Genomic DNA, 72,089 nt, shown 5'->3' on the forward strand with positions numbered 1-72,089 from the left:
ACTTCCTACCATTAAAAATTAGTCTACAGACGATTAAAACTGATTTAACAATTTTAGTGGCGATTATTCCGACGATTATAATAAAATGATGATATGATGATTTTGTGGCGTCAACTTCGGTGGCAATTAATTAAGGTTTAAATATCTTTTTTGTCCTCATTTTTGTGGTATTTGTTGCGGATGGTCCTCATTTTGACAAAATGTTTAAAATGGTCCTCATTTTTACCGAATGTTTAAAATCGTCCTCATTTTCGCAATTCGTATTTTATTTGGTCCTTTTCTGTGACGTCATTTAAGTCAGTAACGGAGCACTGTATAAGTGACACTGTTTGTATTACGTTGCATTGGCGTGTGTTACGTGTATTGTACAGATGGTTCCGTTACTTATTTACATGGCGTCACAAAAAATGACTAAATAAAATATGAATTGTGAAAATTAGGACCATTTTAAACATTCGGTAAAAATGAGGATCATTTTAAATATTCTGTCAAAATGAGGACCATCCACAACAAACACTACGAAAATGAGGACGAAAAAGGTAATTAAACCATTAATAATCTAACGAAAGAAAAAATAGTGTCAGGTCTAACTGCCATTAAATAACATATTAAATTGACGTTAAAATTCAAAATTTTAGTAGTGTAGTGAGAAAATAATAAAGTGTAATAAATTTTTCTAATTTTCAATAAATACAAATTCAACCTCAATTGAGTATTAAAATAATAACATTAATAAATTAATGAATAAAGAAATTAATTATACTAAAATATAATAGTTGATTATAATTATAGAAAAAAAAAGAATAATAGTAAAAGTAATATTAATAATTGAAGAAAATATTAAAATGAAAGATAATTATGAAATAAAATTATAATATGAGTAATAATAATGACAAATATATTGCAAATTAAGGAAAAGAATGTGAATTGATTCTTAAGTTTTTTTTTTCAAAATCAAATATAATCATTAGAATAAATGTTTTAATCTTTAAAGATATGACAAATAAACATACTTTGTTTTGAATGGTAATAATAATAAAACAAAACTAATGCTAATATAAATACTAAAACTAATATTACTTATAACGTCCCATTTAATTATTAGACGAAATTAAAGGAAACGTCACGCGATAAAAGTATAGTAGCGTAGTCTTGGGGTCCTCAACACAACCCCTACAACCTGGGCACACCACGATGCCAACATAAACCAGATACAATTCTAACAAAGAGTGTAGAATAGGAAAGCATAAGACGATACAGGGGCCATGGCCCTAAAGAAATCGTGAATAAAACAACTCCAGCCCAGATGGCTAAGCAGCGGACTCGCCATTCCCTTGTTGACCACGAGAACTTCGCCCATCTGCTCCCATCAATTACATTGATGATCATCGCAAGAAAGAAGAGCCACATACAAGACAGCCATACAATAAGCAGGGTAAGCTAGAGCCAACAACATATGCATCATACAGTCAAATATATTTTCATCATCTCACATCCATATAACAACCAAACATGTTATGATTCTTCATTCAATACACTACGACTCGACTCAACTCATCCGGATACGTATAACTTGGTCGGATTCAGCGGATGCTTGCACTTGTGGTGGATACCTCTCCTCGACCTTGAGCTGCTCGATCTTGAGCTATGTGTTACAAGTGTTACGATGAATCAAATTTCCCTCACCACAAGGTTAGCCCTTAATGGATTTCAGGCCTCCTGCTACCCTCACCACAGGAGTCAGTCCGCTCTAGGTGAGACGAACTGGCTCCTCAGAGTGTCAGGATGCAACCTTACCTTGAATCTTACCTAGTTATACAGATGGGGCACCACCATGGACACCCACTAATAGGGGCCATGGAATTACGTCCCGACCACTGAAGCGCGACCCTGGAAGTCCCACCTAGAGACCCCAAAGAATTTACACGCTGACACGGATCAACATTCATAACTCAGCAATAAGAGAACATTAAATCATATTTACAATTCCATACCAACACCTGAGATTAATTCCTCATACGCATCATATTTCGGATCCATACCTCTGATCATCACCACCCCATGAGTCTAGGGTCTCATCTCATATCAATACCATGTTCCTTTGGTTCCAAACCACTCATTCATTTCACATGCCAAGATCATGCCCAACCCGTCATACGCAAATTCACGAATCATGCCAAGCATACATAACATCCCATTATATACCTATTTCTCATTATCCCATTCATTTCCAAACCAATACTAACCATCCAGGAACAACCAAACATCCAAACAGCACATTGCCTCGCCCAGCCCCTCGCTCAGGGCTGAAGGGTCTCGCTTAAGTGAGACGTGCTCGCTCAAGCGAGTCCCTCTTCGCCTAGGCGAGAGCTCAAAAAAGGGGGGCAGGAGCACGCACGGGATCTCGCTTAGGCGAGTTCCCTCTCGCCTGGGCGAGTTGCCTGCTCGCTCAAAAAGAAAGAGCTGGTCGCCTGGGCGACCTTGGGCGAAAAAGGCTTGGGCGAGCCTCCGCCAGACTCGCTTAGGCGAGTCCGACTCGCCTGGGCGAGATTACCAGGTCTCGCCCTGGATTCACCTGCAGCAGATACGATTTTCGATCCAAACAACCATATAGGGTATTCCACGCACCAAAAACAATAATTTCACCATACAACATCAAGCAAACTCATGAATAGACCAGAAATCAACTTAAACCCGAAACCCTAACTTCCCGTACCTGGAAAAAGGGCTAACCGTTGGGTTCTTGGGCACGAATAGAGACTACAGCAGCTCCTAGAGTAGTTTAGCGAGCTGGAAACAAAAGAATATTATGAAACGAAGCTACCTAGTACAGTCCCAATTGGAAATCCGAATAACAGTGCTAAACAAAAGAGGTATGGGGTGGAAACAACTTACGCGGGGCGGAACTGGCTTGAACAAGCGCGGCGGAGACCAAAGATTGAACCCTAGCAGAGGTGATTGCGGCTGCTCAAAGGGTTTGGGAGATCTGTTTCAGCAAAGTGAGAGTGAGTGTGGAATTAGGGCAGACCTAAGGACTTTATACGTTGGGCTGGCTTTAGGCCCACTTACAAGGGCAACCCACTAACTTTAGGGCAGAAGTAAAAAAAATGGGGGCCTTACATTACTACTACTACTAATATTAGTACATATAATAATAATATATAATAATAATACTAATAATAATAATTTTATTTAATTAATTTCAACGTCTTTTTAAAGTTTAATTAAGTCATGTAATATTTCAATTGGATTTATATATTTTACATAGTTCAAACAAAGAAATGCTAAGAGGTACAAACTAAGAAGCAGTTATCTAAACCATGTAATTCATATATGATTGTTTAAAAATGAGTGCATCAAAATATTTGATTATGCATATATGTTTCTGCGATAACATTAGAGCAACAATGGAACTCTATACATCATTTGTATTCTACTGAAATACTCTTTCAATTTATTAATTTTTATTTTATCAATGAATATTATTTTAAAAATATTTACAAATAAAAAATGTGAACCTAATCAATTTAAAGTTGATTAAAATTGAAAAGATTGAAATTTGTTGATCCTTTAAAGTTGAAAAAAAGATGAAATTTATTAATGAAATAATTTACTTCATAATAGGGTAAATACCTTGAAAAGTTGATCAATCAAATGAAAATATAATTCTATGCTTCCTCAATATTGGAACTCAACATTGCCGATAAGTGTGAGTGGCTTCAAAAGCTTGTAGAAAACATCCATAATTTTTTACAAAACGAACATTTTATAAAAGTTACCGGTATTAAATTATTGTGATTGTTATAATGATATATAATGATATAATATAATAGGTTTAATTATGCCTTTGGTCCCCATTTTGGAGTCAAAATCTCAAAATGGTACCCATATTTTTAAAAATCTCAAAATGGTCCCCTTTTTTGTTGAAACGTCTCACGTTTGCCCTTGCCGTTAAGTCAACGTTGACGCCGTTAGAGAGAGTGCCACGTGTCAGTTCCTCGATTTTTTGAATTTTTTTATTATTTTTTTTAAAATTTTTTTATTTTTTATTTTTTTTTTGAATTTTTTTTTAAAAATTTAAAAAAATTGCCACGTGTCAAGCTGTCATCGTGCCACGTGGCAGTGATAGTGACACGTGTCAGTATTACGCCACGTGTCATTTCCTTAGTCTCAATTTGGTCCCTTTATTTTAATTTGTCTCAATTTAGTCCCAATTTTTGAAAAAATGAGCAATTTTGTCCCTCTCCAAATTGAAATCAAATTTAATTTATGTATAAATATACACAAATATTTCCATCAAAGTTGATATTTCAAGTAAATATTTTTAACCAAATTAAGTTCATTTAATTAATATTTTACATTGAACTTTATTTAAAATGGTTTAAAAGTTGTTAATAGAAAATAATGTTCATAGAAAAAAATTCATAAATTACCTAGTTCATGTTACAATAAAACACATATAAATTTAAAATTTTAAAACAATTTTAAGTAAAGTTGAATGTGAAACATAATTTTAACTAAACTTAGCTATGTTAAAAATATATAATAAAAATATCAATTTGAATACAAATATCAAATTTAATAAAAATATTTGTATAACATTTATATAAAATTAAATTTTGTTTCAATTTGAAGGGGGACAAAATTGCTAATTTTTACAAAAATTGGGACTAAATTGAGACAAATTAAAATAAAGGGACCAAATTGAGACTAACAAAATGACACGTGTCAGTATTACGCCACGTGTCACTGTCACTGCCACGTGGCACGATGACAACTTGACACGTGGCAATTTTTTGATTTTTTAAAAAAAATTCAAAAAAAAAAAAAAATTAATAAAAAAATTAATAAAAAAATTCAAAAAATCGAGGAACTGACACGTGGCACTCCTCTAACGGCGTCACCCTTGACTTAACGGCAAGGGCAAACGTGAGACGTTTTAACAAAAAAGGGGACCATTTTGAGACTTTTAAAAATATGGGTACCATTTTGAGATTTTGACTCCAAAATAGGGACCAAAGGCATAATTAAACCAATATAATATGTATTTAATGTATTAAGTGTATATAATAATATGTATTTAAAGAATTTAATAATATAAAGTGGTGAACGATAATGTTTATGGTAAAAAAATATACATTTTGGAGATTATAAAAGTAAAATTACAAAATATAAATCATTATCCAATACTGAATAATTTGAGAGATGGGCGAGTATGTTGTAGAGAGAGGTGGACTCCAATCAATTGACCACACATTCTTTTGAGAGATGTTTTCTCACCTTCTTTCACTTTTCCTTTCATGATAAAATCTTTCAAGCGTCTTACATATGATTATTTGTTAAAGGAAACTCCCTGCTTCTTCCTTTAGGCACCTGTCAATTAGTAGGAATCAACTATTTTGAAACATGTTTGGGAATACTTACAAGTATGCATTATTGCTAGGTGCGGGATGTATTACAAAGTTTTAATACAATTTGATAAATTATCAAAATCTTATATCACTACAAGCACATACATAAGAGCACAAGATTCACAAATAATAGGTATTATTATAAAAAAAACTATACATATCTTTAGAGGGATTTTATTCACTGCAGCACCAGCCTTACACATAGCAAGTGACATTGCCAAAATAACATTGCTACCCAACTGAAAATGTTAACATATTGAAAACCTAATTAGCATAAAATGAACACCCAATACAACTACGAAAGATGTAATCACTAAACACGATGTTGTGAAGTTTAATAGCTGAAAAATCCAATTTGAATAATGCATTTTTAGAAAGGAAATACTAATATGGGATTCAATTATAATAGTACCTAGGTTGAATACAACTTACTTTATTTTGTCATCTTACTTAGGAGGCATGGCAGATATTACTAATATGACTGATATGTGTGAGATAAATCCCTGTAAAAAAATAATAAAAATAAATAACAAGGAGGGGATGAATTAGAGAATTAAAAATAAAGTAAGCAAGCATGATAATTCTTTATGCAAACCCAAATATATATCAATTGGTGCCTTAAAACCACAAGGTATATGCACAATTTTATATAAATAGCTATAGGCATATCAATGGAGGAAAGAGCTTTTTTGCTATTCTGAAAGGCACCGTGTGTGCTCATGTTAGTGGCAGTCAAAAGTTTGGCATAAGAACTCAATGGTGGGGTGTTTGTTACGCTTTTGCAACAACATATGACTATACATCTTCTGATAGAAAACTATCTATTTTTGTCATCAAAAGGCAGTTAGGATTATTACTACTAAAATAAAGGGAAAAAGTATACATATAAGTAATATAATTTGAGAGACAAGTGAAGTAGTGTACATATACGTAATATCATTTCAAAGACAAGTGCACTATACATGCATTAAGTAATAAGGTGAATGATGGATCTAGTGCATCTTGAACAAAGAAGAAGAATCTCATAAGATAAATATAGTGAAACAAGTTTATGTAAGCATTACTATCTAAATCATACAATAACCACATAACTTCATTACAAAAATCAAGTGTGTCATACCATACAATGGATAATAACATAGATTTTGGATTACTTATTACAGATTTTATCCTAGCTTAAGTCAAAATAATCATTACATTTTCAAAATTCGTGACTGAGAGATGCTTGATATTACATCAAATTAAAAATAATTGTGGTTGTTTTAGTCATAATTGTGACTATGATAACCCAAAATCTTAATGATAAAGCCAAAAGAATATCCAAAGATTGTTATCAAACTGAAACAAAATAATCACATCCATGGTCATGTAGTGTCATTAAACAAAGAAAAAATAGATACCTTCCTCAAAGTTGTAAGAGTCCCATCAACATCAAACAAAATAATTAAAAATGCAATTAACTTCTCATAGGTAGTTAGAAAAAACAAATTTGAGCAAAAAACTTAAAGAATCCATAAACATGTTATAATATTTGATCCATAATAATGGTTTACAAAATACAAAAAAATTACTATATCTTGTAGGCTACCAATCTCTAAAACTTGAAATTAAAGACAAACTTTATCTCCTTTAGTGATTAGCCATACCAAATAATTTAAAAGTTAAACAAAAAATTTCAAAAAATGTAAAAACATTTAAGAAAAATAAACAAAGAAGACAAATGTTATATTGCTCAAAGGTAATTTAAAAACACAATTAACTCTCAAACATAATTCATTGCTCAAATGTAATTAGAAAAAACAAATTTAAACGAAAAAAATAATAAATTCATAAACACATTAAAATATTGATGAAGGATTATGTTGTTTTTTTTAAGATTATTGAATATGGTGTGAGTTGATTAAGAAAACTAAGTGAAATCCTCATTGGATATTAAGATAGCAAGCTATCTATATGTGAAGGTTCTTTTCACAAAGCTCGAGAGAAGAAAATGATAGATTGATTCACAACAAAAAGGAAATGGAAAGCACATAAATCATAGAAAACCAAGAACAATTAAAGGAAAAAGAAAACATAAAATGGAAAGGAAAGAAATGGTAAAAATGTGAGAAGCACGCCACTACAAGGCTAGGCTAGAAGCCATGGCAACCTTGAAGATGAGTGGATGTATGCTACCACTTGCTATGCAAGATAAGGCTTAAAAGTATTCATTCCCTAGGGAGGAAACTCTCACAAATGGTTGAGACACAATAGTGGTTTTACTTTAAAATGTTCAACCCTTTTACATGTCTATGAGCACCCCTTATAGAAGAGTTTAGGGGCCTCTAAGCAAATAAAAGATACCTAAGGATGTCTCTACAAAAACCTAACCCTAGCTTCTAGAAACTAGGTTAAATAAGGTTACAAAAATGAGAGACAAAAAAGCTAACTATGGTGTGTGCAAGGCTAATTTCGTTCTAGCACAAAAGGACACAAAGAATGTGTCTCATATGTCTCCAAAAAGTGGCCAAAGTGTGTTAAAAACAAAGGAGACCAAAGATACATAGGTACACTTGTTTTATGCCTTTTACTTTATGCTTTATGCCTTTGCTTTACTCTCTCCTCCACATCATTTATGCTCCCTAATCACCATGCGCCACCTAGCATTGCTTTCTTACTCCTAATTAACCTACAAAGCAAATAAACATAGATTAGCATGTTGGCTTAAGTCAAGTCAACTATAGTCAACATGTCAAATCTAGTCAAAGGTCAACAAGTCAACTAAAGTTAATTCAACTAAGTCAGCTTAGGGAATCAAAAATAACAAACACAAATGAAAGGGATGAAGGATTAGTGAACTTCCTTTCTAAACATGCTTAGTCTTCTTAAGCATGTGCCTCCATCCTTGGTTGGGGCCAATCCTTCATCAAATATCCAACACGTAATATTGATTTCCTAAATTCAAAAACCTTACCATATCTTTTAGGCTACCTTGCTATTTAAAGGCACCTAGGAAAAAAAGAGTAAAATGGTAAACATAAAGAATCAATAAACATAACATGTTGACATGAGAAGCCAAGGTGGTATGCTTCTTGAAGATTTGATGAAGATTGAATAAGCTCTTTTGAACTATCTTGAAGCCATTACCATCGGAATGAAGTCTACATTGTTGAAGGAAAGGAGATTTGATGATATTCATGTTGATCAAGGCTAGAACATGTGTTCTCCATGTAGTTACATCATTAAGAAAGTGTATTTGAAGTTTGTAATTCATATTGTAGACCTTGTAGCATTAATTAGATGTATTTGGTCTTAGGTGTGTCTTTTAATCTGTTGAATGGTTTTTCAACAGGTTAAAATGTCTCTTTTAGTCTATTGAATGATTTTTCAACAAGTTAAAAGGTTGGTTACAGTAGTCTTAAACTGCAACAAATTTAATCAGTTGATTTAGTTTTTAATCGACTGATTTCACTTAAGTCAAGCGAAATCAACCGATTGATTTGGAAATCAACTTGTTGAATTTCGTAACAGTTTGACTATAAAAGCTGGGATTTTCGAAAGAGAGGTCTGTTGACCAGTTTTGAACATGAAATTGCTCTGGAAACTCGTGGAAACTCTCTCCTTCCTGATCATACAGTTTGCAACAGTTGAAGATTGATCTTGGATCAATTCTTGGAGCTTTTATCTTGGTTTGAAGCTTGGAGAAAGTGGTTTGTGGTAGGATGGGTTGTGCTACCACTGAGGTTTGATCTTTCTCAAGGTTTATGTGTGTGCCTAGTGGTTTTCCAAGTCTACAAGAGGGTTCTTGTTGTGCTGGTGTGATTCTTGTGTGATTTAAGAGTCTTTTGTGTGGTTTTTGCGTATTTTGGAAGTGTAAGGGTGGATACTTTGTAAATATTTTGAAATAATACAAAGTCAAGCTCAAGTTGCCTTGACAAACTGGATGTAGCTCAAGTTTGAGTGAATGAGTATAAAAATCTCGTGGTGTCCTCTCTTCTCTAACCTTTCTCTCTTGCATATTCATTTTAAGGTTTCAAGAACTTGTGTTTTAATCATCTTTTTCATGTTCTTGCATCCTTTCATGACATCTGCAGTACTGAGCATGTTTGTATAATCATTTAGAACTGGTCTTGATCATTCTTGTGCATTGTTCGTGGTTTAAAACTCAAATTTGCATTTATGCATTTTTTTCCCCAGTATTTCAGTCGACTGTTTTCCTATTTCAATTGATTGATTATACCAAAACATAACTTGTTTAGTAAAATCAATTTGTTAACTATTTTTGATCGACTGAAAGCATACTGTCCATCACCTTTTGCATCCTAACTTGATTATCTAATTGATTCAATTAAAGGTAGTTTTTAACTTGCAAAGATAGCCTAATTTTTTAACTAGCCAATTCAACCCCCCCTTCTTGGCATTTCAACCATTTCAAAACTAACAATTGGTATCTAGAGCTAGGTACTTGAAATTTTCTCATGTAAGGTCCTAAATCTGTTTTTGAACTACTTGAAATGGCTGAAAACAAGTTACCCTTTGCTCAAGGTGCCTCAATTCATAGACCCCCTATGTTTAGTGGCATAATTACCAATTTTGGAAAATTAGGATGAAAATCTTTATTAAGTCAATAGATCAAAGGATATGGGATGTAATCATAATGGACCATATACTCCTAGGCATATTGTTGATAATGTGCAAGTTGATAAGCCATGGAGTAAATGAACTGAGAAAGAAAGGAGGAGAGCCCAATATGATTGCAATGCAAAGAATATCCTCACTTTATCTCTTAACATGGATGAGTTTTTTCGTGTTTCATAATGCAATAGTGCCAAGGAAATGTGGGAGGTTCTTGAAGTGACTCATGAAGGAACCAATGATGTTAAGAGAGCAATGAAGCATGCCTTAATTCAAGAGTATGAGCTATTCAAGATGAAGCAAGGAGAATCTATAGTGGATGTGCAAAAGAGCTTCACTCACATAGTCAACCATCTCATAGGGTTGGGTGAGGAATTTGACAAAGAATAATTAAACATCAAGTGCTGAAATGTCTTGATAGATCTTGGCAACCAAAGGTCATGGCCATCTCAGAAATAAGAGATCTATCCACTTTGACTACAACTGCATTGTTTGGCAAGCTTAGAGAGCATGAGATTGAGATGCAAAGGCTTAATGAGCTTGAGTCAAGTGAGAAAAAGGTAAAGAACATAGCATTAAAGACTAGCACCAAGAAAAATGAGGAACCCGAGGATGAGGTGGCTGAATAAAGTGTAAGTGAGAACTTGAATCTCTTTGTTAAAAGGTTTGGTAAGTATCTCAAAAGGAAAGGTAGCAAAGGTAATCCCAAGAGGTATACTTCCAAACACAATGAATCAAACTCTTCTAATTTTACTTGTTATAACTGTGGAAAACAAGGACATATCAAAATTGAATCTCCAAATGCTAACAAAGAAAAGGAGAAGAGTGTTGATAGGAAAAAGGAGAAAAAGCCAATGGAGAGACGTGCATGCATTGCATGGGAGGACAATGATGATTCAACAACAAGTAGCTCCTCACAAGATAAGAGTGAAGAAGCCAACTTGTGCCTCATGGCTGGTTATGAGTCATCCTCCTCAAGCCAAGTAAGTTCTCTAGACATAAATGACTATAATCAATTGTTGCATGATTTTAAAGAGTTGCATAATGAAGCAAACAAAATTTCTGCATTAAACAATCGGTTGAAAGGCTTAAACAACTAGCTGGAAAACAGAGTTAGTCAACTAGAAAAAGAAATAGCTGATTTAAAAACTGATTTTGAACATTTAGAAATGATTTACAATAATTCAACCGACTGTTTTAGAAATTAACCGGCTGAAAAACCCTGTGAAAACTGCACAGTTTTGAAAAATCAAGTGAAATACCTTATAAAGACCTGTGCAAGGTTCACAAGAGAGGAAGCAAACTTAGAGGCTATTCTTAGTTCTCAAAATTGTGTGTTTGGCAAAGCTGGACTTGGTTACAATCCTTCTTTTCAAAAGAAAACCAAGAAGTTCTCTAATTTCTTTTTAAAAAGTATGTCAAGTGACATGCCATTTATTTCACGTAACTACTGTATGCAAAAAGGTCATGTTATTAAGAACTATCATGCTAGAAAATATGATGTTCCTAAAGGGATTATGAAATGGATCCCAAAAGGATCTAGAAAGGCATAACCATGATGGACCCAACCTATCAAAGGGTACCAAGTAATCCAAATTTGTTTTGCAGGTCATAAAGGGTGATAAGAAAGATTTGTGGTACCTTGATAGAGGCTGTTCGAGACATATGACAAGAGATAAGACCAAATGTGTAAAGTTAGAGTTGAAGGAGGAATGGTTTGTAACCTATGGAGACAATAACAAAGGAAGAATCCTTGGAAATGGAGTCATAGGCAATGGATCATCTTTCAACATCAATAATGTGCTGCTGGTAGAAGGACTCAAACACAATTTGATAAATATAAGTCAACTATGTGATAAAGGCTTTAAAGTCATGTTTGAACCAAATAGTTGTTTGATATATGATGCATGTGGTAGTATTGTTTCGATAGGCAAAAGAGTCAATAACATATACCTACTTAATTTGCATCATGCATCATTTAACATCCATTGTTTGCTTACAAAAGAGGATGACACTTGGTTATGGCCTGGAAGACTTTGTCACATACATATGCAACATTTCAATCGGCTGAATAGAAAACAACTGGTTGAAGGACTACCGAAACTTAAGTTTGAGAAGGATAGAGTGTGTGAAGCATGTCAAAAGGGAAAACAGACTAAGGTATCTTTTAAACCCAAAAATGTTGTTTCAACTAAAAGACCTTTAGATATGCTTCACATGGATCTATTTGGTCCATCTCGAACCATGAGCCTTGGTGGCAATCTTTATGCATTAGTCATTGCTGATGATTTTTCTAGGTACACATGGACTTTGTTCTTAGCTGCCAAAAATGACATTTTTCATGCCTTTAAAAGACTTGCCAAGATGCTTGAAAATGAAAAGAGTTCCAAGATAATTTCTATTCAAAGTGATCATGGTGGGGAATTCCAAAATGAAAAGTTTGAACACTTTTGTGAAAAGCATGACATTAATCATAATTTTTCTGCACCAAGAACCCCACAACAAAATGGTATTGTTGAAAGGAAACGCATGTCACTTGAGGAACTAACTAGAACTATGTTGAATGAAAACTCACTACCTAAGTATTTTTGTGCTGATGTAGTCAACATTGCTTACTATGTTTTAAATAGAATGTTGATTAGGCCAATTTTGAAGAAAACCCCTGATGAGTCATTATTTTCTTCTATTCCACTAGCCTTTGTGCACCCATTAGACAGTTGATTAGTGCTTAATTATTCATCATTAGAGTGTTTTTCATCTGTTGGGCTTTATTGGGCCATTGTTCCGAATTTGGACTAATTTCACATTATTTGGCCTAATTTTTGTTTTTAATTATTTTTAGGTATTTGGGTGAAGCAATTTTGGAGCTTGGACATTAATATTTAGTTCAAGAGACTTTCCACATCATTGCCACATCATTTCCATGTCATTTCCACGTCAACAAAGTCAATGGGTCAACATTTGAGGTCCAGAGTGGCAGTTTTGTAAATATGAGTGGCAGGGGTGATATGACCACGAATTAGGTCTGCATGAAAAAAAGGCCAGCCGCTCCATCATCTTCAACCTCTCTTCAAAACCTCCATTTTCGTTCTCCAAGCTTCCATGGACGTCCCCCCTTGCAGTTTTTCACGTTTTTGGCCCATTTTTACCGTTTTTATGCATATTTGGCAGCACCCATTGAGGGTTTTACGTTTTGAATTCGTTTTCTTGCTTGGACAGTTCGTTTTGTGGGTTTTATTGACTTGGAACAATACCCATTCATGGGGTTTTCGCATTTATATATGATAACACCGTTTTGCATTCCATTTAAGCTTTGAAATCTCTATTTTTGCTCTTAAATTGCATTTTCAAATTTGATAAGTTAGGGTTCTTGGTTCTGTTTTTTGTGATTTCAGTTTTGAAGTGTTTAATTGCTTATTTCCATGTCTAGCTAAATTCGTGTATTGACTCCTTGATGAAAAATGCAATGAAGCTTTGAGGTTGTGCTTGTTTTGTGAAATCTGCCATGTTTTTGTTCTGAATTCGTGGAATGCCTGTGGTGAATCTGTTAATGCTTAATTTACAGAGTAATTGCATATGTTTTGTTTAAGATACGTTCATGCTTAATGTATGTAGCTTGGTTGTCACGAATTTAAGGATGTGTGCATTGCTTAATTGCATAATGAAGCTAGATTGTAATTTTCGCTTAGTGAATTATTATCTAGTGGATTGAGACAAGGCAGAGTTGGTGTTAATTTGGTGGCCTATGATAAGTGAAATTGCGTTTGAATCAAGGATGTCAATACGGTTTTAATCACTGTAGCATTTAATTTAATCTGTTGATTAGCATTCTGAATCTGTCTGCCAACCCCCCCCCCCTGTGTTTTATTGTTGTGTTCATCTGGAAAATTCACTTTGAATGAAAATATTGGTCGTTAGGAGAAGACTTGGTTCACTTTCATGTACTGCATTTAATATGTTTTAATTTGGTGGGGGTACGGCCTCTATCAACCCCCTATGAGCTTTTCAAAGGGAGGAGGCCTATTTTAAGTCACCTAAAAGTATTTGGATGTAAGTGCTTCATCTTAAATAATGGCAAAGAAAGTCTTGGAAAATTTGATGCAAAAGCGGATGAAGGTGTTTTTCTAGGCTATGCTACACAAAGTCATGCATATAGAGTCTATAATAAAAGATTGATCACTGTTGAAGAGTTTATGCATGTTGTATTTGATGAAACTAACCCAAAGTTGCAAGATCAAGTGTCAAAGAATGCAGATGGTGAAGATCTACTGCAAGAGCAGATTTCTGCTGCAGAAAGGCCCTCTGTTGTAGGAAATCAATCGACTGAAAAGGAAAAATAGTTGACTGAAAAAGCTGCAAACAACAACTTGCCCAAGGATTGGATCCAGCCTAAAGGTTTATCAAAGGACAACATCATAGGTGATATCAAACAAGGAGTATCTACTAGATGTAGGATTGTATTTTGTAAACATGCTGCTTTTGTATCTCAAATTGAACCTAAAAATGTGAATGATGTTTTGAATGATAGTAATTGGATTGTTGTTATGCAAGATGAACTCAATCAATTCACAAGAAATGATGTGTGGTTTCTAGTACCTAAAACTGATGATATGAATATAATTGGAACTAAATGGGTTTTAGAAACAAAATGGATGAAGATGGTAATATTGTAAGGAACAAAGCTAGAATAGTTGCTAAAGGTTATAATCAAGAAAAAGGCATTGACTTTGATGAAACTTATGCACATGTAGCTAGGCTAGAGGCTGTGAGATTACTCTTAGCATATGCTTGCATGTGTAACTTTAAATTGCATCAAATGGATGTGAAAAGTGCATTCTTGAGTGGTTTCCTAAATGAAGAAGTGTATGTATCACAACCTCTTGGATTTGAGGATCATCTCTATCCTAACCATGTTTTCAAATTGAAAAAGGCCTTATATGGTTTGAAACAAGCACCAAAATAGTGGCATGAAAGGCTAAGCAATTTTCTCTTATCAAAAAGTTATGCTAGAGGTACAGTGGATAAAACACTCTTCATTAGAAAACATGATAATATTGTTATACTTGTTCAAATGTATGTTGATGATATCATCTTTAGTTCAAATAACAACATATTGTGTGAAGAGTTTGTTGCAGCTATGCAGGAAGAATTTGAGATGTCCATGATGGGTGAGCTTACCTACTTTCTAGGGCTGCAAGTCAAGCAACTCAAGCATGTAACATTTTTAAACCAATCAAAATATTATTTTGACTTGTTGAAAAAGTTCAAAATGGAGGATTGTAAGGAAGTTGTCACTCCAATTGCAACAAATTGCCTAATGGATGCAGATGAGGTTGGTCAACCAATAGATTCAACCAAATATAGAGGGTTGATTGGGTCTTTGCTCTATCTTACAGCAAGTAGGCCAAATATTCAGTTTGGAGTATGCCTATGTGCTAGGTTCCAAGCAAATCCAAAGGAATCACGCTTTAAGGCTGCAAAAAGGATTCTAAAGTACCTTAAAGGAACAACCAATGTGGGTTTATGGTATCCATGTGATTCTAACATAACTCTTAGTGGTTTTTCATATTCGGATTATGCAGGGTGCAAATTGGATATGAAAAGCACAAGTGGTACTTGCCATTTGCTTGGATCAAGTCTAATCTCATGGAATAGCAAAAAGCAAGCTTGTGTGGCACTCTCCATTGCTGAAGTTGGGTATATATTGTTGTTGGATATGGTAGTGCACAAATCATATGGTTGAAGCATCAACTTTTGGACTATGGTGTAAGGCTAAGCAAGGTACCTTTGTATTGTGATAATACTAGTGCCATCAACTTAACCAAGAATCCAATACAACATTCTAAAACTAAGCATATAGAGATTATGCATCATTTCATTCGTGATCATGTTCAAAAGAGAAATTGTGAAATCAAATTTGTTAAAACTGAAAGCCATGGAGAATTGAAGCATGGTTTGAGGATCATGAGGACAACATTCAAGTGTTCCTCATTGAGATGAATAGGAAGCAGATCAACATTCCTAAGGTGCTGAGGTTCTCATGGCTAAGGGCTGAAGGCTTTGAGAGTCTATTCCAACAACTAAAGCATCAAAAGTTTAAGACATTCATTGAACTTTCACGGAAAATCTATCCATACTTGGTGAAGGTATTTTTCACCAACTTGGAGTTCAAAAATGATGTGTTGTTGTCTAGCATCAATGGTGTTCGTATGGAGATCAACAAAAAGGCTTGGAAATATGTGGTTGGACTCAAATCAAGAGGTGTGCAAGTGAGGAAAAGTGAAATTGGGGTTGTTCTAGAATTCAACAAGATGTAATACTATGGTCAATGCTTGAGAAATTATGTTGTTGAAATCAAGCACTTTCATGTTGGTGGTCTCAAGGTGGATCAAAGGTTGCTTGGTATGATTGTCACAAAAATGCTTGTTCCACGTGGCAACAACCATTCAACATTGAATGAGGGAGATTTGATACTCATGTACTACATTCAACACAACATTCAAGTGGATTGGATCTATGTGTTTCGTGATCACATGCTCAAGGCTAAGAGGCTCACGATTTTAGGTTGCCACATGTGGTTTTGGTGTCAAAGTTTGTTGAATACTTTGGAATTGATGTAGAGGATGAGCTAGAAGAGTCAACTGGACTGTTGAACCATACCTTCAACCAATATCTACACAAAATGGGCTTTCTCAAGGTGGAAAATGGATGGACAATTGCTGGGGTTGTAGTTGGTGGTGCACATGACCATGAAGCTGGCCTAAGTGGTGCAAATCAAGAGGAAGAACCAATTGTTGGACCCATGGACTTAATTCCCAACAACCTTCTAGCGGATAGAGGCCCTATGTACTCACATTTTGAGAGGATGGTGTTGAACCAACTGCATGAGCTTAATGTGTCCCAACATGCACATCACAACTATTGCAATGAGAGGCTTAGTGCATTGGATGGCCAAATTCATGATATCCATGATATGTTGAACTCATTCCAGACCATAAATGATCCTCAGGATGACTGAGTGTGTTGGTTGTTTAGGATCATGCATTGCATCCATGTGTTTGTGCTTTTTCAGTTTCAGCTCTGTCAGTTTCAATTGGTTGTTTTTCATTTCAATCGGCTGATTATATCAGCTTTATGAGTTTTCTTCTCTGTTTCAGTTTCAGTTGTTGTATTATGTTCAATTATTAATGAAAGGATATCCAATGTTTGTTCTCTTTATGCATTTGTTCTATTTGATGAATCCAAAGGGGGAGAAAAATTGGAAAATGGATAATTGATCACATTGAACTAAGTAGAAGCATTAAAATTGGAATCAAAATCAAATCTGAAATTGAACCCATATTATTGATAGGGGGATGTGTATATGTGTGTGTTTGCTAGATTGTGTGCATTGCTATTGTAAATTTTTTTCAGATTCACAAGTTTCAAGCTAAGGTGTCACTTCATGAATTTAATGATATCCAACAAATGGAAGCATTTTGCAATGAAAGATAAAAGAAGATAGATGGAAGAAGATAGAGGTTGGCTTCATCAAATCAGGGGGAGATTGTTGACATGAGAAGCCAAGGTGGTATGCTTCTTGAAGATTGATGAAGATTGAATGAAGCTCTTTTGAACTATCTTGAAGTCATTACCATTGGAATGAAGTCTACATTGATGAAGGAAAGGAGATTTGATGATATTCATGTTGATCAAGGCTAGAACGTGTGCTCTCCATGTAGTTACATCATTAAGAAAGCGTATTTGAAGTTTGTAATTCATATTGTAGACCTTGTAGCATTAATTAGATGTATTTGGTCTTAGGTGTGTCTTTTAATCTGTTGAATGGTTTTTCAACAGGTTAAAATGTCTCTTTTAGTTTGTTGAATGGTTTTTCAACAGGTTAAAAGGTTGGTTGTAGTAGTCTTAAATTGCAACAAATTCAATCAGTTGATTTAGTTTTTAATCGACTAATTTCACTTAAGTCAAGTGAAATCAACCGATTGATTTGGAAATCAACCTGTTGAATTTCGTAACAGTTTGACTTTAAAAGTTGTGATTTTTGAAAGAGAGGTCTGTTGATCAGTTTTGAACGTGAAATTGCTCTGGAAACTCGTGGAAACTCTCTCCTTCGTGATCATACAATATGTAGCAATTGAAGATTGATCTTGGATTAATTCTTGGAGCTTTTCGCTTGGTATGAAGCTTGGAGAAAGTGGTTTGTGGTAGGTTGGGTTGTGCTACCACTGAGGTTTGATCTTTCTCAAGCTTTGTGTGTGTGCCTGGTGGTTTTTCAGGTCTGTAAGAGGGTTCTTGTTGTGCTGGTGCGATTCTTGTGTGATTCAAGAGTCTTTTGTGTGGTTTTTGCATATTTTGGAAGTGTAAGGGTGAATACTTTGTAAATATTTTGAAATAGTCCAAAGTCAAGATCAGGTTGCCTTGACAAACTGGATGTAGCTCAAGTTTGAGTGAACTAGTATAAAAATCTCGTGGTGTCCTCTCTTCTGTAACCTTTCTCTCTTGCATATTCATTTTAAAGTTTCAAGAACTTGTGTTTTAATAATCTTTTTCATGTTCTTGCATGCTTTCATGACATCTACAGTATTGAGCATGTTTGTATAATCATTTAGAACTAGTCTTGATCATTCTTGTGCATTGTTCATGGTTTTAAAACTCAAATTTGCATTTCTGCATTTTTTCCCAGTATTTTAGTTGACTGTTTTCCTGTTTTAATCGATTGATTATACCAGAACATAATATGTTTAGTAAAATCAATCTGTTAACTTTGTTTTTGATCGACTGAAAGTATGCTGTCCAACACCTTTTGCATCCTAACTTGGTGATCTAATTGATTCAATTAAAGGTGGTTTTTAACTTGCAAAGATAGCCTAATTTTTTAACTAGCCAATTCAACTTCCCCCTTCTTGGCATTTCAACCATTTCAAAACTAACATAAAAAACTTCTCAAATATTATGAATATAATGACAAAACAATATACTACAATGTAACTACAAAACTTAAACAACATGTAAACATATTATAATATCCCATCCCGTAATAATAATAGTTTTCAAAATACAAAATTTTATCAATATCTAAAACTTGGTGTGGAACACAAACTTTATTATTTCATATTTAGCATATTATTATTGTGTAACGAAAATATCCCTAAATCATTGGAATTTAATTATACTCTTAGATAATATGAATATCATTATATCCCTAAATAATAATAATCTTTATTATATATCTGAAAAATATCAGTCTTGTTATATCCCTTAATAATATGGATATTATTATGTGTTTGAATGATAGGAATTTGATTAATATAGATGTCACCACAAAGTCATAATAAAGGTAAAACAACAACGTACCTATTTGATTTATTTGACTGACATATATTTAAAATAAAATACACCTATTTTAAAAATCTAGAATCATCCAAATGCAAAATGGTGCAAGAATAAAAAGTTAAATAAAATACATATAGTTGATAATAAGAAATAAAGAAATAAAGACATATTTTTAATGAAAAACAAAATGATTCTTAAACAAAACAATTTCTTAATTAAAAATAGTTTAGTGATGTATGGTTCTTACCACAACTTAAAATAGAATCCCAACAAAATTCCAAACAAAATCCTAACAAATAATGACACAATAGCAAAGATTATAAAAAATTATACTAGTTTTTTGTTTTCAATATTCAACTCATACAAAAAAAAAAACTTTACAACTAATCTTGAAACACCCTTTGCCTCTACCATCCAACCAAGTTTTAATTAAACCAAATGAAGCCTTGAATTCAATTAAAACATTAGACCCAAATCATTAGCTTATACAAAACTTAAGTGGTTTCAAATCCAAACAAATGTATGAATCATGGAACTTCTCAAGCAATTACATATATGAAATAATAGTTACAGATTACAAATTACATTTAATAATTAGACACACTAACTCCCAATTAAATCACTAAATTTAATTCAATACCTCTAGGAACATAAGACTCATTTCTCCCAAATCTAACATGCACATAGAAACTCTAGAATCCAATATCCCACTGGCTGACAAAATGCATCAATATTGAATGTCATGAATCAAACTTCAAGAAACAACTGTATAATTGACAACCCAATCACGAATCGAAACACCCACAATTTGGTCTCAACAACCCATGACAAAACCAATAGATTTAAATAACTAAAACATTCAACCTACCCTTATTCAAACAAACAGGAACATGAGCAATAGACTTAACCCAACCCACCAATCCATTGCATTAATCAGAAGCTAATAATAATAAGGGTTAAATATGTTTTGGTGCCTTAACTTTCAGTGAATTTTGGAATTAGTCCATTTGAAAATACGTGGATTTAGTCCTTTTAATTAAATTTTGTTAAGTTTATGTGACATTTGAAGCGCGTTTCATAATAATATTTGACTTAACATTAAAGCAAAATGTGTCAAACAATCCTGAAATGTGTACGAAACATCAAATAAAGCTAACAAAATTTGATTAAAAAGACTAAATCTACGTATTTCGAAAGATGAATGACTAAATTGGTCCAAAGTTTCGAAATGGACTAATTCCAAAACAACAGCTACAGAAAACATTAGCACATACAGAAAAATGAAATAAAATCACAAAACCTAAAAAATACCTTTTTGGGAAAAGTTACGACTAGTATTCGACCTTTTTCAACAAAGTCCTGTAACAACAACAAAAAGAGAAAAATCACAAGCAAAATGTAGAAGTAGAATCCACAAAGCTCTATACAAATGTAAATTCACACATATACTAACCAAAATAAACAATAAAAATTACAACCATAATCAAATAGAGCTATCGAAAAAAAAAACGTACCATTTTACTAAGAGGAAACATTGTCTCTAATTCCGATTAAGAAAATCGTTGAACAAAAATACAAACACCAACTAATAATATAAAATAAAAAGGTTTTTTAGAGAAGCCAACTTAATAAACGATTTTCTGTAGCCAAAAGCTCCCTCCTTTCGTGCCTTGAGTCATGCCCTCATGCTCTTATCTCTTCCCACACCTCAAATCCTCAATATTTTCCATAAACTTCAAAAAATAATTAGGCTTTTATTGTGATTCATCAGCAAAAAAAATTGTTGGATCCAAAAACTTCGAAAATGGAAAAAATAATGGTACGCACCAACTTGATAGTCAACAATTTTCTTGGCATCGATTAGGGCATCATAGTAGTTTTGAAGGGAATCAAATCCATGATAAACCCCTACACCATCAAAGAAGAAGTACACAAGTTTAGTAAAAAACAAAAAAAACACAACATTTGACAAAAGCATACAACATAAGAATGAAAATTATTGATGAAGGCCGAAGAGAAAATAAACATAGATGAAGGATTATGCTCTTAGGGTTTTAGAAAGATAGAGAAAGGAGAAAAGAGCATTCACATGGGAAGGCTTTTTTGGATTTCAAATACAAAACCATTTGAAAGAGAGCCCAGGAAGGTTCTGAGATAAATTTCTCGCGCCTGGTGATTATGGTGCATAGACCAATTTGCCAATAAAGATGTCGATCTCTAGAAAAAAAGCAGGAATAGATCGAAAACACAACAATGATAAAATGACAAAGAAAACCACATTTTAGGACAACTGTCACGATTTTAAATATAGATAATTGGGTAATATCCCTAATAGTTTATTTTTTTAGTTTTTAAGTAGACAATTTGGTCTTTCTTAAATTTGACACCAAATTAGTAATTAAGTTTAATTATATCTTATATATACCTATTATTTTTTTTAAATTATATATAAAATCACTCCATCTAAATATTCAAATATATATTTTAAAAAAATCTCTATATTTTAAAAATAATATAAATGTGAAAATAAGGTGACACTTGTTACATTAAATATATTTGTCACATTAAACATTTGAAAATTATAAATATCACTTAATATTTACATTTTTAATATTTTAAAACGACTGTAAGTTCAAATAAGAATTTTTTTATGTAAAAAAATGTAAAAAACAAAATTAAATATTTAAGTGGAATAATTTAATACATAATATTATAAAAATATTTTAATATATTTATATAAGTTATAATTAAATTTAATTATTAAAAATATATTAATATTTTTATATAAATTATAATTAAATTTAATTATAAATTTGATTTTAAATCAGAGATTAAAGAAATCAAATTGTTTTATTTTAAAAAAAATTAAATTGAATCAAAATTATATACAAGGAGATCAAATTAGAAATAAACATTGTTATGTCACATTAACATGACACGACATACTATACCAACAAAACGTTAATTAGAATCTACCAGAAAAAATAAATTGAATATTTTTAAAAAATTAAATGATTAAAATTGAAAAAATAAAAAATTAGAATTTTTTTTAAAATTCGAATAATTTTGTTTTTCAGTAGCAAATGTGAAAGTGAATATGCGAATTAGGAGGGTATGCTATTATAATTCTTTAATAATTAAATTAACATTAGAAAATAATCAAAATCTTCCATTTGTTCCAGCAACATTTTCAAACACCCCTCCTCCCTCTTATTCCACCAAACCCTAGAACAAACAAACCACAGTGATCCCCTCGCTCTCGATTCCCATGCAAATTCTCCCAAACTAGCCTCAGAGCCATGGTCGGAAAAACCATGTCCATGGCGGCAACTTCGCGCGAAAAGCTCGCAAGTCTCCTGAACGCAGCCAAGTTGGCCAGTGACATCCCATCCAAGCTCGAATCCCTGCGCCAACTGCGCCATGAACTTCCACCCGAAGACCCCGTCCTCCTCACTGAGTTCCTCCCCTCACTCTTCTTCTTCCACTCAGATCCCTTTGGCCCTGTTCGCAAATTTGTCACCGAGTACACCTTTTCCCTTTATCTTTTCGCCGTTCTCCGTCTGTGGTTGGATGAGCTTTCGCTAAATTGATTTCCAATTTTGGTTTAAAATTTGTTTTTTAGATGAAATTATGCTTTTATCTTAATGCCAAGTTTGCTGCAAAGCATAGACTAAAATTTTCAATCTCATGTAAATGCTACTTGTCGCCATTTCGTCGAACCGAGGTTTCCAGATAAAATTAATTTTATCTATAACAATAACCAGACTTGTTTTGTTAAATTGGGTCTGACTGCAGACGCCAAAATCAGTTTTATTATTTTGACCTTGAAACCAAACACACTTTGTAATTTTTTTTTTTTTTTTTTGCGTTGGCGCCTGGAATTGAAGTTTGAACTGAACCCTTTTTTTTCTCTATCTGGTTTCAGGATGCTTGGTGAGATTGGATTGAAGAATACCGAGTTTTTGTCTGACATTGTGCCTGTCCTAATTGAGGTACTGAATGACGACACACCGGCTGTGGTTCGGCAAGCTCTTCTGTGTGGAATTGAGTTATTTCGTGGCACACTTGAGAAAATTGTGGTTCAGGTGCGAGCTCTGTTTTGAGAGGGGGATGAATTTACAATTTTGCAAAGAAATTGGTGATGAGTGTGGTTGGTGGTTGTTCACTTATCTTTATTTTTGGCTTTGTGTTGGTGTGATTGCTCTGGATTTGGATTGTGTGAATTTGTTTTGAAATTTGTGCAACTGAATAGGAATTTGAGTATTTAGTTTTATTTTTCTTTTCAACATGTTGGGATAGATGTTAGGTTGATTTCATTAATGGATAATGTTATACCTTCTGGAACGGAATCATGGTTTTAAAAGGACCACAATTGAGATATTGGTCACAACTGTGACCATGTTTTCCTGTAATTTCCCACAGTGTCAAGGTTTGCAATGAAACTGCAACTGTGACTGCAGTTGTATTTTCTGTAAAGTAACAGAAACCTTGGTTAGTGAATTTGATGTTTATTTGTTTCAAGAAGAGGAAAAGTGAGGGAAGGTGACATTATTAGTTAATACCCATATCTGGTTCTATGCTTCAAAGTTTTTAAGCATTTGTCTTCTATCAATGAAAGCATTATAACTAGGAGTCTAGAACATCTTGTATAAAGTTATAAAGCATGTATGCTATTCATAATTTCATGGCCTCTACAAAAACAGAAATCAGAAGACGAATAAGAAAATGCTGGCAAATGTTTAGTAGTTATACTTTAAAAAACTTAATATCTGACAGTAGTTATCTTTCGTATTTTAATGTTCACATGGTACTCATTTGAAGATATGAGCATTCCCATTCTGGTTTTATTTTGTTTTAGGGTCTTTACTCTAGTGATTTAGATGGTGCACTCGAATCTGCATGGGAATGGATGCTTAAATTCAAAGAAAAAGTATACTCAATAGCTTTTCAAGTAAGTAATTGCTCTCATTGAAAGTCTGAAGTTTCCTGTTTTGGTTTATGGTCTGATGGTTGTCGTTCGTAACATGTTTGAAAGCATGGAAGTGGTGGTGCTAAGCTCCTGGCACTGAAATTTGTTGAGGCAGTTGTTCGTCTTTACACTCCTGATCCTAGTGGTTCCTCAGAGCCTACTTCTCATCAAGGTATTACATTTTGAGTCTGGTTGGAAAAAATGGTACTGCCAAAATTTTTGTTTTTATAATCGTTCAATTATGTGCTTTTATGACTTTTCACTCTTTTGTAGGAAAGCCTGTAGAATTTAATATATCATGGCTGAGGCGTGGTCATCCAGTACTTAATATTGGAGATTTGAAAATTGAAGCTAGCCATAGTGTGGGTCTCTTGCTTGATCAACTCAGATTTTCAAATGTGAAGTCCCTTAGTAACTCAGTTATCATTGTGCTGATTAAAAGGTATTTGATATTTTTCTTTACACCCTTTGGTTTTCTGTCCAATGTGACTGACTCACTTCTTTTAATGTAATATATAATCATCTTAACTGAATGGTTTTTGTTTGGAAGAGAACTGATCCAGATTTTGAAAATCTAAGGATTTTCTAAGACTGGAAATTCATTTTTTTATTACCTACAATTACTACTTACTTTTAACACTGTAAATTCATTGATCTGATTGGCGCTTAATTAATATTGACTTCGTTATTGGTCTATACCAGTCTTTCAGCTATTGCAAATGAAAGGCCTGCATTCTATGGCCGCATCTTGCCAGTTTTGCTTAGTTTGCAACCTTCCAGCACTGTTGTTAATGGGTTCTGTGTATCAGCTGCACATCTTGCTTTGAAGAATGCCTTTCTTACTTGCTCGAAATGTACACATCCAAGTGCTGCTCCGGTAATTCTATTGGATGAAATGTGTTTAACTTATATTGTTTACTTGTTGTGTAAAGTTTAATTTTATTATTTAATTTGCTTTGGGTTCATGTCAATGTTTATAAATTTCTAGGTAGCATGTTACAAGGTATACTTTTATATTCCTATTCCTATAAGGTACAAATCCTTTATGATAAGGAATATCTAGATTATATATGTATTATTGTTTTCACTTATTTCTGTATAATATCTTTATTAATAAAGGATTTCAATTTTCTATTTATTGTGTTGATTTTCTTTGTCAATATAAATAAAGCATCCATGTTGTCTCAGAAACACATGGTTTTAGATCAATGTCTCTCTCTTTCCTATAATTCAACATGTTATCCTGGACTGTTTCAAAAGCATGTTGTCTAGGTAGACCCATTGTCTCCGAAAGTTATTCTTTTGGTTAACCTTTCTTTTAGGTTAATGTGCACAGTTTCAGTGTTGTCTTTCAGAAGTTTTCTAGAGTCATCCATTTGCTTTGGTGAACGTAGGGTTTGGATACTATTGAACTAGTCTATCCAAACTATACACATGCCGACATGAACGACCCCATCCACATACCTTCACACATGTCGTCTCTCTTGCTCCACAACTCCAATCGTTGCATACAATGATGCCTAATGGTTGACCAACCTACTCCCAGGATGCCTCCTTCATATGACCCTACCATTGTGGTGGTTGCTCCATCGAGTTTGTTTGGTGGCTCAATCTATTTTCTCTCTTGAATTACTTTATTATTATTTTTTTTTATTTTCCAAGAAAAATCTTCTAGCAACGAATCAACATCCACAGCAAATTCTCCATCCTTTTCTAACCACATTGTTGGCATTGAGAAGATGGATGAGTCAAATTTTTCAACTTTGGCACATTCTTCATTTGTAGGGAAATTATTGCCTTTGTATAAAAAAATAATAGTTCTAGATGCTTTCACATAGGTAATTCTAAAAGTTGTCAAAAATGTGATGAACATACCGTTGATAATGCATTGGATAAACCATTGATAAGTGTAGGAAGCTGCACAAGAACCCTCTCTGTTCACCCTATATTGCCTTGACATCTATTGTTGAGTCACCTGTTGCTTTTACACTAACAACTGATTTGGCTCACACAACATATGAAGATTTCATCGAATGTTGTGAGAGTTGCCAAGTTATTAGCAAGACTATCTCAGTGGGGCATATTGATAATTTATCTCATTCCCTTACTTGAGATTGAGACTGAAAAATATATGAGTAGTGGGCTTATGGGACTACTCTCACTTTCTTCTATTTATAATGAAAAACTTATACAAAGTACATAGAAGACTAAGAGATTGCACTAGGACCCTAGGTGCAGAATTAGATACAACAATAGAGGTTTCCCACACTCTAGACCCTATACATAGGGTTAATGATACTGAATAGAAGTAATAATTCTAACACACCCCCTTAAGCTGAAGCTTACAAATTGTATGAATCAAGCTTGGAACGAATGAACTCAATCCGAGGTCTTCTTAATGACTTGGTCAACACATCTGCAAGTTGGTTATTTGGCCCAACGAACTCGGTACAAATTTCCTTGGTCATCAATTTTTCTCGAACAAAGTGGTAGTCAATTTCTGTGTTTAGTTTTCTCATGAAACATTGGATTTGATGCAATGTGGAGAGCAGCCTGGTTGTCACAGTACATCTTCATGGTCAGAATTTTACAGAAATTAAGCTCTCGAAGAAATTGTTTTACCCATACAAGTTTACAAGTGAGAGATGCCATTGCCCGATATTCAGCTTCCGTGGTTTGATCTGGCCACTACATTTTGCTTCTTACTTTTCCAAGAGATAACATTTCCTCCAAGGAAGACACAATATCCCGTAGTAGAGCATCTTTCAATAGGGGAGCGTGGCCAATCAACATCACAGTACCCGGAGATTTGAACATTTCCTTTATCTTCATGTAGCAAACCTTGTCTTGGAGCCTTCTTGAGGTACCCTAAAATACGAATGATGGCATTCCAATGTCCAAGACATGGAGCCTGCATAAACTAACTAACAAATCCAACTACAAAAGATAGACCAGGCCTCGTAATAGTGAGATAAATTAGCTTTCCAACAAGCCTCCTATATCTCTCTGGATCGGAGAATAATTCGCCTTCTTCTGATGTTAACTTCTGATTTGGGTCCATATGACTGTCTATTGGTCTGTAGTTAATCATGCCTGTTTCTTGTAATATATCAAGAGCATACTTCCTTTGAGAGATTACAAATCCATTTTTTGACTGAGCTACTTCAATGCCCAAGAAGTATTTGAGGTTTCCGAGATCCTTGGTTTGAAAATGTCTACACAAGTGCTTCTTCAGTTGAGATAATCCAACAATATCATTTTCTGTAATGACAATATCATCAACATATACTATTAGGTAGACACATTTCCCGGGAGAGGTATGTGAGTAATAGACTGAGTGATCTGCGTCACTGCGTCTTAACCCAAATTTTTGAACAAGGGAGCTGAATTTTCCAAACCAAGCTCGTGGTGATTGTTTGAGGCCATATAAAGAGCTATGCAATTTTCATACCATACTAGACTCCCCCTGAGCAACAAACCCAGGAGGTTGCTCCATGTAAACTTCCTCCTCAAGATCACCATGATGGAAGGCATTTTTGATATCCAATTGATGAAGCGACCAATGATGAATTGCTGCCATTGCAAAGAAGAGGCGAATAATAGTCATTTTGGCCACGGGAGAGAAAGTGTCACAATAATCAAGGCCATAAACCTGAGTGTACCCTTTTGCAACTAATTGGGCTTTGAGCCGATCAACATGACCATCAGAGCCAACTTTAACTGCTTACACCCATCCACAACCAACAACCTTCATGCCTGATGGGAGGGGCACGAGCTCCCAAGTATGACTACTTTCAAGAGCCTATATCTCTGCAATCATGGCTTGTCGCCATCCAGGATGATCAAGTGCTCATTCACATTTTTGGGAATAACAATAGAAGACAATGAGGATAAAAGAGAACAATAGGAAGGTGATAATCTGTGATAGCTAAGAAAATTATAAATGGGATGTGGATTTCTCACCTTTTTAAAGTCATGAATAGCCCAAGAAAACACATTTGAGAGCGCGAGCAAAAAGCTTGTCTAACCTTGGAGACATGTCATGAACAAAACATACAGAACCAAAAACTCTAGGAGAAATGTGAACGAGAGGATTATCTGGAAACAAAATGGAGAAAGGGACCTGATGATTGAGAGAGGAAGATGGCATCCAATTAATGAGAAAACATGCAGTTAAGATGGTATCTCCCCAGTGATGGACAAGAACATTGACACTATGCAAAAGGGTACGAGCAGTTTCAACCAAGTGTCTATTTTTTCTTTCTGGTATACCATTTTGTTGTGGCTTATGAGGACAAGTAGACTGATGCAGGATATCATGGGAACTCAAAACGTTAGAAAAAAAAGATGAAAAGTACTCTTTGGCATTGTCACTTAAGATTTTGATTACTTGACCGAATTAATTCTTGATTTCATTCAAACAGGATGTGAAGATGGATAACAATTCAGCTTTCATAAGATAAACCCAAGTACATCTCGAATATTCATCAATGAATGTAACAAAATGCCTAAAGCCAAAAGATGAGACACAGGTAGGTCCCCAAATATCGGAATGGATGACAGAAAAACTAGAAGTACAATTTGATTGAGACCTTTTAGGAAAGGTAGATCTAACATGTTTTCCTAGTTTACATGACTCACATTCTAAGGTCTGGAGACCACTAAGATCATGAAACATTTTCTTTAATTTGGACAGATGAGGGTGGCCAAGTCGATCATGTAACATTTTAGGATTGAGAGCTGCAACACATGACACTTGTGGACGAGATCCAAAATTGTATAATCCGCCCGCTTCATATCCTTCTCTAATTTGTCTCCCTGAACCACGCTCATGTATAAGAAAAAATTTGTTATCGTAGGTTACAGAACAATTCAATGTTTTGGTTAACTGACTTAAGGAAATTAAATTGAAGGGACAATTAGGGACAAAAAGGACAGATTATAGGTTTAAGGAGCGAGACAGGATGGCTTGACCGATTCCCTTTGAGGAAGTTTTAGAACCATTCGCAAGGGTTATAAAATGAGATTTTTCTTGAAATGAAATGGTTGAGAACAAGGAGGTATTACTAGAAATGTGGTCAGAAGCACCATAATCAATTACCATTGAATTGCGACCTTCCATGGATTGAGAGATACAAGTACTTGATGTACTTTGAGCTTGAGATGACTGTGCCAAGCTGTTGGACTTGAGTCGTAGGTACTCTTGATACTCGTCCTCAATGAACTTGGAGTCAATAGTATCTGCCTGGGAGACATTGGCTGTTTTGGTAGGAAAACTATGTAAAGTGTAACAGTTTTCTTGGGTATGACCCATCCTTTTACAGTACGTGCACTAAGGACTCCCGAAACAGTAAGAGTTTTCGAAGTTTGAGGAGTTGGAACACATATCATGCGGGTGATCAAAGTGTCCATTGAAGGAACCTCATGAGAGGTCAAAAGTTGATCTTTGATATGATTAAAGTCTGGATGTATAGCGCAGAGGATCATCACCTTATAATACTTGTCAAGCTTTTTCTTTATTTCATCTAGAGAGTCGACTTCCAAGAACACTCACAGTTCTTCCGCAACAGATTGAGCTTCATTCATGAACGAGATCATATCATGGTTAGTAATTTTTAGAGATGCCAACTTGTTCGCCGAATCATAGAGACGCTGGATATCATTTGCATAGATATTCTGAGCCCTATTCCAAAACAAGTGGCATGTTTTGAAGGCTCGGAGGGACATTAAAAGTCGTGGTTCCACCGACTGCCATAATAGAGCACATAGTTGGATATCTGCCTATTTCCACTATTCAGCTTTTTCAGTAGGGACGTGGCTGCCATCCTTCTTGAGGTGGTCGTGGTGTCCTTGACTGAGAAACCGCATTTCCACTTTTTCATAATTGTAGTCTTTCTCATTATCACATTATCATATGCATACATTTGAACAATTATAATACAATAAAACTAGGATTAATTAAAAAGATTTTATTACCCTCATAAATAATTGCTTGTATATTTTTGGACAAAAGACTATTCCTATATTTGTTAAGGATATGAGAACCATTGCTAAATGCAAGCAAGAAAGTTTGTTTAGGGACAATCGTGAAGTGAAGGAATAATGAAACAAGAAAATAGGAGAGGGTTGGCTTACTTAAATACATCATAATTAGAATTGTCAACTGTAGTTAAGAGTTGATTACATATTGTGAAGAGGACCAAAGATTAATCATATATGCGGCAAACTGAGGACATATGACTTATATGCTTTGGCTTTAGGATTATAATTATAGAAATAAGGTGCAAATCCATTATCACCAGGAATATCTAGACTTTTTACATAGGTCTAAATATAAGGACTAAATTACTAATTAAGCCTATGTATATGCTCTATTAAGGTTGTTTCTATATTCCCTTATCATTTCTTTATTATTTGAGGGTACCAAATCTCTTCTATTTGTTGTATTGGTTCCCTTTCTTTAATATAAATAAAGCATCTCTGTTGTCTCAAAAACAGTTTTCGTTCAATGTCTCTTAGTTTCCTACAATTCAACATTAGGAATACTATCATTGATAATGTTGTTTTTGTGTGTTTGGTTTAGCTGAGAACAACAAAATCTGTATCGAGTGATCCGTGTTGGGTGTATCAATGAGTTTTACATTGAATTGTTTGGTCTAGCTTGTTTTAGAGAAATAATCACTTGTTTTTTAGTAATGCTCATGAGCTGAAAGTATCAAACAGCTTCTTTGAATATTTTTATATTCATTGTTGTTAATGGTTTTACTGTAGCATTACTGCTGTAGTTGTGTGGTGGGCTTTTTACCAGCTGCCATAGGTAATTTGCAAAGGGATACCCACAATGATGAGCTACTTGTCACAATGATCTGTTTACATTTACCTTCCAACCATATTCTGCCACTGAGAGCACTAATTGACATTTTCGTTAAAATGAATAATTTGTGCATATGGTATTAAACAGTTGGCACTGTATTGGTATAGTGTTATTGCATTGCAGAAGTCCCAGATCTGCATTTGTGATTCCGTTCACAATCACAGCTGCTATCATTGTTGTGGTTTTGGCATTAACCTGTATCGTCTTGTCATCTCTTGAGTCTTGAGGCAATTGAACTTTAGTTGGTATTATGCCAATTTATATGTATTTTAGTTTAATGTGCAAACAACTTATTTTTTTTATAATACATAAATGATATATATATATATATATATATATATATATTATATTATATTATATTATATTTGAACTATTAAAATATGTTTTTACGGACTAGTCTTCTAAAGTACTTCAAGTGTCACAACTTCAAAGGGTATGCATCCTCGGACTCCAAAGGTACTCGTCCTTGAACCCTAAAGGGGATGTGCCTACAGAAGATATTATGATGCCAAAGTTAGTTTGATGTGTCAGAGGGTAATAAATGCTAATGAATACATATTGAATGTACTTCGTAAAACATGCTCCTTATACTATTATTCATGGGCCTTACCTGGTTGGGCTTTGGCCCAAGACACTAATTACCTATAATTGGATTAATGTAATTAACCTTGGGTTTGATTTTTCTGAATAGTAAAGGTCCTGTCTCGGCTAGTTGGCGTGAGTTGGGTACATGTCGTCCTAGAGGGCCGACATGTGCTCGTTCAGGCCGTGTACTTTGTAAGGTCGAGGAGTGCCCTGGACTTATACAGTACAAAATAAAGAGAGAGAGGCATTGGCTGAATCCCTAATAGATCACATATGATTGTGCATTTATATATAGGAAAATACAAAGAGATTGTTCTATGTACACATCATGTGGTTTTCTCTATTCCACATGATGCTATTGCTGGATGTTGTTGGCTTTTTCCATTTTGTGCAATTGATTACATTGGTGTATATATTAAGTCATTTGGTCTGATATGGTGTTATTGTGGAAAACTGATTGTTGTATTTTGGTAGTGGAGAGATCGTTTGGCAGGGGCCTTGAAGGAAATACAGTCAGAAGGAAAGGCAGATCGGGTGTTCCACCTAATCTCATCTAGCAATGGAAGCATTGAGAGAGAGAAGGATGATCAACCTGTTATCAAGGTAAGCACAATCTCTTACTGATAAGTTTATTTTTTTATCATTATTAATTATTCTTTTGTTTATTACATATTTGATCTCTGAACATGTAAGTATGGAGGTTGTGTCTTGGCTGGATCGAATATTAGCTGTATCCGTATGTATAGATTGACAACTGAATTGATAGTTTCAATTCCCTCTTCTTTTTTTTTTTTTTACAGAAGACATAGATGGTACTTTTTAGAAATTTTAGTTTTAGAGAATGGGTTTCGTTCCATCATTTTTGCTTCTTTAGAAAAGTAAGATGACATTAATTATTTATTTCCAACTCTATTAGACTTCTGGTATCTCGAAATTATTGGAATGAAAAGAAAGGAATTAATGGAGTGTAAACTTTATATAAAAAATAAGACTGTCCTGCTGCACACTGTATGTTTGGTGACAAATTTTCCTGTCCAATGGCACTTCTGTAAAATTCAATTGAAACATTGTCATTTGGGATTGGAGGCTATTTTTGTTTTTTCCAATGCATTTACAGAGGTTGTGTCTAGTATTGAGAGTCTTAGAAAATGGACTTTAAGTTTAACACAATCTCACAAAATTGACTTGCAAGGTCAGGTTTGGACTTATTTATATACTTATAATGACATTGAGAAGTTTTTATTTTTTTTTCTCTTTATCTATCCTTCAGTTTGACTTACAGTTAGTACATTTTGAATTCTAATCTGATATTAGAGTCTATCCTAGTTGGGGCTCCCACTGCAAATGTCTAGTCTTGCATATTCACTTGCGAATGTCCATTTCTGTGCATGAGAGGTGTTCCTAGATTCCATGTTGGCTGGGAATATGGCAGAAGTATTTGTTATAATGACTTGGCCAATCTTTCTTACTTGAGTTTGCGTTGGGGGTTATGTTCTGTCTATTCTCAGTGTTATACTTCCACTTCCAATAGTATGTAATTAAATTCAATGCTGTTATATTCCATAAGTTGAAGCTATTTTATCGCCGCCTTAATTTAATCTTTGCTTTTACCATAAATGGGAAATATTTTGAAATAGGAGCAAATGTTAAAATTCCAAATAAACAGTTGGCATTGTGGTTGCAATAACAGAAATGGTTGTGGTTATGCATGGATTATTGCAGATAAAAAGAAATATTTTAAATAGCATTTAATAATAGCAGGACATCACGGTATTCCTTACCATTTTTTATTTCAGGAAGAGGAACCTGCAATAAATTCTGATGATTCAGTACACAGTAATTTGGCAAGAAAACGATCTGGATCACAAATTGAAGGTGATTTAGCTGAAGATGTTCCTGGAAAACGTGTCAGGGCAACAATTGATGCTTTGGAAGAACCTAAGAAAGAGTTGGATGAACGTACCATTTCCAACTCTCAGGATGAGACTCCTTCAAATGTACCAGCATCTTCAAAAGGAGATATGGATAATGGGCCCGTACGGCAGCTTGTTGCCACATTTGGTGCTTTGATTGCTCAAGGTGAAAAAGCTGTTGGGCATCTTGAGATTCTCATCTCAAGTATTTCTGCCGACTTGCTAGCTGAGGTGGTGATGGCAAATATGCAAAACTTACCTCCAAAATTCCCTAATACTGAAGGAAATGAACAGCTGCAAGACATTAATATGATTGGTTCTGATGACAAGGCTAAATATCCACCATCATTTGTAGCCGCTGTTATGTCACTTTCTAGTACTTTTCCACCAATAGCTTCCCTTCTTGATGCACAACAATCAGTTTCAAATGAGATTGAGGTATAATAATTAATTAATTATCTGACATTTTTTTAGGCCTTACCTTTTATTTTTACATTTTCTTATCTTTCCCTTTTATTATACATTTGGTCTGTCTATTTTTTAGCATATTTCTGAGAATTGTATTTTGAGTAAGACTTTGATATACGTATTACAGAAGTCACAAGGGGAGGAAGAAATTTCTGCAACTGCTGTCAATAGTGGTGCTGTTCACTCTGGCATGAATCTTGTATCTGAAAATGTACCATCTCCTACTGATTTTCCAACTTCTGATGCTAGTATACCTGGAGTGGAGAATGGCTGTACAACTATGCCTCCTGACATCCATGATGTTGGAAACTCAGAGAGCGGAATTCCTGGCCTGGATTCTTTTGGTCGGAGTGATGCCTTATCACAAAGTTTTGATCCTTCTTTATTGGCTTCCACTGAAGTGGGCCTAGAAGATGGCAGCCAAGAGCAAGATACAAGTTTGGATCTGAGGTCACCCCTGAACTTAGCTCCATCAGTATCAACAGATAGATCTGAGGAGCTGAGCCCAAAAGCGGCTGTTAGAGATGTCAATAGCATGGTGTCGTCAACAGCTACTTCAGTTGTGTTGCCTTCCCGTTTAATCTTGCCAAAGATGATTGCTCCTGTTGTTGAACTTGAAGATGAACAAAAGGATCATTTGCAAAAATCATGTTTTATGCGTATTATTGATGCATATAAGCAAATAGCTGCAGCTGGAGGTTCCAAAGTCCGTTTTTCAATCCTTGCTTATTTAGGAGTTGAGGTGAAAATCCTATCTAGAAATTTTCTAATTTTATATTTCAGTTGTAAAATGACAAATATTTAGGTGCTCTCTGTTGGAACTTTATTTTTTTTAAACTGAATTTTGGTCCTTAGAAGCATGGAAGATCCAACTCGATTTATTCTTCTTTTGTATTGTATAACTGTTGCCTATTGATAAAATTTACGATGACTTTAATGTGTATCCCTTTTGGTTGGTGAGTAACCAATAAATATGCACTTAATAGCCTGAGGATCAAGTTTCCCCCTATGATTATAATGAACATGAGCAAAGGATACACTGCCAAAAACTGGACGTACAAGAAGATTTGTTGTTCCAAGGTCTAGGAAGAAATTGGAAAATAGTTGAATGAGACCATTATTGTTTAGTGTTATGGAGAGTAGAAGCTTGACCAAATAGGTAGCAGTAAGGACAATTTCTCCCCAATACTGTTTTGGGCCACTTTTATAGAGAAAAGAGACTCAAGTTGCATTTATGAGGTGCCAAAATTTTCATTCTGCCACTCCATTTTGTTGTGGGTTGTTTGCTCAAGAATATTCATGAATTACCTCTTGTTCATTGAAGGAGAATAATGTTTGGTTGAAATAATCTTTGGCACTATCTAAATGAACTCTTTTAATGACTGACCCAAACTGATTTTTAATCGTTTGGATGAAGCTTTTGAAAACTTGGCCCACTTCACTCTTTTGTTTCGAGAGAAATATTGATGGTCCTTGAGTGCAATCGTCAAACCAACGAGTCCCAAATAAGTTTGAAATTCTAGAGGGTCCCCACACATCACTCTTAGTGCTATGCATCCTGTTAACATCTTCTAGGAGGTAAAGTCCATGGGCTTCCTTAGCAAGTCCAATCAGCTTCCTCGTTCCCTGATCCTGAAATTGGCAAGTTATAGGATTAAAAAACACCAAACAGTGTAAATCGATTGTAAGCTTGTGAACAAAGATCAAATTGGCAGACAAGTTGTGCACATGCAAAACTTCCTTCAGAATTGGATTCTGGTTTATCATTTTACCTGTCTTACAGTTCTTATTTTCAAGAAATTAGGATCTAAAGTTCATCAGTAGTTTAATACATTGTTATTGTTCATTGGACATTTGATTTTCTGATGTTGCTAACAATCACCATCCTTTTTTTTTTCTATTCTTAAATGCTTCAACTTATGTAATTCAGACGTCCTTAAGATCTCAATATCAATTCTTTCTTCTAACGGTTTATGGGTGTATATTTTCTTCCACCAACTTTGTAATTGATACCATGCACTCTTTTTTCTATGCAGTTTCCCTTGGAATTAGACCCATGGCAACTATTACAGAAGCATATTTTGATTGATTACACTAGTCATGAGGTGAGCTCTTGTCTCAAATGTTATTGCTTCTCTATCAACTTTTTTACTTTTTAGCTTTGACGCAGCTCCTTGTCGGTGGCTAATAATTATAAGATATGAAGTGTAATATTACATGTTATCTTCCTTCCTTTTTCCCACATGTTCCATCAATTTCATGTTTACAGACATCCTAAAGTGTCTATAATTTTTTTTTCTTTCCGATAAAGAGTAGACTTGTATTTGCATAAAATCAATTATGAACTGGTTTTGAAAGTGTTGGCCTTAGCTCAATTGCATTTTGAAAAGCTGAACTTGTAGAGCTTTCATTAGAGATATGTTATCCAAATCAGTTCAATTTTGTCATACGTGTTTCATCAAAGAAGAAATGTCTGGCGTGCTGGATGTGGAGAATATAAGGGTTAAAGAAACGTGTTTAGTCGTATTAGATTTAGAATTGATCTTTGTTAAGAGAAAGAAACGAAGTTTGAGATAAGAGACAAAGGGCGTATTTTCTGAATATGCTTGAGTTGGGTTTCCACCCAGCATATCGATCTATTAATAATCAGAAGGGTTACATAGGTACTACAACTCTTTTCAACTATCACAACTTCCTAAAGTACATTGGACCTAGTTAAATACTCAGAAACAAATAACAAACATAAATTACTCCACTTTTAACACTCCTCCTCAGGCTAGAGAATAATTGTTTTCCATTCCTTGCTTGCATATTAATCAAAAACTGGGCTGCTTATTAGAAAAGAATATGGAAGAGAAAGGTAAACATAAACTAACATCCAGTTGAATAACTGAATGATTTTACATCTCTCTAATCCTTTAGAAAGAATATCTGCATGTTGACCTTGTGGAGGAATGTACATGTGGAGTACAAATCAAACCACTGTCCAACTTTTCCTTGAAAAAATGTCTGTCCACTTCATTGTGTTTTGTTGAATCGTGCTGAACAACATTATGGGGTATTGTGATTTATTATCACAATAGAGCTTCGTTAGGTCCATTCCCAATTAATCTTCAAGTTTTGTAAGACCATTTTCAGCCAAAGCAAATTCACATATACCTTTTGTCATTGCACGAAATTCAGATTCAACACTAGATCATGCTATAACATTTTGCGTTCCAAGTTAGTTACCAAGTTTCTTCCAAGACAGGTACAATTTACAGAAGTAGATCTCCTCAGTTAATGTCCCTGCATTGTCAAAGTCAATGTAGGCTTCAAGTATCTGTATTCCCATTTCTTCTATATAAAATTCCTCTACCTGGTGTCACCTTAAGAGGTTGCAAAATTCTATAAGTGGCCTATGAACTGGCTTCTCTTGCACAGTGCATAAATTGGCCGATCAAACCAACAACAGATGTAATATCTTGCCTTGCATGAGATGAGACATAAATTGATTTCCCAACTAAGCTTAGAATACTTGTAGATTTACACCATCTTGTAGATTTACAAGTTGTCATATCCGCATCATTAAGCAAATCTGTGACACCTTTCTTGGAGCTCCCAAAAAATATTTCAGCCTCTTGAGAGTTTTTATCTCAAACTGGAATGCTAAATGTTGACTTAAGAGTTTTTGTTCCTTCCATTTATCACCATTGACAATGATATCATCCACATGCACTACAGTGCGGTCAGTGCACCTGTCTTTAAGTGTTTGAAAAATAAATTGTGATCTCGTTAGCTTTGTGTGTAAGTCCTGCTATACTTAATATAATTAGTTCCTTATGATTCAAGTATATTCACATTACACACTTTAATTATAATCTGTGAAATATGGTATAATAAAATATGATTGCTGACAAATACTGTTGTTTCTCAAAAAGCTAAATCATGTATGTGGAATGACTGTAAACATCTTGTTGTTGGACATGTATTATCTGATAGATTTGTTTATACAGTTAATGTGTCTAGCAGTTAGATGTCTAATATCTAAATAGACTTGATAGACACTGTTGACAATAATTACCTAATGTCTCAGGGACATGAGTTGACATTACGTGTCCTCTACAGATTATTTGGTGAGGCTGAAGAGGAGCCTGACTTCTTTTCTTCCACTACTGCAGCTTCTGTCTATGAAAAATTCCTCCTTACTGTGGTCTGTGGTTTTCTATCTTGATTCTTTTGTCTCCATTTACAAGGCATGAGTTGAGATTTTTGGTTCACTTCAAATGCAGGCAGAAGCACTTAAAGATTCCTTTCCACCTTCTGATAAATCATTGAGTAAATTGCTTGGTGAATCTCCTTATTTACCAAAATCAGTTCTTAAAATTTTAGAAAACATGTGTTCTCCCGGAAATGGGGATAGAGGTGAAAAGGAATTACAGTCACTGAATGCGGATAGAGTTACTCAAGGTCTAAGTGCTGTATGGAGTTTGATTCTTCTTAGGCCTCCGATCCGAAATACTTGCTTACAAATTGCTTTACAGGTTTGTCCATCCTACCTTTACTGTACAAACTTTCGTGTTATTTTACTTGTGGTTGTTGTTCATAATTAAACAATCTCTATTGATTTTCTTTCTTCATATGTTTAAAACTTTAAGAGGTGGCTTGATGACAATTGCCCATTCCATTTCTCCTTAAATTTTTATACATATGAAGAAAGAAAATCAATAGAGATTGAATTTTCATACCTTGTTTTCCCTTGTGGTTGTAATGTTTTTGGCCTTACATCTGATCTCTGAATTTTGAATTTTTTCTTTTCAAATGAAAGAGTGCAGTGCATCATATGGAAGAAGTGCGTATGAAGGCGATACGTCTGGTACGCACAGTATAAATTCCTGTTGAATCACTTAGTTGACTGTGAATCAGCATTTGTCAATTTAAGCTCTTCTTGCAGGTAGCAAATAAGCTTTATCCTTTGTCATCCATTTCTCAGCAAATAGAAGATTTTGCAAAGGAAATGCTTTTCTCAGTTACGAGTAGTGATGTTTCAGAATTAACAGATGCTGAAGGGTCCATTGCTGATTCACAAAAGGTATTAATGGATTTATATTTTTTTAGTGAGTCCTCTGGATGGCAAATTAATGTCATTTTTGTTGTTGAACTTGATATGATAGTTTGCATTTCTCTTTTCATTTTCAGGGACCTGATGTTGAAAAGGTTTCAAACGAACAATCATCATTGAGTGGCAGCACTAAAGATGTTTCGGATAATCGTCAATCATGCACATCTGAGAGTGTCTCACCAGATTCAGTTTCTGAGGCTCAGAGGTGCATGTCATTGTATTTTGCTTTGTGTACAAAGGTATTGTTTATTTTCCCTAGTATACATCCTTTGATGCTGTGTGGCTTATGTATTGTTATTCGATTGGAAGTAATACATTTGGATCTTCTACGATGGCAGAAACATTCTCTCTTTCGCCAAATATTTGTCATCTATAGAAGCACATCAAAGGCAGTGAAGCAGGTTCCGATTTTTAAAATTTGGGGTGTAGTGAATATTATCAACTATTGTTCTTTATGTAAGTTACACTATTTCTTGTATGCCACAGGCAGTACATCGACAAATCCCAATACTCGTACGCACTATGGGCTCATCTCTTGATCTCCTTGAAACTATTTCAGATCCTCCAAACGGAAGCGAGAATCTTCTAATGCAGGTTTACTGTTTAACCACGTATAATTTTTCATTGGTTTGAAATTTTTGATATATATTGAATATTGATAATTTTACATTGAAATGTCAGGTGTTGCATACACTTACAGATGGTACGGTCCCTTCTAAGGATTTAATAAGCACCGTGAAAAGGTTGCATGATTCAAAACTCAAGGTATTGTGAATTGTCGTCTTAGAAGTTTCACGTTCAAACTTAGGATTATGGTTAATAGTTGGTTGATTGTATACAGGACGCAGAAGTTCTTATTCCTGTATTACCATTCCTATCAAATGAAGAGGTACCCCTTATTATTCTTTCAATTGGATGTAAATTTCATTGTTGCTTTTTATAGTAATTATGATTTATCTATATCAAGAAGAATATTAAACTCTAGGTAAGAGAGAAACATTAAATTGAAACCGTGTGTTTTTTAAACATCAGAGGCGCCTTATTTATGTTGAGAAAAAGGAATCAATACAACAAATATAGGATATTTGATATGCTCTAATAACAAAAGTCATTAGAGTAAATAAAAGCATTCCTAATAGCATATATATAAATCTTGATATTCGTGATTATAGAAGATTAGGTTCTTATCTCTATATTGTAATACACTTTCTCATGTTGAAGCATGTAACTCGTATGGGCTTATGAGTACTACAAATGTAATCGATCCTTGGTGATCTAGTTAGCCAATTGTTCACTAGGATTGACAAGTTTAGTGGTGATCTAGACTCCAATTTTTCCTCAGAAGTGACATTCTACCTCAATATGTTTGGTCCTATGATTATAGGAAATTCGTAATGCTCTCTTGTTGTCAAGTGCAAGGTGCACTTGGGAGCTCTCTTCCAATTTGAGCTCGTTGAGGAGTTGCTTTTAGCCATATGAGCTCACAAGTAACTATTGCCATGTATTCTACTTCTGTACTTGATTTTTTGACACCACTTTTGTTGTTTTTTTTTTTTTTTTAATATTAAATTACCTCCAACAAGAACACAATCCCTCAAGTGTAGGGTTTATCATTTGGTGACCTGGCCAGTCAGCATTAGAATGCTCAACGATGAGTATTTTCATTATCTTCATTAATGAGGCACTTTTCAAAGGCATTCTTAATATACTTAGGATTCATACAACGACATACCAATTGTCTTGACGAGGAGAGTTTAAATATTGACTTACTATGCCATTGCTAAAGAGAAGTTAGGATGAGTCACAAAGAGGTAATTTAGTTTGCCAACTAACCTTTTGTATCTCCTAGGATTTGAATATGGTTCTAGTTTGCTAAGTGCAAATTTGACACTCGGATCCATTGGCATTTCCATAGGCTTAGATATCATCCCTGTTTCTTCTAGAATGTCAAAAGCATCTTTTCCCTGTGATATAACCAAACCATCCTTGGATTTTCTACTTCTATACCAAGAAAATATCTTAGGTGTCGAAGATCTTATATATGATACTTTTCAACAAGATATTGTTTGTCATATAGTGCCCTTCTTACTTCTGTTTGTGATAACAATGCGTACACATATACAGTGAGATAAATGCATCCTTGTAGAGAATCACAATGAAACAGAGAATAGTGTATCATTCCAAATTGCTAGATGATAGTACAAAAGTGCCCAAACCATGCAAAGGGTGATTGCTTGAGCAATAAATCCAAGAGATATAACCAAACCATCTTAGGATTATCCACTTCTATACCAAGAAAATTCCCAAGGTATCCAAGATCTTTGTATGAAATTTTTGAGCAAGATATTTAGTTGTATAATGCCCTCCTTGTCTCTGCCTATGATAACAATTTGTCCTCATATACAAAGAGATACATACATCCTTGGAGAGAATGATGTTTAAAAAGAGAATAATGTATCATTCCAAACTAGTGGATGATAGTATGAAATGCCAAAAACCATACCGGGACCTGCATAGATGATAGGCCAATTAAACGATTTCCCCTTGAGCAACAAATCCAGGAAGTTGCTCTATGCTAATGCACATAATAACGGTGATGGGGAGAGATACTAAAGACCATATGATTCACATCTGATGCCATTTATTCTCTTAACATCTAATCCTGCAAGGTACCATTATTTTGTGAGAATAATATCATAGGATGGGGTTAATTAAGTATCCTACTGTAAATTAAAAGGACTACGAAGGACATGAAGACAATGTCAACAATTAAAAGTCGAAGGGGTTTGGGTAGTACCAATGTCGCAAGCTTGTGTTTGTGAACCATTGACAATAATTACAAAGGGCAAATTAACAATAATAGTAGTAAAGGAGGAGAAAGCAATTACAAGATATGTGATCAATTGAACTAGAGCTAATGATCCAAGGACCAAGGGAGATTGAGAAAGACAAATCCACTTAAACAATGTTACTAGTGGATTGCTGAGTCTCAATATTTGATAAAGTTTTCAATTTTATTGTTGGAGATTGATCAATTAGTAGTGTAGGAGCAATGAGTGATTCAACAGTTGATGTCGGGGCAAAGTTCTGTGAACGAGGGAGTTTCCCATGCACCTTCTAATAAATATCAATTGAATGTCCATTGAGGTGGCAATTTTTTGCATTTTGAACAATTTTTAGATTTATCTATGTGGGAGTGTTCAAAATGATTACTTTGTCATGTGAAGACAATGTATGTGTCTCTGAGCTTACTTTTTTTGAAGAATACGAAGGAGTGTGTTGAGAATAAAGAAAATAGGGATTGAGATTAATCTCCTTTGTGTATAAACCACACATAGGGTAATCTATTTATAATAAAGAGAGGTACAAGTAAAAAGAGTAACTAAAAATAAAAAGATTAAATAGAAGATATTGTTTGATATTGTGGTTATCAATATCTAACAATATCTTAATAATATCAAACAATATCTAACACTCCCCCTCAAGCTGGAGCATACAAATCGTATGTGCCAAGCTTGTTACAAATATAATCAATTCTAGGTCCCGTAAAGACTTAGTAAAAATATCTGCTAACTAATCACTTGAGTTAACAAACTCAGTCTTGATGTCTCCAGACATAACTTTTTCCCGAATGAAATGACAATCAATCTTAGTGTGTTTGGTCCTCTCATAAAAGACAGGATTAGAGCTAATATGAAGAGCAGCATGATTGTCACACACAAGTGTCATTTGAGTAACATCTCCAAATTGTAACTCTTGAAGCAATTGCTTAAGTCAAACAAGTTCACAGGCAGCTGAGGCCATAACTCTATATTCTGCTTCTGCACTGGATCTTGCTACAACACTCTGTTTCTTACTTTTCCACGAGATCAAGTTACCACCAATGGAGACACAATACCCAGATGTAGATCTTCTATCAGAAGGATATCCTGTCCAGTCAGCATCTGAATAGCAAACAACTCTTGTATGGTTATTAGAACCATATAACAATCCTTTTCCAGGGGATCTTTTAATATACTTCAAGATACCAATGACTGCATTCCAATGATCTTCACATGGGGAATTAAGAAATTGGCTTACCACACTGACTGCAAAGGAAATGTCAGGACGAGTAACGGTAAGATAATTTAATTTTCCAACTAATCTTCTATACTGCTCAATATCAGATATAGGCTCCCCCTGATTTGGTAGAAGTTTAGTATTGGGATCCATGGATGTATCCACAGACTTTGAACTCACCAACCCAGTTTCCTCCAGAATATCCATGGCATACTTTCTTTGAGATATAACAATACCATCATTGGACTGTGCCACCTCAATACCCAAGAAATATCTGAGTTTGCCAAGATCTTTTGTCTGAAAATGGTGACAAATATGTTGTTTCAACTGAGAGATGCCATGGTTGTTACTCCTTGTAAGAACGATGTCATCAACATATACTATCAAGTAAACACATCCAGCACTCGAGTGTTGATAAAAGACAGAATGATCTGCTTCACATCGAGTCATACCAAATTGCTGAACAACATTGCTAAACTTTCCAAACCAGGCCCTAGGATATTATTTTAGGTCATATAGTGATTTGCGAAGACAACATACCATCCCAGAAGACTCCCTCTGAGCAACAAACCCAGGAGGTTGCTCTATATAGATTTCTTCTTGCAAATCACCATTGAGGAAAGCATTTTTAACATTCAGTTGATAAAGTGGCCATTGTTGAAGAGCAGCCATGGTGATAAATAAACGAACAGAAGCCATCTTTGCCACAGGGGAAAAAGTATCGCCATAATTCAACCAAAAAATTTGAGTATAACCTTTGGCCACAAGACGAGCTTTGAGGCGATCAATAGTACCATCAGGTCCAACTAACACTCACCTGGAACCAACAACAGATTTCCCAGACAGTTACGGGACCAAATCCCAAGTTACTATTATGAAGAGCACTTAGTTCATCTGTCATGGCCTAACGCCAACCAGGATAGGCTAAAGGTTCACGGACAGTTTCTAGAATGGTCACAGAAGAAAGAGAGGAAAGACATGTATAAAAAGGTAATGACAAGCGATGATAACTCAAAGCAATATAATGGGGAGAGGGATTACGGGTAGAACGCATACCTTTTCGGAGGGCAATGGGAAAGTCAGACTCAGGTGTCAGGGCCGGAGGAGACAGAGCAGTTGGCACTTGAGTGGAGTCACATGGTGGTAGTTGTGATCGGTTTCGGCGACTATAAACCTGAAGAGGTGGTGGAGAAGCGGACTGTGGAGCAGGAACCGATGGTGAAGAAGACACAGTAAGAGGATCACAAACAAGAGGAACATTAAAGGTATTAGAAGAGTTGTCAGGACTAGATGGAGTTAGGGGTGAAGTTTGACTCTTAAAATAAAGGGAGAACTCATCAAAGGTGACATCTGCAGACACAAAATAATGGTTAAGAAAAGGAGAAAAACATTTGTATCCTTTTTGTGATCTTGTAAACCCTAAGAAAACACACTTATGTGATCTAGGAGAAAGCTTGTCAAGACCAGGACTGAAATTATGAACAAAACATGTAGACCCGAAAACTCTTAAAGGTAAGGGATGAAGAGGGTCATGAGGAAATAAAATGGAATGAGGTATGTTATTCTTTAAAACCGAAGAAGGCATGCGATTAATGAGATAACAGGCAGTAAGAATAGCATCACCCCAAAAATGTTCCGGCGAAGGTCCGACGGAGATCTGGCAGAGGCGGTGGCTCCAATGGCGACGACAAAGGCAGAGGCAACGACGACGAAAAAGATACCTTAAGCTCTAGATACCATGTTGAGAATAAAGAAAATAGGGATTGAGATTAATCTCCCTTGTGTATAAACCACACATAGGGTAATCTATTTATAATAGAGAGATGTATAAGTAAAAAGAGTAACTGAAAATAAAAAGATTAAATAGAAGATATTGTTTGATATTGTGGTTATCAATATCTAACAATATCTTAATAATATCAAACAATATCTAACAGAGTGCAAATGATGTGGATGTCTGAGTAGGCTTTATTGGTGACCCCAAAACCTGATTAGGGTAGCAACATACTCTTGTGGCAAGCCAAACAAAGCCCAAGGTCAGAAAGAACATACTGCGTTAATCAAATTCCTTCACATACACATGGTTGAAGGACCTTATCAAATCATGCTAGGCAGCATGAAGCTGCCTAGGATAAGCGAACACAAGATCCTCAAAATGTCATGGAGCAAGTAGTGTAGATTTTGGCACATGCTGTACATGTGTCATTGGTATAAAGGGAAAGATCTTCACTCCAAATTGGTACGTATGTCACATGGGGACTAAAAAATGGGTTTCACAGAGATGTGAATAGTGGATCTAATAACACTACAATACAAATGTTTTATTTATATTGTGAAAATGGAATTAATACAATAAATGAAGAGATTTGATGTCCTCTAATAACAAAGATATTAGACGAGAATAAATAAAAATGTTTCTAATAATACATATATAATCTAGAGGTATTCTTGATTATGTAGGATTGGTTCATTATTTCTATAATTATAACAAAGAAAATTGATTTCATTTAAGCAAGACTTGTTTTTCTTCTACTTTCTATATCTTGAATGACATTGCCTTTCCTTTGGTGGACGTTTTTTAACAATTCATTTGTCAGGTGATACCGATTTTTCCTCACATTGTGAATCTTCCTTTGGAGAAGTTCCAAACAGCACTTGGTCGCGTATTACAGGTAATCATTTGTTTTATAATTATACTAGAGCTTATTTAGAGCTACAACAAAGCATGGTAGTTAATATATTGGTAATAGAATTCATACGGTGTGAGCCATTTATAGAAACTGGATTAGAAACTCAAAAACGGGAAAGAAAACCCAAACAAGAAAACTGAAAAGTTTGTATAGAAGTTTCAAAAGTTTACAGATACACCACTGACACTTTGAGGCTCCAGAAAACCTCCCACTAATCAACTAATATCACACCCAAGACCTGAAAACGCACTTATATATGTATATATACAACTTATATATGTATATACAAGCTTCCCAACACAACAACAAACTTAACTACTAACAGATTTTACAGCTGTTGAGTTAAAAACATTAGCTGTATTTTTCTTTTCCCTTGTTTCTTCCTTCATAGACCTTCCCCTAACAATATCTGCCCCATCAAGATGCACCTTCTTCCCAAGGTGGAATTGTGGAAAATGTTTTGTGATTACAGAAACTAATTCCTAGTTGTGATTCCTGCTATACGAAGTCGATATAATTGAGTTTCATGTTGCTTCTCCTCAAAACTAACTTCCTCTGTTTTTTTGCTCTTCTTCTTTCTCATGCCCTTCTATTAATGTCATGGCATAAAGTTGTTTGTTCTTGCATTCATGATTCACACTATATTTTTCATCACAGCGAAAACATTCTCTGTTTTGGATATTTTCTTGAAGCTCTGACTATGTCAACCTTTTAAATTTGCCTCTGTTGTGACCATCACTGTTAGCCTTTATGTCATTACCTGCCCTTGCTGGTAACAGATTGAGAAAAATAATTTGCTTCTGGCGATGATCTGAGTGGTATTCAATTGCTTGCTGCCATTGATCTTGGAGGTGTTGTTATCCATTCCTTTGTTCCTTGGAGGTGTTGTTCCTTTGTTCCGTTGTTATCTTTACTACTGCTATATTCTCCCTTTCAGTAGCGTGGGTTTTTTTCATCATTTCTGAAAGATTATGATACAATTTCAATTTTGCTATGATCTCTTCCCACAACCCATTCAAAAAAATTCTCATCAAATACTGCTCATCGAACCCCTTAATGACACCAAAAAATCTTTCAAACTGGGTGATTAATTCATTATTCTACTACAGAGTCAACAAAGATTCAAAAGGGTCTCCTATCAAAACCGATTGGAATCTTTGAATGAGAGCATTTTTGAAACCAATCCAAGACTGATGATTTGGCTTGCACATTTCCTACTATTGAGCCAAGATAACGCATTGCCTTCTATTGCCACCATAACCATTTCCAATTTCTCCTCTTGAGCCCCTCTCAAGCGGAAGTAGCGTTCTGCTTTTCCTATCCATCCCATACCATTTGCTTCACTAGCACCTTTCCCACATCCTTGTGTCACAAATCTTTCCACAATCTTTTCCAACAGTGTCATGCGTGAATCGTGTTGTGCAAGACAAGATCCCAAATTTGCTTCAAACCCTCTGTAGTGCTTCCACTTGTGATTCCATCATTCTTGTAGCCACTATGTGTAATAACCCATAGAGCCCTGAAAGAGCTTTGATAGCAGTTTATAGAAGCTGGATCAGAAACTCAAATGGGGAACGAACAATTAAACAATGAAACTGAAAAGTGCGCATAGAAGTTTCAAAAGTTTTCAGATACACCAGTGGCACATCTAGGGTTCAGAAAACCTTCCACTAATCAAGTAATATTTCTCACACTCCCAAGACTTGAAAGAGCACCTATATATATATATATATATATATATATATATATATATATATATATATATATATATATATATATATATATATGCAAGCTTTCCAACACAACAACAAGCTTAATTACCAAGATTTTGTAGCTGTTTGAATTAAAATAATTATCTATATTTTCCTTTTCCCTTGTTTCTTCTTTCACAGATCTTTGTAATAGGAGGTCGAACCCTAATAATCATGAAGCTGGAGATATAAATTGCTGAACAGCTTTTTTGTGTCTGTGTCTTGGAGTGAATTGTACGAATTAGTTTGGAATATTCATCAAAAAGTTTTTGGTATGCGTAATGTGATGCCTGATATTTTGCTGGAAGACCACGAGGATTTCCCGTTAAAATAATAAAGAAAAACAATTGCAATTTGAGGCACAATAATGACTGTATTTTTAAAATACTGCTTTTTATAAAATTATTGTAAAAGTTCAACAAACAATGCCTCATTTGTTAGTATCAGCCGTACACATGAAATAGTGCTTGTATTTAAGTTTTAACTTCCATGATTACCAAACCCTGTGGGATATTATACATTTCATTTTAATAAAAAAATAGTTCTGAATTGTTGAGTAGATTTTTGTTATTGAATTAATTGTAGAGTTATTTCCCAGGGATCATCACAATCTGGTCCGGTGCTTTCTCCGGCTGAAGTTTTAATTGCAATTCATGGAATTGATCCTGAAAGGGATGGAATTCCCTTAAAAAAGGTAGGTATATGATGATATTTGGTTTTATTAAAAATTGAAACATATTGCACAACTAAGTGTTTTTATATGCAGGTGACAGATGCGTGCAATGCTTGTTTTGAGCAGCGACAAACTTTTACGCAGGAAGTTATTGCCAGAGTTTTGAATCAGTTGGTCTGTTATGTGAAAATTGTTTTATATGTTTGGAATGCCTTTGCAAGTTAGTTGATCTCACATGGCAAATGATTTTTAATGCAGGTTGAGCAGATTCCTCCTCCTTTACTATTCATGCGTACAGTGTTACAAGCAATTGGTGCTTTTCCATCACTGGTAAGAACCTTAAATTTCCCAGGAAATGTTGTAATGTTTTCAATTGTTTATTGTGGATTAGAATCAAAGAATTCCACGGTTAGTTGATTGTTTCCAACTATTAGAATACATGGACTTCAATAAATTTTATTTAAAGCTGCTGTATGCTTTGTTCTATACCAAGTTCCTAGATATATCTTTTCATGTTCTCTGTCTTAGGCACGTGTGTCTGACTTGCGGCCTTCTAGTCGATGGAATCCTTTTGGACTACCACGGTTTGATTCGTCAGAGTCTTCTGAGCTCATTTATCCCTGTGTTCTTCATTTCGGTACTATTTGGTGGATCATCTTCCTTGATTACGGGATTATGTCCCTGCCTTTACCTTGATTCAACATGTCTTGTCAAATTATCTCCTATTTTTCTGAAATTCCTTCAATAACATGAGAAAATTATGTGAAAAACTACCTATATTGGTCTACCGTAGTTGAAATTTGGTTCCTTGGATATTGGTCTACCGTAGAAGATGAGAGTACAGGACCACCAAATCAAGTTTAACAGGTGGAAAAAAGCAATTTTCAGCTTAATGCTCTACTTTGGCAATCAGTAGAGCCCAATATTTTCAGCACTCTTATAGGCCCAAAATATTTTTTCAAACAATATCCAATGTCACTATGATTTTGCTAATTGATTGGCTTCTCTCAAGCAATGTTCTCAAAAATTGGTTATGACAGTGCCATGGCGAAAATCAGTGGCGGTTTTGCAGCTTGTGCTTGTCGTCACAACATATGGCGGTGGCAATGCAGATTTCTCATGGCAGCTGCTTTTTGCATAACAGTTAGCTGGCAAACAACGAATATGGCAGAGATGAAAACCCTACTGAGCAGGGGCAACAACACAGAAGAAAACCCTAATGATTAGGGGTTGCACTATTGGGAAAAAGACCCTAGTTGCAGGGGACAGGAGATATGTTCTCTTTTCTGTCTTTTGGGTTTAAAGCCCAAATGATAACTTAGTTAAAAATTGGGCCATAATGGCCCAATAAACACTTCATATTTTGACCAAATACCTTAAAAACCCTACCCATTCCTCTCCTTCTTCAGTCTCACTGCTCACAGCTACTTCGCCACCATTCACTGTCGCCTTATGATTTGTCGTTATTTTAAGTTTTCAACTTGAAATTTGTGGTGTTTGAATTTGATGTTATTGTTATTTGAATTTCTAGACATAATATTATTAGTTATGGTTGTCTCTTTCATTACTTTTGCATCACAATTATATTTCTGTATTTGTTTTTGTAATTATCTATATGCATACATGGTATTTCTTTTTTATCGCAATCTTTTTGCCATAACGCAATATGGTTTCCGTTATAACTTCATAAAGAATGTTTTGGGTCTCTGGTATCTTATATTGATAACACGACTCTCAACCATCCTGATAATGATATAAGTTTTTTATGGATATGCTCCTCAGTGCAATGAATGTTGATTTTTATCATGTTAGAGATCAAATTTTAATTGGATAGGAAATTCCTTCAATGGAAAACTTGACACAACTTCTTCGTGTTCCGACTCTTACGGTTAGAAGTTTTCAATAATATGTTGAGTTTTCTGCCATGGTTTCTACATAAGGAAAAGGAAGTCATGGCAGTAGAGGGGTGTGGTGATAGAGGGCGCTCTTAATGGACACGTCACACCCAAGAGAATTGTTACTCTTTACATGACTTTCCTGACAACGTAGTCAACATTTCCAAATTTCAAATTTTTGAGCTAAAGTTCTCTCTAATGAGGTTGAAATCCAACGGTGTAGCAGAATCACCTACAACTGAGTTTCTGAAAAACTTGAATGTCACAATCTAGAGTCAATGTCTATGAATAATTGACTCAGGTGCATTTGATCATTATTCTGATAATATCTTTTTGTTCTCTTATCTTTCCTTTCCCAAAACACATCCTTTCATAATCCTAGCCATCTAAAGTAGGTTGCTAAGGAATGTCATCCCTCCCTTGTGCGCGTATGTGGGTAAAACAATTCCTCCAAGAACTAGATTTTTTGAGATTCAGCCAATGAAGATTTATTGTGATAACCAAGTTGCTCTCCACATTGCTTTTAATATAGTGTTCCATGAGAGAACTAAACACATAAATTGACTGAAATTTGCATGAAGTTTGTTGGATCAAATGATCAACTTATACATGTATTAACAATCCTTTAGAGGACCTTGGATAAGATTTATTTTTTCCATGTTTGGCACATACAATTTGTATGCTCCAACTTGAGGAGTGTTAGAATAAATAGGCTCAAATTGTATTTATTGTAAAGTTGTTGTATGCTTTGTGTTGTACCTAGTTTCTAGATTTATCTTTTCATATTCTCTTCTTTTTCCTCTTATATATTGTACTTGATGTATTCAAAGTTATTATTATGAGATCCCAAGAGAGGGAAATTCACTCTATTCATTCTCTACTTTTGTATTTTTCTCAAGTACAACTTTTAAACTCGTTTTGAAGCCCCAAATATATATATTCATTAAAGCTTTGCCAGTTATCTTTTCCCTGTTGCGCACTAATATGACAGCTTTGATTATTTTCTAACTGATATATTCGAACTAATTATTGACTTGTATAAATTACTGTAGGGGGACTTTATCATGGGGATTCTTTCTCGCCTTGTGACGAAGCAGGTTCATATATTATTGTCTTGTTTTTTGTAATCTATTATTGTGCTGTGTACTTACACATAGCTAAATGAACTGTTGCAGATATGGAAATATCCGAAGTTGTGGGTGGGATTCTTGAAGTGTGTGCAGCTGACGAAACCACAGTCTTTTAGCGTTTTGCTTCAGGTATTATTATCTATGTTTACTCTTGTAACTTATTGTCATTTTTTAAGTTACGGCACAGTTCTGAATTCGTTTTTGAGTCTCTGTTCATTATTGCGCCCTCACGTTCTATGTGATGAACGTATAAACTTAAATAAGATGAAAATATCAATTATTTGTATCCTACAGGAAGCGCTCCGCATGAAATATGTGGAACAATAGCTGCAGAGAAACTTTAGTGATTTCTTGGGTTAACTGTTAATATCGTAATTTAATGCTGTTGCTTTCAAATTGTACTTTATTCTATTTGTTAGAGTAAATGACCTTTAATGAGGTTTATTATTAGGTGCTTTGTACTTTGTGTTGATCTTAGTTCCTAGAAATATCTTCTAGAATCCTCTTATGTCCATTGTATCTGATGTATATGAAGATATTATAAATATGAAAGTCTTGAGAGGGGTTTAAGAACTTTCTCATATTCACTCTAAATCTCTATTCTTATTTCAAGTCTATTAAATCACAAGATCTTTGTACGTTTTCTTGTGGCTATCCGGAGAGCTTCTGAAACATGCTTAGTTACATAAAATTATGGTCCAGTGGAATATCAGAGTTGGCACACTTGCATGAGTTCTTCGTGTTGCGAAATCCTCCCATTTGTTGCTTCGTTTTGTGACTCTTTTGCTCCATCTCAATCCCAGAGTATGGCTTTACTGCCACCTGGTGATTTTTCGTAACTAACCCTGATGCATGGGTACTGTTATGTTATGCCGCTGATATTCTCCGTCATGTGGCAGTTCTACATGCTAGATTAGTGATACTCATACAATTGGAAATATGACTGCAGTAGTTAGATTATTATAATTATTTTTTTTTTATCTGAAGAGAATTGCATGGTCTGTATTCTGAAGAAATACTTTAGATGACATTCAATGGTAGAGCTTAATATCTGTTAATCGAGACCTCACTTACCAAATGGGTTTGGGAAGGGTTAATAAAATGTAGAAGTCAGTTGCTTTTAACTTCTTTTTTTAAATAATTACATTGCTCATACTTAATTCTTGTTTTAAGTAAGTCGTTTTCCTTCATTTTCCACCAGTTTAATATAGAAAATTTCACTAGTTTAATTTCCTCTTCTTTTTTTTTTTTCTTGGGTACACATCCTTTATTTTTTTGGAGTTTCTGAGTTTAGATGGTCTTTTTAAAAGCTTTTTAAATTTTAAAACATATGTTCTAAAGCTTTTTCGTGTGGTGTTTGCTTGCAAGCAGCTGCCTCCAGCACAATTGGAGAATGCATTAAATAGAATTTCAGCCTTGAAGGCACCATTGATTGCACATGCTAGCCAGCAAGATATACAATCCAAACTTCCGAGGTTCAAAATTTCACTGGGCACAACAATGCCATGAATTTATCTTTTTCTTTGCTTTCTCTACATCTTTTGATGGTGAACTCGTTTCATTCTTGTTTAAAAACTGTATCTTTCTCGGAGGGGTGTAGCCACTGTGTTTGTTTGTGAACGACATTGATTCTAGGTTTTTGAATGTGTTTAGGGCTGTGCTGGTTGTTCTTGGACTTGCATCCGATTCTCAGGTTTCAAGTCAAGCACAAACTACTCAAACACAAACTTCTCAGACACAGACTACTCAGACACAAACTAGTCAGACACAGACTACTCAGACACAAACTAGTCAAACACAGACTACTCAGACACAAACAAGTCAAACACAAACTAGTCAAACACAGACTGGTGAGACAAGCAACTCAGACAAGGACACAGTGACAGAGAAATCTAAAGAATCATCTACCGCGAGCTAAAATGTAAGCAACCACATGATGATGTGGTGGAATTTTCTATTCAACTGCGATTCTCAGGTTGAATTAGTCTAGACCTTACCGAGACTAACCGCACTCAGCTCTGTCCGGCACTGGAATGAAGAGCCAATACTGATAATTCAACACATTCAGATAGCTAAATAGTTGGGCTATGTGCTCAGGGTTTTTGGGCACTCATCTGTACCTTGGCATTAGGCAACAACCTTAGCGTGTACATGTATAGATGGAATAATGTGTATTGGAATGGAATGGGTTCCTATTTTGGCCCCAAATTTTTTTTTTATTTTTTTTTTCTGTTTTACATAATGTGTTCCTATTAAAATGTGTATATACACATGTTGATTTTCCCCAGTGGATGCTTTTTTAGCGTTTGTCTTGTGCATCTGTATCTCTGGTTACGACGAGGATCAGAGCATCTTTACACATACACTACCTTTTTAGATTTGCTTTTGAAATTGTGTTCAGTTACATTGATCTCTAATTTATTTGCATCGATTCTATACATAAAGTACGAAGTTACGTTCATGTTTTTGCCATTATGTTGTTGATGGCATAGCTCTAGCATGACCAAAGCATAATCATGAAGAGTTGATGTCATTTGAGACAGTTGGGTCCAAGCTTTTATCATTATGGGTTATTAGTAAATATCTTAGTAGTTCAGATTTATTTTTGGCTTTCTATTATGGATCTAGTAATGTGGGATTGCTTTTGGGTCAAGTAATATAAGATTTTGGGTCAAATAGCATAAGGTTTTGGGCCTTAGAAAACTCATTAATGTTGAGAGTGCATTCTTCCTTGACTTTTCCAAGGTAATATGCACCTATCATGGTAACTTGGAAGGCAAGAGAGAGACTTATCTCTTTTGGGAGAGAATGACCATGTGTCATTTTTTTATTGGAGAGTTTTTCTTAGTGGTCATATGACATTCTAAGAATATTTTCACCTTCTTGAGTGACCACAAGTCCTTCTCCTATAGGAGAGGATTTATGTTTTGGACTGCAAGCTAGCCAAGTTGGAGAATTTAGAATTTTGCATTTCCAAATTTAAAGACACCTTAGCCTATAAATAGAGGTGTCTTCTCCTTTGTAAATTGATTTTGAGATTAGTAGTTATGTTGTCAATTTATTTTGTGCTTTAATGCTTGTCTCCAAAGCAAAGGCTAGAACATCCCATGTGTATTCTCTGGCCACCATTTCTTGAAAATTGGTCTTATCTTACTTGAGAGTACCAAATCACGCCATTCTACAATTCCCAGAAACCAAACCGAAAGTAGTAACTCATCTATCTACATGCTTCCGTGCCATTATTCTTTCGATGAACTCTTCTTCATGCTTTGGAACATCTAGATTGAGGGGAGAGCCATCAATTGTACTATGAAATTAAATGTCTGAAGTATTTGTTGGCATTAATTTGAACAATATATAGATTATTAAGTTCAGTAAGTAGTGTACTTGTGGTACTTGTTAGGTGCAAAATCTGTTTTCGGCTAACAATCTTCCGATGGCTTAATTTAGCACTTTAAATTGATGATCGTAGTGTAGTTGAAATTATCTTCTCTTATATGATAAATTAATAAATTAGTCTAGTACTTACTATTGAAATATGGGTGTAAATATTGTACATTTCCTGTCCAGTAAATATAGTTTTGATTGTAAGAAATTCCTAAAATTAAGGGATTGAGATAGGGGTTTATTTAGTATATTTTCTCCTTATATAGAGTCCTTATATAGATTTATAGGGGCCCATTTAGCACTATTAACCTAACGTGGTTAATAATATTTGACAATATATTTGTGGGCTCAGTTTTGTATATTGTTGTTCTGATAAAAATAATACGTCTTGAAATGTCTCCTATTGCCTAGAATAAGCTAGAGAGTGGGTGTTGGAGATTATATAACGGACTCCATCCATGGTGTTTTTGCCCTAGAGAAAAGACACTTTAAATTTGTATTTGACTTTTTCTTATTCTTATTTCTTATACTCTTGTAATAGAGTATTGTGATGTTTGGGTTAAATTTTTGCTTTGAAGAGTGTTAGTGTACTTGGAGTCAAAGGGCATGGATGTAAGACCTGTGGAATTTAATTAATAAGATAATTAATTAATTAATAAATGCGAGTAGTGGGAGCCTTTATGGCATTTAATATTGATTAAGGTTCAAGTCCTATGTATGCCAATTGTGTATTGTTTAATTATTATTGTTTTTAATAATATGATTGAGCATGTTGAATGATGAGATAACTATAGAATTATAATAATCATCACGAAACATGAATTGATTGAATGATTGTGCATTGATTTGACATTGGCATGGGTATGGGTTAAAACCTTGGTGAACCCAAATTAAACTTTCTTTTTGCCAAAATTTCTTTTGGCATGAAGGTGAAAGGACATGGAAACCCTAGATGGCTATGGAGTAGCCAAGGGTGGCTGAAAAACAGACCATAAAGAACCATTGAATGGTAATTAACATTATCATTAAGCCTTGTTTTCGTTATTGGTAGTGGTGAGGTTTGAGTGAGGCATTGGGCTGAATCGAGGGGAGCTAAGGAAGGCTATTGGAAGTAAGGGGAGAATCAAGGGATACTCAAGTTTTAAGCAGGGGAAACCAGATTAGGAGAGTTGGAAATCATACTTTTATTATGTATTGTATAATTGGATGAACTGTATGATGAATAAGTGCATTTAAACTGTCTAAATTGTATGAAATTCACGTTTCTGGGATTTTTTCCAAAAATCGCCTGGCGGGTGATGACCGGACTCCAGACGACTCATCGTTCCTGAGTTAATTTTAGGTTCTTGAAGAAGAATCGCCTAGCGGTAAACTCCCAAGGCTAGGCGACACATGATTTATGCACTAGTTCTGGGTTTCTATTTGATCTGCCTGGCGGTGATGAATAACTGCCAGGCGACGCGAGCCATATTTGTCCGATTTTTGGGTTTTCTGGGTTCTTGGAAAATTTTGATGAGGGGGAAAGCTAAATGAAATTGTTAAATAATGTTTTTGATGACAAACTGTATTCAAATTTACGTATTTGAGGGCATGATTGAATGGAACAGTGGAAAGATATTTTTAGGGCTGGAAATTTAGGGTTCTGTTATCCTAATGATGAATTGGTAGTTTAGTTGTACTGGACAGAGTGAATGAATGCGCTTGGGACGAGAAGCGTATGTTAAGGGGCTGTGCAATTGATTGAAAACAAAGATGTATGCATGGCTTAGGGTTCGCAGGGCATGAAGGTATTGGGGTTTCTGGAAATTGCAGGAACCGCTTGGCGACACCTTGGCTGCCGCCAGGCGCCATATCAGAAAATTAGGATTTGTGTGTTATGGTGAGTAGGGAAGGTTAGAGGGCAATGTGGAGTGTGCGAGGGCCAAAGGGAAATTTTAGATATGATGGGTGAAGGCTACAAGTATAGGAAATGAGTGCCACAGGTTATGTATGATCACTAAGCGATAAATGGTCTTGACCAGGTTTGGGTGCTATAATAGTAGAATTCAAGTGATAAAGTCACAAGATTGGGTTGGTGAGGAAGTAAACTGAAACGTAGAGTGGTAAGATTTGGAAATGGGTGTAGTTGGAATTGTAGTGGGAATGTTGTTGAAGCATGATGGACATGTTGTATGGAAGTTGGCAGAGACTTATGCAATAATTGGAGTATATCATAAAATGTATGAGATATAAACTTACTAGTGGTATATTGTGACATGACCATATTAGAATTGTGCTAGTTTCCTTAATTGTAATTGTAGATTATGAATCTAAATGGTAGAAAAAGAAAGAGATTGGGTAATAAGGTTAAATCACTTGGTAGTTGATTAGTTAAATTGGTAAAGTTACAGTGGGTGTTAGTATCTATTGTAAGTGTGCCATCAGAGTTGGACAACCTAAATCAGAAAGCTTTGTTGTACTGATACAGCGCCTGGTGACAGAGTGGATCCGCCAAGCGATAGATGTGAAAATAGAGAGCACCTGGATCGTGTGCGCCTGGCGGCGTGAGTGGTTTCGCCAGGCGATATCTATAACGTAGGTGTTTCTGAGGTGCCACATGCCTAGCGGTACGCGTCCCCCGCCAAGCGGACTAGAGGTGTGATGCGCCTGGCGCCTAGAGTGCTACGCCAAGCGATACCGTGATACAATTGGGGTTGCTTACTTTGGAGTGCGTGACCTAAAAAGTTTAGTGGTGTTTAAAAGGTTGACTTGTTGGTGTTCTTTAAGTTGAGCTCGGAACGTATCCCTTGAGTTGAGCTCAAGATAAGGGTTAAGCATGTGGCATTCTTTAAGTGAACTCAGAATGGCATCCCTCAAGTTGAGCTCAGGATAGCGGATGAACACGAGGAACCCTTGAGTTGAGCTCGGGTTGGCGAGTGTTGCTAGTGTGAGTGTGCTGGTTGTGGCTAGTACGGATGGGTCTAGATAGATTGCCCTCCTTAGTAGTTAGTTGACGAGTTTAGTAGTCTTGGGACGTTCCGAACTATGTTTGTATTTGGGAACTCCATCTGGCGTTACAGTGTATGATCCGTAGCAATGCTTTCCCACACATGCTCTATCTGTTGTGGCCGATAGGTATGACAACAAGTCATCTTGAGGTAATCACTAGAAGATGTAGAACACGAATAACATGGTTGTGGCCATTTGATATGGAATCAAATGAGGAAAAATTCCTCTGGCGTGATTGTATGATATATAAAAATAAGTGTCTTTTATATATGTATATTTATTTATATGTTTATTCTATTAAGCTCACCCTATCTGCTTGTGATTGGCGATGATCGTGTATGCGATATACGTGAGCAGATGATGTTGTTGTAGGTGATTCTGGTGAGGCTTAGCTACGGAGCGGGGATAGCTTAAGAGTTTTATATTTTGTGATTTTTGGAATAAATTGTAATCCATGTATTACACAACTTTTGGATAGTATAATAGAGTTTATAATTATAGTTGTTGGATTATTATTGATATAATAAAAGTTTTAAATTTCCCGCATTTTGGGGAATGATGTGATATTAATTGAGACGTATTTATAGTTTTCCTTATTTTATTATTTAAATCCGTAATATCTTGACGGGATGTTACATTTGGTATCAGAGCAAAGGTTTTCAAAATGAATTTTGGGGTCTTTGAGGAGTGAGCTTACAGTGTTTCGCTTGCGAGACTATTTTGAATTTTGATTGCTAACCTTGTACTGTGTAAGACTTAACTGGATTTGTTTAGTGTGAACAGTTGAGAATGTGGCGTGCTTAGGCTATGACTAACAGAACAAGGAGGAATGTTGCTGGAGCTGATGATATCGCTCATGCTATACATAGGATGGTCGATGCGATGCTGCCTATCGCAACACAACCTAGAGCCATGGTGGCACCTATTTGCCATGTGACCATGGAGGACTTCATGACACACAGGCCAACCAAATTCTCTGGCAAGGCCACTCCCGACGAGGCAAATGCTTCGCTAAGGGAGTGCGAGAAAATTTGCGTAGTCATAGAGTGCACTGATGCACAAAAATTATCTTACGTCACCTTCCTACTAGTGGCGGATGCTGAGTACTGGTGGGTGGGAATGCAGTAGCTGATGTGGACCCGGACATAAGAGATCACTTGGACTTCCTTCAAGACGAGATTCCTGGAGAAATACTTCCCAAACAGTGCCAAACATGAGATGGAAGCTGAATTCCTCACATGTCAGCAGGGGAACCTGACTGTGCAGGCATACACAGACAAGTTTGAGTATTTGGCGAGATTTTATTCGCCCGTTGTTACTGAGGAGTGGAGGTGCAGAAAGTATGAAGGTGGGCTGAAACATGAGCTGCACCGACTTATAGTACCACTCCGGATCATGGAGTTTCCAGTCTTGGTGGAGCAAGCCAAGGCAATTGAACAACTGGAGATGGGGCCCAATAAAGTGGTGCGATCCCAGAAGACTACTGTAGACAATCTCCAGTAGAAGAAACCATATAATAGACCACAATTTTCTTCCAGGAAACTACAATGCTTCAACTGTGGTGGAGAACATCTAAGGAGGGATTTCCCAAAACATTCTGGCAGTTCTGGAGGAGGCTCTAGCACTTGCAAGTGCTACATTTGTGATCAGACTGAGCATTATGCTCAACATTACCTGAACAAGAAAGCAGCTGGAGGTGCACCAACTAAGAAACCAGTCGGAGAGCGGCCTAGAGCACCAGGGTGTGTGTTTGCACTGATGACCACCGAGGTGACTCAGTCAGGTAGCCTGGTGCAAAATACTTGCTTGCTTTTTGGTAACAGTGTGGTGGTTGTGTTGTATGATTCAGGAGCTACCCATTCATTCGTATCCAATGAATGTATGAGGGGGCTCGGACTTGTGATGCGAGAGCTGGGGTGCGAGTTAATAGTCGCGACACCGACGTCTAGTGAGGTATCCACCGGCTCTGTTTGTGTGGGATGCCCTATGGAGGTGGCGGGCCGCATGTTCAAGGTGAATCTCATCTGCCTACTAATGGTGGGCCTAGACGTGATTCTGGGAATGGATTGACTGTCAAGCAACCATGTTGTCATCGATTGCGGACGGTGTAGAGTAGTGTTCCCGGATGCAGCAGGATTGCAGCTTATATCATCCAATTAGGCAGTGAAGGAAATTGAAGCTGGAGCTACCTACTTTATGATAGTGGCTCAAACAGAAAAGAAAAGCACTTTAGAGCAAATTGGTATGATTCCACTAGTTCAGGAGTATGCAGATGTGTTCCCAGACGAGATACCAGAATTGCCACCAAGTAGGGATGTGGATTTCACTATTAATCTTATCCCTAGAGCTGGCCCAATGTCCATGGCACCGTATCGGATGACGCCAACAGAGTTGGCTGAGTTGAAGAAGCAGATAGAAGACCTGCTTGAGAAGAAGTTCATCTGACCTAGTGCATCACCTTGGGGAGGACCTGTACTCTTGGTAAAGAAGAAGGACAACACTTCAAGGTTGTGTGTTGACTATTGTCAGTTGAATAAGCTGACCATAAAGAATAAGTACCCATTGCCGAGGATTGGTGACCTGTTGGATCAATTGAGGGGAGCAGTAGTGTTCTCTAAAATTGACTTGAGGTCTGGATATCATCAGATCTTGGTCAAGCTTGAGGATGTGCAGAAGACGACTTTCAGATCACGGTATAGACACTACGGGTATGTGGTGATGCCGTTTGGGGTGAAAAATGCTCCTGCCATATTCATGGACTATATAAATATGATTTTTCGGCCTATCTGGACCAATTTGTCGTTGTATTCATTGACGACATACTGATATATTCTGAGAGCTGGAAGGAACACGCAGATCACCTCAGAGTGGAATCCTTAGAGAGCATCGGTTGTACGGGAAGTTGTTCAAAGTGTGAATTTTGGCTGGATGAGGTATAGTTCTTGGGCCATGTGATTTCAGCCGAAGGGATAGCAATGGACCCGAATAAGATTGAGACAATGGTGAAGTGGGAGAGGCCACAAACGGTTACCGAGGTGCGAAGTTTCTTTGGTTTAGCGGTATACTATAAGCGTTTCGTCGAGGGGTTCTCCAAGATGGTGAGTCCACTAACACAACTCACTAGAAATGATCAACCTTTCTCTTGGACTAATGAATACGAAGCTTGCTTCGAGGATATGAAGAAGAGGTTGACGACTGCACCGGTGTTAGCTATTCCAAACACGACTAAAACATTTGAAGTATATTGCGATGCCTCATATCAGGGGCTGGGTTGTGTGTTGATATAGGAGAAACGACCAGTTACTTATGCATCTCGTCAACTGAAGGTGCATGAGAAGAACTACCCTACGCATGATTTGGAGCTAGCTGCGGTAGTATTTGCCCTCAAGACTTGGAGGCATTATTTATATGGTGCATAGTTTCAAGTATTCAACGATCACAAGAGTTTGAAATATTTGTTTGATCAGAAGGAGTTGAATATGAGACAGAGGCGCTAGATGGAATATCTGAAGGATTACGACTTTGAGCTATTATACGATCCTTGTAAAGCTAATGTCATAGTAGACACCCTGAGTAGAAAGAGAATTCATATGTTAGCCATGATGATGAAGGAACTAGAGCTGATTGAGAAGCTGCAGGATATGAATTTGGAACTGAATATGGGGGCAGGTACTATATGGTGTAGTATGTTGAAAATCACCACTGAGTTTCTAGATGAGGTCCGGGTGGAACAGAGTAATGACCAAGAGCTGCAACATATTATTGGTGAGTTGGGCACTGATAAGAGAAAGGATTATAAGATGGGTAAGGATGACATCCTACGTTTTAGAGAGAGGGTTTGCGTACCTAGAAGCCCTGTATTGAGGAAGATACTCTTGGAGGAAGGGCATAAGAGTCGTCTTAGCATACATCCAGGTATGACTAAGATGTATAAGGATCTCAAAGCGACCTTCAGGTGGACAGGTATGAAGACTGACGTAGCAGATTATGTGGCATCATGTTTAGTATGCCAGAAGGCGAAGATTGAACACCAGAGACTGGGTGGCACGTTGGAGCCTCTTAACATTCCTCAGTGGAAATGGGACAACATTTCGATGGACTTTGTTACACATCTGCCGAGGTCTATAAGGGGACATGACTCAATCTGGGTTATTGTAAATAGATTGATGAAATGTGCACATTTTCTATCTATCAATCAGAAGATGTCCGTAGACAAACTAGAAGAGTTATATGTTAGGGAGATGGTCAGACTGCATGGGGTGCCTACGAGTATTGTGGTAGCCAGGGACCCGAGATTTACATCGAGGTTTTGGAAGTCGCTTCAGAAAGTATTGGGTACTCAACTGAGAATGAGCTCAACCTATCATCCTCAAACAGATGGTCAGTCTGAGAGAACTATACAGTCATTGGAGGATCTATTGAGGACATGTGTTTTGGATCACTTCGGCACTTGGAGTGATATGCTGCCATTGGTGGAATTCACTTATAATAATAGCTATCATTCTAGTATTGGAATGGCACCATACGAGGCTTTGTATGGTAGGAGATGTAGAGCACCGTTGTGTTGGCAACAAGATGGAGAGTTAGTGATACTTGGACCAAAATTCCTACAACAAACCACTGAGAAAGTGAAGGTGATACAAGATAGGATGCGTGCAACTCAGAGTCGGTAAAAATCCTACGTAGATAAGAGGAGGAGGCGCTTGAGTTTGAGGCAGGTGACCATGTGTTTCTCAGGGTTACGCCTACAACAGGTATTGGGAGAGCACTCAAGTCGAGGAAGTTGACTCCTCGATTCATCGGTCCATACCAGATCACGAGGAGGATTGGACCTGTAGCGTACGAGATTGCCTTGCCACCTCACCTGGCGAATCTTCATAATGTATTCCATGTATCGCAACTGAGGAAGTACATTGCGGATCCTACCCATGTGCTGGAGGAGGATGATGTCTAGGTGCGAGAAGACCTGGCGATTAGAGTTGGACCAGTGAGAATCTTGGATTCTCAAGTCAAACAACTCAGAGGGAAGGAGATTCGAACTGTGAAGGTTCTCTGGGATGAGGCAACTCAGGAGATGACATGGGAGATGGAGGATCTCATGAGGAAATCATATCCTACCTATTCCCTAGTAATTAATTAATAAATGCGGGTAGTGGGAACTTTTATGGCATTTAATATTGATTGATGTGATGGGAAAATGTATTAGCTCAAATGATTGAGAGTACTTAATTGTGTGAAAGGACTGAGGTTCAAGTCCTATGTATGTCAATTGTGTATTGTTTAATTATTACTGCTTTTAATAATATGATTGAGCATGTTGAATGATGAGATAACTATAGAATTATAGTAATAATCACGAAACATGAATTGGTTGAATGGTTGTGCATTGATTTGGCATTGGCATGGTTATGTATGTCAATTGTGTGAAAGGACTGAGGTTCAAGTCCTATGTATGTCAATTGTGTATTGTTTAATTATTACTGCTTTTAATAATATGATTGAGCATGTTGAATGATGAGATAACTATAGAATTATAGTAATAATCACGAAACATGAATTGGTTGAATGGTTGTGCATTGATTTGGCATTGGCATGGTTATGGGTTCAAACCTTGGTGAACCCAAATTAAACTTTTGTTTTGCCAAAATTTCCTTTGGCATCAAGGTGAAAGGGCATGGAAACCCTAGATGGCTAAGGAGCAGCCAAGGGTGGCTGAAAAACAGACCATAAAGAACCATTGAATGGTAATTAACATTATCATTAAGCCTTATTTTTGTTTTTGGTAATTAACATTATCATTAAGCCTTATTTTCGATTTTGGTAATTAACCTAGCATTAAGGCACCATTAAAAGGCCAATTTCTGTTAAGACGAAGGGTTTTGCAAGGCTATGATTGTACTTAGAAAATAGAGCACGAAATTTGAGAGTGGTGAGGTTTGAGTGAGGCATTGGGCTGAATCGAGGGGAGCTAAGGAAGGCTATTGGAAGCAAGGGGAGAATCAAGGGATACTCAAGTTTTAAGCAAGGGAAACCAGGTTAAGAGAGCTAGAAATCGTACTTTTATTATGTATTGTATAATTGCATGAACTGTATGATGAATGGGTGCATTTAAACTGTCTAAATTGTATGAAATTCACGTTTCTAGGATTTTTTCCAGAAATCGCGTGGCGGGTGATTACTTGCCGCCAGGCGACACATCGTTCCTGAGTTGATTTTGGGTTCTTGAAGAAGAACCGCTTGGCGATAAACTTCGGACCGCCAAGCGCTGCGTGATTTATGCACCAGTTCTGGGTTTCTGTTTGATCTGCCTGGCAGTGATGAATAACTGCCAAGCCACGCAAGCCGTATCAGCTCGATTTTCGGGTTTTCTGGGTTCTGGGAAAATTCTGATCGGGGGGAAAGCTAAATGAAATTGTTAAATGATGTTTTTGATGATAAATAATATTCAAATTTACGTATTTGAGGACAAACATTGGAAAGATATTTTTAGGGCTGGAAATTTAGGGTTCTGTTATCCTAATGATGAAATTGTAGGAACTGCTTGGCGGCACCTTGGCTGCCGCTAGGCGCCATATCAGAAATTTGGGATTTATGTGTTGTGGTGAGCAGGGAAGGTTGGGGGTAATGTAGAGTGTGCGAGGGCCAAAGGGAAATTTTAGATATGATGGCTGAAGGCTACAAGTATAGGAAATGAGTGCCATAAATTTATGTATTGTCGCAACCGAAATCGCGACGGGAGGGTGAACCGAAAAAATAAAACGGGTTTAAAAAAAGATTTGGAGTCGCCACCATAGTTATTCTGGAAACTATGGAAAACCATAAAAATAAAACAAGTCTGCTAAAAACCAGATTTTAGATTCGGGAGTCGGTTACGCGTAGGGAAGGTGTTAGCACCCTACCGCGCCCGCCTGAGGGCGGTACCTTTAATTAAAAATGCAAAGTTCATGTGGTTTTCAAAATATTAATTTTCCCCAAAAATAATAAGACAAAAATGCTAAAAAGAAACAAAAATATTTTTTAATTTTTTGGGCCCGACAAGGATTGACCTTGGTCCTACGTATTCTCATTCAAAATGAAAAATCAGGGATACGTAGTTCTTTAAAAGATATTTGGAAAACAATTTGAGAAAATGATTTGATTTTTGTGGAAGTGAACCTGACAAGGACTGGCCTTGCTCCTACGTATCTCATGGTGGAGAATCAAGGATCACGTAGTTCTTAAAAAAGACTTTTTGCTTGAAAATGTTGATATTTTTGTATTTTAAACAAAAATGTATTTTTTTTGGTATTTTTTGAATTACTTGAAAATATGTGTCATACGACGCGAGCGGTCGGATAAACACTAAAAGAGAAAAAAAAAACTATTTTTGGTATTTTTGAAAATGAGAGTCACACGGTGCAGGCGACCAGACAGACACAATAAAGCAAAAAAAGAACATTTTCCGTTTTTTCTATTTTTCTATTTTTTTTTTGTAATTTTTATAATGTAAAACATTTTTGTTCAATCTTTTTTTTTGAGAAAAAAAAATAGATAAATGACAAAAAAGGATAAAAGAAAATTTAATAACAAAAGGACAAAAGTGAAAGAAAGAATATAATAATAATAATAATAATAATAGGGTGCATGAGTAATGTGTGAGGTGCATGAAGTAAACATAAAACACAGGCCCAAAACAAGATAAACATAAACAGGGGTGCAAGGTTATTAATTATGGTGGTGCACGAAGTAAAACATGAAACAAGGGTGACAGGGGTGCGAGGTTAGTAAATATTAGGGGTACTCGCAGACAAAATTAAAACAGGGGTGCGAGATGAAGGAAAAAAGGGGTGCGCATAGTAAAGCATGAAACAAGTGTGGCAGGGGTGCGAGGTTAGTAAATATCAGGGGTACTCGCAGCAAAATTTAAAATAGGGGTGCGAGATAAAGGAAAAAGGGGGTGCGTAGAGTAAAATGTGAAACAAGTGTGGCAGGGGTGCGAGATCAGTAAATATCAGGGGGTACTCGCAGCATAAAATTAAAACAGGGGTGCGAGATAAAGGAAAAAGGGGTGCACAGAGTAAAACATGAAACAAGTGTGGAAAGGGGTATGACGTTAGTAAATATCAGGGGGTACTCGCAGCATAAAATTAAAACATGGGTGCAAGATAAAAGAAAAAGGGGTGCGCAGAGTAAAACAAATCCAATTTTTCAAACCCTAATGAAGTGAGCTCTCCTTCACAAACACAAACAGCTCCTTCCTCATCACCGCAGACCACCACCACGACTCCAACAGCAACCGCCGTCACTGCACGTCCCACCGCCGGCAAAAGACGCCGCCGCCGCCGGCGGTCACCGTCGAAGGTGTCGCCGGCTAGAACAAGCCTCCCGAATCGCCTCTTTTCTTCCTTCTTCCTCCCGCGCAACCACATGACGACACCACTTCCCTTCACGCGAGACACCAACTCCCCGGTCTGTCAAAGCCGTCGGCGACGGCGCTAAACCATACCAGAAGCGATGCCGGCCTCCAAGGTGCTCCAAGGTTCTTCAACCTCTTCCCGCACGAGCCACACCGGGTTTGGAAGCTACGCCTCCAAGCCTTACTGTCGCGCCGCAACTGTGATCGGAGTCGTCATCACTATCCCCTTTCGACTTGTGCTTTACTATTCCGAATTGTGCTGGGTTGTGATGATGAATTTGGAGTGTTTTATTGTCTTGTTTGTGGTGTATGCAAATTCGGGTGGTGTTTGTATTTGTGTAGGTGGAATGGCGTTGATGATTCACGGTGGTATTGGGTTGGGGTTATGTGTTGTTGACATTGTGAGGACGACTCTTGCCGATCTCTTCAATCTCTCTTCCCCTTCTCAAAGATGTTACTTCCCCTCTTTTGTAGTAATGTTTCCCTGTGTTTGTTTTTTCAATTTGATTCTCCTCTGTGTGGTTCATCATGAATTCCTGATGCCTATGTTTCTTGAGCCATGTGAGAAGTGGAAAGGGGGGTTGCTTCCTGCAACATGGCTACCCTATCTCCTGTCCACCATAGACACCATCTTTCCATTGATCTATGCAATCTTCTCTCTCTTATTATTTTTTTAATCTATTTTATTTTTTCTTAAATAATAAAAAGTAAAAAAGGAATATAAAGAAAATTATAAATAAAATAAAAATAAATAAAATAAGATTAAATTGAAGAAAATAATAATAATAATAATAATAATAATAATATAAAATAAAATAAAACAAAATAAAATAAAATAAAAATAGAATAGAATAATAATAATAAAACAAAATAAAATAAAATAAAATAAGAAATAGAATAGAATAATAATAATAAAATAAAAGTAAAGTAAAATAAGATGAAAAGAAAAAAAGAAAAAAAAGTAAAATAAGATTATGAGGAAAAAAAGTAAAATACATTATAACCCGGACAAAAATGGGTGTTGACAGCTGCCCCTCTTTACTTATATTTTGTTAGTTAATATGAAAATGTGACATTTTCAAATTATCGTAGTAAAAGATAAGTAAAGATAGAGACACTAATTTTGTCCGGATTTTCAAACGGAAAAAGATGAGTAAAAATGGACTCAAACGTGTCTGACGACCAATTCCGTGAAGAGAGTCATGATTTGGAAAGTAATAAAAGACTTAACCATTCCATAGGAGAGGGTCTTAATGTGACAAAAATCAATGACCATTCCATCGGAGAGGGCCTTGATATAAACATAAAAAGATCAATGACCATTCCATCGGAGAGGGCCTTGATGTAAACATAAGAAAATCAATGACCATTCCATCGGAGAGGGCCTTGATGTAAACATAAGAAAACCAATGACCATTCCATCGGAGAGGGCCTTGATGTAAACATAAGAAAATCAACGACCATTCCATCGGAGAGGGCCTTGATGTAAATATAAGAAAATCAATGAGCATTCCATCGGAGAGGGCCTTGATGTAAACATAAGAAAATCAATGAGCATTCCATCGGAGAGGGCCTTGATGTAAACATAAGAAAACTAATGACCATTCCATCGGAGAGGGCCTTGATGTAAACATAAGAAAATCAACGACCATTCCATCAGAGAGGGCCTTGATGTAAATATAAGAAAATGAATGACCATTCCATCGGAGAGGGCCTTGATGTAAACATAAGAAAATCAACGACCATTCCATCGGAGAGGGCCTTGATGTAAACATAAGGATAACCATGACCATTCCATTGGAGAGGGTCTATACCTGAAAGGATGAACCTGAAGGTGATTTTGACATGTTGGCAAACATCATGTGAATGCTTAACATCGATGAAACTTGTACACAATATTTGTACCGATTTAATTTTTTCAAATTTTCTCTTTTTGAACAATTTTTTTAATTGACTTTCATTGATTTTTATGATGTATGATGGATGATGTGATATGATGAAAATGCATGATAATGGCGAAACATGTCAAAGGGAATCTTTTGCACTTTTATTTTTTGCATTTTTTGAACAACTGGCCTAAGACGCCAAGCAACTTGGGCTTTGTGGGGTAGATTAATCTGGATCGATGGGCCAGACAAAGTTGGGCTTAGGCCAGATAAAACTGGGCTTGGGGACCAGACAAAGCTGGGCTTAGGCTAGATAAAACTGTGCTTGGGGCCAATACGAAATTGGGCTCGTGGGCCAGATAAAACTGGGCTTGGTGGGCCATTGTGAAACTGGGCTTGGTTGGGCCAGTGCAAAACTACGCTTGATAGGCTAGACAAAACTAAGCTTAGGCTAGATAAAACACGGCTTAAAGGCCATTCAAAGTTAGCTTTATGGAAAGTACGAAACTAAGTTTGGAGGATATATAGGTCTTTCATATGAATGAAGATGACCATCAATTTGAGAAATGTCAAGAAGATTATTTTTGTAAATTGATTCCTTCAGAAGAAACAATGGTTGAAGAAGTATGATTCATGAAAATTCTCACTAGTGTAGTGATGTCAAGATTCTGTTGCTTTCTGAATCAAGTGTCAACACACGACACGACAATATGACATGCAAATGGTTATGCATGATAGAAAGCACGTTTTCTTATTTTTAAGCACAAGGAATCAAAACATTATTGTAGAGATCAAGATCCTGAAATGTATGAATGCATGATGAAAAAGTTGTTATGCTCTGCCTTTTTGAAGTTTTGTTTTTTTTATGATATGTCCTCTTTTCAGTCATCAAACTTATTATTATGGAGAACGCATGATGAAATTCGAAGTATTTTGAAATGAAGTTTTTGAAAAGAAAGTAGTGATTGCAAGAGAGAAGTGACAAGGTGTTCAGACATTGGTTAGCACGTTTTTAAAGAGGAGAAACATGGTGCCGAAACCTTGGCAGGGTGTTGAAACCTTAACTTAAAGAGGAGAAAACAAGGTGTAAAAACCTTAGCAGAGTGTAGAAACCTCAACTTAAGCAAGAGAAACAAAGTGTCAAAACCTTGGTGTGGGGATCAAGGTGTCGTAACCTTGATATGTAGGAGAAAACAAGGTGTAGAAAACATGGTGTAGGGATCAGGGTGTCGTGACCCCGATGTGCGAGAGAAAACAAGGTATCAAAACCTTGGTGCAGGGATCGGGGTGTCGTAACCCTGATATGCCAGAAAAATCTTAATTGATAAGGATTTTGTAATTTGAAGGAGGAAACATGAATATATGTTGATCTTTTTGTGTTTTTGAAGGAGAAGGATTCGATAACCATTCAAATGAATGAAAAGGGCTTTTATCTAAAAGATTTTTTTTGGACTGAGGGCAACATATGTTATGGTTGTTTGTGCAAGATGCATGTCATTATGTCAACTCATGAATGATGAATGTATGTACAACCCTTTTTGATTTTCTTGTTACTCAAGGTGTTAAAACCATAATGCTATAACCAGGGTGTCGAAACCCTGATATGCATGAAAACCTAAATGTGTGATGGAAAAAGGTTGGTTGTGCCTTGTCTTTTGATTTTTCTATGCATGCCTGAGTCAATTGTTTTATTTGCAATCATCAAACTCATTGATTTTGAATGTTCCATGAAAGTGAGGGATGTTACACATCTCGAGGTCCAACATCTGAAATGATCATACATTTGACTTTCTCCTTCGCAAAATTCATGTGGACTTGCCTGAATTTGCAGACAAGCATAAAGTGGGGACTTCTGGGTATGTTATTCCTCACACACCCCTTAAAGGAGAAGTAATTTGTGAATGTCAAGGCGAAAAACACAAGAGTTCCTAAAAAGGTTGCCCCAATTTTGGTGTTTTAGAACAAGTGCTTGAGAATATGGACACGGAGTGTTAGGGCGAGAAACTCATGAGATACACAAAGCTACCTCAATTTTGGCGTATCTATAAGAATTTGTAAGAAGTATGAATTTTGTGTCAGAAAAGATAGTGGATATGGAAGGGATTCAATCAAAAGGATTGCCTAAGCTGGTTTATGTTCTTTTCACTTGCCTTTGATCAGATGACATGAAGTTTCCTTCTTCTTGAGACATTTTATTTATTTATTTTTTGAAATCAATTCTTTGGTCTGATCAACTTATTGAGAAACTCTATTTTTATATCATTTCCTTTGAGGCATCACCCAAACAACATGCATAAAAATTTCAAGGGTTTAGAAGGGGTCGGATGAGGTGATGAGGACTGACTAAAGAGTTGACGCAGTTTGATTTGGTCTCAGTGCACCATATGTTTGGGCTTGCCCCATCTATTGATGACATGAAGAAAATGATAGGGACTTCAAAAGTTGGCCCAGTGTGAGAGAATGGATTGGCCTGCGGGTACAAAATGTGTTTGACTTGCTCTATTTATGATGAAAAGGGTTAGACAAATTAAGAGGAGTTCAAAGATTTCTTTGATTTGAGGACCTGGATTGATGCACAAATTGTGTCTGATCTGCCCCATTTATGGTAAGGCATGGAGTGGTGGAAAAAGATTGGGATATCAAAAGTTGCCCCTAGCGTGACCATGATAATCAAGGTGAGATTGCCCTATGACTGGTCATATGAACGGTGATATGAAGCAACTGCTCAGTTTGGATTTTAGAGAAAAAGGTTGGACAATTGTATGACATTGTTGGACAAGTTTAGGTTGAAAGTGAAGGATCTAGTAAGAAACGATGATGGAGTCCATGAGGAGGGTAAGAATGAAACAATGAAAGCGGATGCCTCTTATCTGTCTGGTTAACCATGCTTATCTTAAGAACCCTTTAGAACTTGTTAATCAAAAACTTCCCGACTCACTAAAAGCAAATCTCCAGACATATTTTTCAACTTTTATTTTTCCCTTTTTTTCTTGTTTTTTTTTTCAAAATTTTGGACAAACCTTTTAGTATGTCAAAATGATTTCCCCCTAAAATTTTTGAAAGGTAATGACAAACAATCTTGGATCGGTGTGGGCTTTATTAAGCTTGTATTGTGGTCAAGGCTAAGGGTATGAAAGCAAATGTGGATAGTAAAAACTCAAAAAGATGTGATGGTATTTTGGAACAATGATCTTTGAATAATGCTGCATCATAAATTTATTTGCCTCTTATGTGTTCACCATTTCTCTTTTTTTTCTCTAAACATCGATTCTTTTTTTTTTCTTCTTGATGTAACCAAATCATCATCATCATTTTTTTGTCTTTTTCAAAATTTTTTTGATTCTGATGGATTTTTTTATTGGTGAACCGTCTATCAAACAAAAGTGCAAACCATCAATGTGAGGTGACCCTTGTTCAAGGTAATTTGAAAGAAAAATATTTGCTCTTTTAAGTCTTAAATGGGTAACAAGGGATCACATTTTGTGTTTTATGATAAAGAAACATGGCCACACATCATTTCCAAAACATGATTATTTTCTCTTTCAAGAAATTTTAACTCAAGAAAAAAAAATTGGTTCATGTTAAAGTTTGTCCCTTGCTTTTATTCTTTTTTTTTGCCTAAACCACCCTTTCAGGTTTTCAGTCTAGCAGACATTTTTTTTTTCATGCTAAGAGATTTGCTCACAGTCTATCCAGGCCAGTGTGCCCCTTTTATGTTGATCCTCCATGAAATTCAAAATGTAGGGTTTATGGTGAAAATGTAATGAAAAAAAAGGATGAGTTTGAAAATCTCATGTTATGCAGATTAGACAAATGCTTCAAAAGATATGATATCAAACATTATCTATTCATTCAACCTACTGATTTGACCAAAGCATTTTTTTTTGCCAAAACTGCCTTCTTAGATTTTCAGTCTAGCAAACTTTATTTTCTTTTTTTCTCATTTTCCCTTTTTTTTAATGAAGTT

At 35.8% G+C, this 72,089-nt stretch overlaps 2 protein-coding genes across 5 annotated transcripts; both read left to right on the forward strand.

The window, feature by feature from the left end:
* Positions 1-22,526: 22,526 nt before the first annotated feature.
* LOC114166221 (symplekin) lies at positions 22,527-53,893 on the forward strand. 4 transcript variants are annotated; one of them, XM_028050916.1, is made up of 27 exons: positions 22,527-22,881; positions 23,284-23,443; positions 24,217-24,309; positions 24,394-24,499; positions 24,601-24,769; positions 25,030-25,204; positions 32,261-32,389; positions 33,583-34,137; positions 34,295-34,909; positions 36,204-36,272; positions 38,243-38,359; positions 38,439-38,690; positions 38,975-39,022; positions 39,101-39,238; positions 39,346-39,507; positions 39,607-39,669; positions 39,755-39,862; positions 39,950-40,033; positions 40,110-40,157; positions 45,925-45,999; positions 48,367-48,462; positions 48,535-48,615; positions 48,700-48,771; positions 51,389-51,433; positions 51,512-51,595; positions 52,838-52,941; positions 53,120-53,893. In XM_028050916.1, exons 1-27 carry the CDS (start codon positions 22,658-22,660, stop codon positions 53,382-53,384), a joined length of 4,137 nt encoding a protein of 1,378 aa, XP_027906717.1. In that variant the 5' UTR covers positions 22,527-22,657; the 3' UTR covers positions 53,385-53,893. The 4 variants fall into 4 exon arrangements, 3 of the variants coding, with proteins under 3 accessions (XP_027906717.1, XP_027906718.1, XP_027906719.1); XM_028050917.1 differs by lacking the exon at positions 52,838-52,941; XR_003599875.1 differs by lacking the exons at positions 52,838-52,941; positions 53,120-53,893 and having other exon boundaries at positions 48,354-48,462; positions 51,512-51,577.
* Positions 53,894-59,059: 5,166 nt separating this feature from the next.
* On the forward strand, positions 59,060-60,286 carry LOC114165402. The gene is made up of 3 exons (XM_028050041.1): positions 59,060-59,340; positions 59,446-59,854; positions 60,002-60,286. Exons 1-3 carry the CDS (start codon positions 59,060-59,062, stop codon positions 60,284-60,286), a joined length of 975 nt encoding a protein of 324 aa, XP_027905842.1.
* Positions 60,287-72,089: the final 11,803 nt, after the last annotated feature.

The sequence above is a fragment of the Vigna unguiculata genome, chromosome 10 (genome assembly GCF_004118075.2).
Source record: "Vigna unguiculata cultivar IT97K-499-35 chromosome 10, ASM411807v1, whole genome shotgun sequence".
Lineage (NCBI taxonomy): Eukaryota > Viridiplantae > Streptophyta > Magnoliopsida > Fabales > Fabaceae > Vigna > Vigna unguiculata.

What these genes read in the sequence shown, in the direction of transcription:
- LOC114166221 (XM_028050916.1), top strand. Translation starts at nt 22,658, where the DNA reads ATGGTCGGAAAAACCATGTCCATGGCGGCAACTTCGCGCGAAAAGCTC. An exon ending in CCATTGCTGATTCACAAAAG is followed by an intron (nt 39,239 to 39,345) that starts GTATTAATGGAT and finishes TTTCATTTTCAG; the next exon opens with GGACCTGATGTTGAAAAGGT. An exon ending in CACTTGGTCGCGTATTACAG is followed by an intron (nt 46,000 to 48,366) that starts GTAATCATTTGT and finishes GTTATTTCCCAG; the next exon opens with GGATCATCACAATCTGGTCC.
- LOC114165402 (XM_028050041.1), top strand. Translation starts at nt 59,060, where the DNA reads ATGGAAGCTGAATTCCTCACATGTCAGCAGGGGAACCTGACTGTGCAG. An exon ending in ACTACTGTAGACAATCTCCA is followed by an intron (nt 59,341 to 59,445) that starts GTAGAAGAAACC and finishes ACATTCTGGCAG; the next exon opens with TTCTGGAGGAGGCTCTAGCA. An exon ending in TGGCGGGCCGCATGTTCAAG is followed by an intron (nt 59,855 to 60,001) that starts GTGAATCTCATC and finishes TCATCCAATTAG; the next exon opens with GCAGTGAAGGAAATTGAAGC.